Source organism: Chenopodium quinoa, unplaced genomic scaffold (assembly GCF_001683475.1).
Source record: "Chenopodium quinoa cultivar QQ74 unplaced genomic scaffold, ASM168347v1, whole genome shotgun sequence".
Lineage (NCBI taxonomy): Eukaryota > Viridiplantae > Streptophyta > Magnoliopsida > Caryophyllales > Amaranthaceae > Chenopodium > Chenopodium quinoa.
In genome coordinates, this window is record NW_018745177.1 from 1,159,320 (window position 1) to 1,231,408 (window position 72,089).

General features: G+C 37.1%; 1 protein-coding gene and 1 long non-coding RNA gene across 7 annotated transcripts in view; one reads left to right on the forward strand and one right to left on the reverse strand.

Moving 5' to 3' along the window:
- Positions 1 to 270: 270 nt before the first annotated feature.
- Positions 271 to 5,857, reverse strand: LOC110710752 (dehydrodolichyl diphosphate synthase 2-like). Its single transcript, XM_021889088.1, has 3 exons — positions 5,454 to 5,857; positions 2,394 to 2,452; positions 271 to 842 (listed from the first exon to the last, which is right to left on the reverse strand). Exons 1-3 carry the CDS (start codon positions 5,808 to 5,810, stop codon positions 401 to 403), a joined length of 858 nt encoding a protein of 285 aa, XP_021744780.1. The 5' UTR covers positions 5,811 to 5,857; the 3' UTR covers positions 271 to 400.
- Positions 5,858 to 68,940: 63,083 nt separating this feature from the next.
- Positions 68,941 to 72,089, forward strand: part of LOC110710757 — a 3,686-nt gene continuing 537 nt past the window's right edge. The window contains exons 1-7 of one of the 6 annotated variants that reach the window (XR_002509204.1): positions 68,941 to 69,164; positions 69,312 to 69,482; positions 69,628 to 69,727; positions 69,855 to 69,931; positions 70,153 to 70,229; positions 70,361 to 70,414; positions 70,885 to 70,922. This is a non-coding gene — a long non-coding RNA (uncharacterized LOC110710757). The remainder of the gene's footprint in view (positions 69,165 to 69,311; positions 69,483 to 69,627; positions 69,728 to 69,854; positions 69,932 to 70,152; positions 70,230 to 70,360; positions 70,415 to 70,884; positions 70,923 to 72,089) is intronic. The other 5 variants (XR_002509208.1, XR_002509207.1, XR_002509206.1 and 2 more) reach the window with 5 other exon arrangements.

Below are 72,089 nucleotides of genomic sequence, written 5' to 3' on the forward strand. Positions count from 1 at the left end.
AAAAGATCAGACATGACCCCACAACTCACTCGTGGACAAACGTGATGGGCTAGAACTACTTGTGGAGTGAATTAATGAAACTGCTAATCCTTAGTAGTAGTTTAATTTGACTCCCCAACAGTTCCCTTTGTATTTTATTATTTACTTCATTTCTTCTATCCACGTATGCCGAAGCAAATTTTTAAGCAGTAATATCAATTATCAATAAGTATAAATTATAACAGTTGAAAATTAATAATCTATTACTAGATGATTCCATACTCGCAAGACTAAATCTCTTCTTATTTATAAATTACAAACATTAATCAAAGTAGGTCAAATAAATATGTAAAAAGTGTAAATAAAGCAAGTAATAAAATACAGAGAGAGTATAATATAATTACAATTGATTAAACAAAATTTATACTTTGCCAAAGCGTCTCCCTCTTTGTTGAAATGAACGTAAAGCCTCAATAAACTCTTGTTTTCCAAAATCAGGCCAAAGTGTATTAGTGAAGTACATTTCACTATAAGCACATTGCCAAAGAAAATAGTTACTTATACGTAATTCGCCGCTTGTTCGAATGAGCAAATCCGGAGCAGGAACGTCCGTTACCTTAGTTCGAAGATGTTCCTCAAACAAAGACTTGGTTATATCTTCGGGTTGAAGAAGGCCATCCTTAACTTTGGTAGCAATAGTTTGACAAGCATGAACAATATCATTTTGGCCACTATAACTTATTGCTAAAATTAGATGAATTTTGGTGTTGTCTTTTGTTTTTTCTTCAATAAGTTGAATTGCTTTTTGTAAGGAATTGGGCAGTAAAGATGTATCACCAATCACTGAGATTCGTCCTTCATAACTGTTTATCAATATAATCTAATTAATTCAATTAGTATGTCGTTCATGCAGCAAGCTCTAAGGAAAATCATGCTACATTCTAATTAATTCAACTGTGTAGTTGTGTACAAGGAAGCTAATTTTGATACACCAATTATTCATATTGGAAAACTTTCATGTGAGAGGTGTATAGAAAACTAGGCTCTTACAATAAGTGGGCCTAAATCACTTTTGTAGTATGCCAAAATCATTTCCCTATACACAATAGAATGTAACATGTTTTTTTTAGGTGTTTAGAGAGTCACAAGAGCAGGATGAGAATCGATCCAAAGATCTACTGGAACCGGAAAGGAAGTTCTAACGTGTGATAGCCACTACTCCATTTAGTCAGATCAAGTGTCGTACAGAAACATAATTATTCAATGAAGTACCTGATTAAAACATACTACCTCCGTTACAAGTTATGTGCAACAATTAGACATTTTTCCTCTCTGCTTTATGTCAAATCGTTGCACATAACCTGTAACAGAGTTAGTAATTTAAGGGTAAGGTTAACTAACACTTGTTAAATTAAAATAAGTACTTGGTTAAAATTTTGCCACATTGTTAATAATTGAGTCAAATTTTAGGACTTCGATAATTAATTGTCACTGATATGATCTACTATGTACCTCCGTGGCTCCGTTAAATGTTATGTGCAACTTTGGGGTATTATTTGTGAGATATAAAATATTCTAAAGTTGCACATAATATTTAATGAAGGTAATATAAGAAAGAATATGGTCAAATCGACTTAAAAAGAATATTCAAATATATATTTTATTCATCAATTTTTATTTTTGACATTGGTGAGAAAGAATGGTATGTAATAAGTTCAGAAAAATCCTCTAAAAATAGAACTCCTATCCAAGAGTTATTTGATAGTATTTTCTTGGACATGAATGGCTTAATGAGGTTAAGGGCCTGTTCACATTTACTTAATTTCATTTCAGCTCCAATTAGTTCAGTTTAGCTCCAATCAGTTAAGTTCAGCTCCTAATTTCCATCTCTCATAAAATATTCAGTTCAGCTCCAATCAGTTCAATACTACAGCTCAGTTCAGTAAATGTGAACAAGCCCTTAGTCAGTTAGCCTTATTTTTGTCAAATAAATTTAGATCATAATTTTAAAAAAAGTGTTATACATAACCCTATACATTTTTTTTGAGGCACAAATCAATGTAATTAATGAATACGAAGTTACATAGCCCTATATAAGAATTAAGAAGCTAAAAAGAGGAAAGCATTAACACTTCGTATAAGATTTACTTCGTACTCATTAATTACACTAAATTGTGCGTGATTTTTTCATGCAATCCTAGATATTTACCAAACAAGAAAAGAAGTCAAAAGCTTAATTGTACTCCTAAGGACTACATATAGCACTACGCTAATTATATATTTGTTAAGTTAAAGAAAAATAAACGCTAATAAAGGTCAATAAGGGGCATCTAACTTCAATTTACAACTAAAAGAAGTGTTAATAAGCTCAATGCTTTGAACAATCATTCGAATTAAGAGGACAGAGTTCATACCTACGAGAAATTCGTAGTAAATTTTGCTCCAAAAGCTCCAGCAAGAAATCAGTTTCCGCCTGTTGAAATATCAATAATGAAAACAGTACTTATTTGAACACCCTAACCGAAATTAAGGTTTTTTTTTTTAATAAATAAATAAATAAAATAAAATTTAAAGGCTTTGTAAAATTTACCAATTTACTTCAATTATCCTCCAACTAATATAACAAGTTCCTTGCAGCTTAATTATAATAATTATGTTGCATGCCAAATCCCTTTAAATGTTTAATTTCATTTTGAGTGGCTAATACTCCCTCTCTCCGTCATAAAATTAAATTTTGAGTTCATATGCTAAAAATTTGAAAGCTTTGGCCAACAATCTTACTTTCTAAATAAAATGTAGTCATACAATTATAAGATATTGTTATATACAACTAATACAAGTATGTATTAACGTATAGTTTTATAATACAGAGTATCAAATAATAATAATAATAATAATAATAATAATAATAATAAATAATAATAATAATAATAATAATAAACTTGCATGATTAGCTCCACATAGTCTTATTATATGTACACTTGTTGATATACCGATGACTTTGTTACGAGGAAAGTGTATTCAAGCTAAGACTATCTCCAGTGGTGAGACTAGAGGGAGTTTCTTCAGAAGGGAGAGAGAGCATTTTTTTGCAAAGGATACCAATAAATTGGTATCTAAACTTAGCAACTCCGAAAGAAAGTTGCTAAATTTAGATAATCAACTTTGAGTCTCATTTGAAAAAAAGTGTGGCCCTTATCTATATTATAATATGTTTTGTAATTTATTTAAGTTTTAATTTTATTTTTTTTTCTAAAAAAAAAATTTAGGGTCTGTTCACATTATTGAACTGAGCTGAACTGAACTGATTGGAGCTGAACTGAACTGAGATGAAATTAATATTTTATGAGAGAGGGAAATTAAGACCTGAAAAATGAACTGATTGGAGCTGAACTGAAATGAAATGAAATTAAGTAAATGTGAACATACCCTTATAATATGATTTGGTGGGTCATACTTTGAAAGTAACAGGCTCTGATACCATGATTAATTAGAGAGGAAATAAAATTGAATGGCTTGTATTGCTTTATTATATTATTCATCAACAGGTTGAATGTTTATACAATACCTAATCTCATAAGATAGGAAACAAACTTCATACAAAATATATCATATATTCTAACGATATATTCACTAAATATTATCTTAACATAAATAAAACTAAATATATTATTCTCTTTATGATATCTACGGAAAATATATCACACATATATTTTTCGATATCTCATATCTCTAACAGTCTCACTATTAGGAAATTAGATGTCACGTGAATTGCTAAATTGGGAAGTAGGGGTATCACCATTGAAGATAAAAAATAACTCATTTTCTTTTTCAATACTCAAAGTTGAGTTTCGCCATTGGAGATGATTTAAGGGTGATGTAGCATATTTAGGGTGGTTGACTGGTTGTACATTATTTAAAAAAAAAAAAAAAAAAAAAAAAAAGGAGTGGTTGTACACTTGTAGTTGTACATTCATTACTCCGTAATACGCGGTACAGAATTTGATGCTGGCTCATGCTTCACCTTACATAGTAAGAAAATCCACGTGTTTTGTCTTCTAATTTTTATTGAACGAACTACGGAGTATAATACTAAAGAGTTCCACTCATTAAAATTCACGTGGTCAAAGTAAAATCAATTAGCATGAAAGATCTTACTATTATATTTCTTTTGAATAAAATTTTCAAATATCAAATTTATATAGTTTTCACTTATAAATAGGTTTGTTTGGTAAATGGTTTTTTTTTATTGTTTTTTGGCTTTTTTATTTGGTCAAACAATCAAAATTTGTGTTTGGTAAATGGCTTTTTCAACTAACTAAAAAGCTGGCTTTTAAGCCAAAATGAAAAAGCTAGTTGGAGTATCTTTTGGCTTTTGGCTACCTAAGTTACTAATAACATCCAACAGCCAATTTTACCAAACATGTTTTTAGACTAAATAAAAAGTCAAACAACCAACAAAAAAACAATACAAATAATCAATCAAACCAGCCAATCAAAGCAGTGACAGCCAACAGCCAGCAGCCCAATTGCCAAACAAGATAGTCGACGATATTCATGATCAAATATGTTTATTGAAGAACGTACGTGCAAATGCAAAATTATTAATTTTTTTTTGTTTTATTATGTGTATTTGTTTTGTTTTATTTTATCACGCTTGTCAATCTATAATTTTAATTGTAATTTTTTTTTATTAAATTATACTTCCTCCGTTCTTTATTACTTGACCCGCTTTGACTTTTACACTATTCACCATCCCTTCTTTGACCGTCTTTTGTAAATAATATGTAAGAAAAAATATATTCATGTATGATTTTTTTTGTATTAGTCTCAATAAGTACTATCATAATATATAACTTTTATAATTTTTACTTATGAAGAATTTAAGTTATTGATCGTTAAAGTTTTGCATTGGCAAGCGTGATAAAAGAAACAGGTCAAATAAAAAAGAACAAAGGAAGCAGTTTATAAGAAAAAAGTTACCATATTATTTATACTTTACAAAGATGCTATATGTCCAATATGATTTCTCATACAGTAACACTATTATTTATTTATTTATTAAAAAAAATTAAAACAGAGTACATGAGTAGTTCAAAGATCAAAAGTCAAACTATGTCATGTAAAAAAATAATTGATGAAGTATTAAGTTGAGAGTTGTTCTTTTCCTCACAAAAAAAAAAAAAAAAAAAAAAAAGTTGAGAGTTGTTCTTGTTGTCTGAAATAATAACCTTTAGCTCTTTAGGTAAGCTTAATTAGCTTGCAATAATCTTGCATGAACATATTTTCCTCATTTCAACTAATCTAAATTTATGGCTCAAATTTGAACTGCCGTATAAGCTAAAGAGTATTGATAGTTCTTATCAAAACTTATTTCATCGAATATTGACCTATACTAAATAGGCCGTCATCAAAGTAAAAGTAACACGGGGTAATAAATTAAGAACCATAACGCCAAGAATTATACAACTCACCTTAGGGCGAAGCCAATTTTCCGTGGAAAACACAAAAAGTGAGACAATTGGAATTTTCCAATTGCAACACAACGAAAGAAAGGTATCTAAACTCTTAACTCCAGGGATGTAACCACCGATAGGGCTAAGACCTCTTTGCTTAGCCCACCTCCGATTGCCATCCAATATCACGGCCAAGTGCCGTGGCATTAGCTCGTGTCGAAGCTCCGTTGGCAGCTCCGTGTCGTTGCCATCCATATTAGCCTGATCATCCTTGAATAGTATTGATCCTCCTAAAAACATTTTCACAAATGGTATTAAAATCCAACTAGGGATTATTGCCATGATCATTGACATAAGCTTTTGTAAGATGTTCATTTTGTCACTTCTTTTTTCTCTTTCTTTGAGCGTTTAATTTATGTAATAGTGTAATACTACGACCCTACGAGTATATGTGCTGTAGTATAAGACTACAAATAAGATAGATTATGTAGTTACTTTTAGCGGTACATACATTATTAATTATTTTTTTGGTGAAATTTATAATTTAGTTGCATTGAACGTTAGATCTGAGTCATGTGTGAATTGACTTGTCAAGCTGTCATACACATTATTAAATAGCATAATACTATTATTAAGTATTATTAAGTATTGTACCAAGTATAATACTCCGTATAAGAATCAAATCCCAATGACTTTGCTTTATACTCCGTAGTTTATACTCCTCTTTGTGTCGAGTACGTAATATAAAATCCCAATCTCCTCTCCTACTATAGTATGGAGTATCAACTACGATCCTAATGACACCAATAAAGCTCAGTGAAGTTGTTGGGAAACTCACTTTGTGATTTTGAGGTCACAAGTTTGAATTCCAGTAACTAATACAAAATGCTTGGGAGTAAGGGGATTTACTTACCTTCCCATCTACTCTCACTGCGTCGCTGAACCTGTGAGAGTTATCGATTTAGTAGGATCTTTAATCTTACTTCTTTTTTTTTAAGGAAAAAAAAAAAAAAAACCTGCAATCCTAATGACGATGCTCTATTTAATGAACACAAAATTTTTGGGTTAACTAAGGGTATGTTCAGTTTAGCTTAATTTCAGTTCAGTTCAGCTCTAATCAGTTCACTTCAGTTCAATTCTAATTAGTTCATTTTATTTCCTAATTTCCTTCTCTCATAAACAATTCATTTCAGCTCTATTCAGGGCATGTTTTGTTCCACTTAATTTCAGTTCAGTTCAGCTCCAATCAGTTTAAATCAGTTCATTTCAGTTCAGTTCAACTCAGTTCCAAATTTCCTTCTCTCATAAACAATTCATTCCAGCTTTATTTAGGGTCTGTTGTGGTTAGCTTAATTTATGTTCAATTCCTAATTTTTTTTCCTCTTATAAACAATTCATTTCAGCTATATTCAGTTCAGTTAGGCCCAATCACTTCAGTCAATTTTACAAATTTTTACCTAGACTCTAGGGTAGGTAGAAGTCCCTACACCCCCTCCCCACTGTATAACCCTATACTCTTCCCCACTACATCCCTCCCATCCTTTATCCACCTCTTACAAATTATTGCAACTATCACCGCATCTTATCCCCAAATTATATATCTATTTATCTTTATCAACTCTAACTATAGCATAGTCCGTCCATTTCTGGCGATTTCACCGCCATTCTCTTCTTCTCCGGCGATATTCTATAACTCGTCCCGTCTGCACTATGAGCTCCGGTAAAATCTCAAAATTGATCACTTTAAAACACTCGATTTGTATAAAGAATCTCGGATCTTCGAAATTAAATTTAGTGGCAGTTTCAGTCGTGCTTCTAGTGGCAACAGTTGTGGTTATGGTGGTAGTCGTGGTTATGCGGCGGTAAGCGTATTGAAAGCAAAGAATTAAAAGAAGGTTTTGACTACATGGAGTGATGGAGTAAAAGTAGATGTGGAAGATGAAATTCCATCGCATCATGACAGGGTAAAGTCGTATCCCCTAATAAAAAATAATTACCTAAATCACTAACTAAAGTAGATAGGGAAGTAGGGTCGATCTCCACAGGCAAACAAGTCTTTTTACTCCTAATTAATTATTATAATCTAAATTATTTAAGTAACCAATATTTATAATTAAGTAAGAAACTAAACTACTAAGGTTGAGAATAGGAAGAAAACAATATATGAAAGGATTTAGGGCATAGGTTCACCAATAAATAATACTCCAGGGTAAAACATAGTAATCAATCATTGACATTGCATAAATAACATGATTAACAGGCTCTCGCAATTTATTAATCAAAATAGATCTAACAGGCTCTCGCAATTTACTAGATCTAAGTTCTTATTGAAAAAAAAGCCTTTAATATCAAATTAACATCTGCTCGATTCATCAATTTAATATTGCTATACTTTTACAAGCCGCAATTGTAAAACGTTAAAACAATTCAATAAGAAATTATCATGCAATACCAATAATCAATAATAGTCAATCATCAATGCATCAATTAACCAGATTGTAAAGGGCTCTCGCTACATATTACAATCACACAAATTTACCGGTATTAAATCCCATCCCTCGAATCTTGACTTAACCATTTATAAATTAACTTGCCTATTGAAACTAGACCTAAACATTAATTCTCATCTCTCAATTCTTGAATCAATATTGTCAAACTCATGCATAAAAGATAGGCCTAATCTAGTCACAGAGAATTAAATCAATCAAAAGGAAGTTAAACTAGCATTAATAATCAACAACAATAATTTACCCCTTCATATTATTTATTAGATCCCCATAAACCCTAGAAATTAAACTACTCACACATATTAAAAACTAAACTAATCAAGGTAATAAAATAAATCATGATGAAAGGAATAAAATAAACAACTAAGATTAAGGGAAGAAGAATCGTTACCAAAATAAATCTGGAATTAAAGGGAGAATTAAGAACAAAAGTTTAGAGAGAATTTAGGAGAGAGAAAAAATACTAAGTAGAGAGAGAAAGTCTAAGAAAGAAGGTCACTAATAATTCCGTACAAAACGTATTTAAACCTCCCCTAAAATAAGAATTAAACCTAAACTAATCAGCTTCTAAGAAAACAGGCGCCCTAAGAAAACACGCGCCCGATCGGGCGAAGGGCCGCCCGATCGGGCCCGCCTTTTTTACAATGCCCTTTACTGATGTGCCGCGCCCAATCGAGCTTAGTTCACCCGATCGGGCGCACCTCTTCCTTGAGGGTCCTTATGCGCGCAGCCGCCCGATCGGGCGTATACTTGCCCGATCGGGCCCAGTCTTCTTCTTCGAGGCTTGAACTTCGATTGGGCTAGATTTCTCGGCCCAATTCGGATTTCCTCTCGGGTCTCGAATACTTGGTCCAAATGCCTCGTGATCCCAATTACCGAGCCCTTAATCACCGGCTCTCACCGATCCTGGGCTCCGAAAGTGGTCGTGTCCTTCTAGCATCCGTAGTCGATCCAATAAAGCCCGGGAAAATGCTCCAAGAGTGCAATTTCCTGTAAAATACAACTAAAACTACGAAAACACTAGAACACACAAATTAGTAATAAAAGTGGCCCGAAAGAGCCAAAAACACTACTAATAACGACCAAGGGACGGGGATAAAACACTATATAAACTAGACATATCACATCACCACCACCATGGATCATTTGTCACTGAGAAAGCATGGAAGCTTGAAGGATTTGGCTTGGTGATGGGGCTAGAATATCGAACAAAGGAATTTCGAAATTGTTGGCAAACTTTTTATTATTGAACATTTAATATTTTTTAAATGAACATTTTTTTAATGGTTGTAAAAATGAACAATTATTTATGGATCGGAGCATTAAAATAACCTATATCGGTTAGCGTATCACTTGCAAATTTATTCATTGACCAATGAAAACAAAACATCTTTCAATTAAAAACTAAGTACTCCATATCTAAAAGTTAATAACATAAAAATAATAAGATATGCTAATTGTAAAATATTCAATAATATGCAAATGAACATTTAGTATTATGAATATGTATTATTTTAATGTTCATTTTTATATGCGTAAGTGTTCATTGTTACATAATATAACAAATTTTATAAATATAACTAATACAATACATGATATAATAAGTGTTTAAGTATCAAAATGAACCTTTAAATATATGTAACTGTTCATTTAAATAAAATGCATGTAATTGTTTAGTATTAAATTATCATGAATAAAAATAAAATGAGTATGTATCAATATGAAAATGAACATCTGTATATAATAAAAAAAATTCAATACTTTTTATATTAATTTATTAGAAAGGTTGTTTGAAGGAGTTCTAAAAACTTTATGAGAAGGAATTTGTAAATTAGAAATAATCATATTATCAGCTTTCATAATTTACATATATATTTGTCTTTTAAATTGAACATCCTAGTATATTAAAAATGTACATATTCATATTAGACAATTGTTCAAGAAAATGTTAAAAAAAATGCTAAATCATTACTTCAAGTTGTTTAGATTTCTGAACATTTTTTATTTTATTTATGAACATGTTACTTTCCTAATATGAACACTTTATAGTGTTTAGGATGGAGATCATCCCATAAAAGGTTGGTGTGTCACTAACTCATTACTTTATCCATTTTACTCTTAGAATTTAAATTTATAGTATTAATTTAATAATTTTTTTTGTTGACAAATTGGCTGGCAATTTGGGACATCTTTCCCTAAGATTTTATCATTATTTAGGTAGGATTTATCAATGAAAAAGAGTAAAGAATCATGTTAGTAAGGAGTACGGTTAGGATTTATGTTGTAATTTTGATTGTAATCTTATTATTTGATTGTTGCCTTTTCAGTTTTGTACGTCTTATATGAACATCTATAGTTGTTATTATATTGCTAAACCAATTATTTTTATCACCTTGGTGTGTCATTTAAAAATAATTTTAGTTAAAAAAAATGATCACTTGTGTAATAGTAAATGTTCAATTATGTTTACTGTATGTTTCCGTAGTAAACTATAAGTTTATTGTAGTCGTATACGAAAATATATGTTGTACTTGTGAATTTCAATTATTTTCATTCTTTTAAAGACGCTCATATAAATTTTAACTAGTGAACATAGTTTAACATTTGTTATTCTGTTTTGTTGTAATAATGTTCAATTATGCAATTATAAATGTTCATTTATATATACACTTGTGTTTATGGAATTATAAGTTGTACATGTAACTTTTAATGATTATCACTGTTTTGTAGTTTCATTAATAATGTTCAGTTATGTAACTATAGATGATCATTTATATTTTTACATATGGTAATTTTACTGTAATTGAATAAATGCATTATTGTAATTGACCATTATTGCTACTGTATTTGTTCATTTATTACATGTTTAATTATTGCAGTGGGAACAGAGGATGCTGTTATTTTTGAAGAAGTAGGTCACTTTGATTTTTGGGGGAAACAATTTTCTTCTGAAGATGATGCTTATGAAATGTATAATGAGTATGCTTTTATGAAAGGTTTTGGGATCAGAGTTGGAAGGAGTAAGAGGCGAAGGGATGACTCATTTTTTATGAAAGGATTTATTTGTTCTAATAAGGGTTATAAAGATAATAAGTGTAGAAATATTAGGTCCTATGAGAAACTTGATAAAAAACTGAATGTTTAACTTTTGTACAGTTTCCTATTGATCGTTCAGGTGTGTTTATGAATATATAGTGTCAAATATTCTAATATAGTTAGTGAATGATGGTTCAAAGTTATCAAAAACATATTAGTATTATATATATACTATTTAAATGTTTGTTTTTGAAGGATGTGATTTGTAATAATACTTTGGGAAATAAAAAAAGTTTATAACCTTCTTATTAAAATCAAATAGAAATTGTATATCACCAAAAATTAAAATACTGAATATTAAATATACAACTCAATTCTACACATATTATTATACACAATGAATTCTCGATCCAAAATCGAAAAACTCAAGCTAGTGTTATTGGTTGATGTTGCGCAAATCCATGCATTCTTGATTTCCTTATTTTTGTCGTCTTCCTTTTTTTTTCCTTGCTATCGTGTGGTGTGACTCACTATATCCACGATTCTTTGTTTAAATTATAGACAAAAACAAGAATTGTTAGTTAGATTTGAGCAAGAATAAGTGTTGAAATGAACCAATTTTTATATGAATATGAAAATATAACAATTGAAATGATCGATATGGAAATGAACATATATTAATATATAAATGAACATTTATATGTGACGAAATGATCATCTATTAATATGGAATGAACAACTATTAATACAATAATGAACATATTTACATAATTGAATATGAAAATGTACATCTATTAATATATAAATGAACATGCATTAGTTTAAAAATGCCTATGAAATATATCAATCAATGAACATGAAATATGTACGTGAATAACTCTTGAAGCTATCAATATGTGATTTATCATACATGCATCTGAAAAAAAAAAAAAGACGGACATATATTGAAACTCAAAAAAAAGTGAGTATTTGGGGGAAGGGGTGTTAAACGATGAATTTAGGGAGGAGTGTAGGGTAAGATGCCTAGACTAGAGTCTAGACATATATAATTAGATATAAGGGCTTTACAAGATGATATTGGGTCATGGATCACGGATAACCAAGAGATTAAAAAAATTTGTAAATATTTCTTTAGTAATCTGTTAAGGTGGGCCAAATTTACAAGCACAGTCCCAAGAAACTACACTCACGATGGAAGAATGGTTAACGAGCCTGCCAAGACTCTTAGAGGCCCAAAAACCTTTATTGAATCGACCCTTCTAAATTAAGAAAGCGGTGTTCGCCCCACATTCGTTAAAGTCTCCCGGCCCAGATAGAATTCCATTTGTTCTTCCAAGAAAATTGGCATTCCATAAAGACTGATGTAATAAATGGACTCCATCACTTCTTCATATCTGGGAGAATGCTTAAGGAAACAAATATGACATAACATTACTCTCATTCCGAAAACAAAGCAACCAAAGAGGGTGGATGAATATAGGTCGATAAGCCTGTGCAATTCACTATATAAAGTAATTTCTAAATGCATGGTGAATATATAGACTAAAATCCATCCTCCCATAGTTGATTGGTGATTTCCAATATGCTTTTCTTCCGGGGAGGCTTATGGTGGATAATTGCAACGTAGCTCATGAGATTCTTATAAGGGTCAACGGTAAAAAAAGGGTGGAAGATTTGAGGATATTTTGATCTTTGATCTTAGCAAAGCTTATGATAGAGTGAGTTGGGAATTAGTTAGAAAAATCCTAGTAAAAATGGAGCTTCCACTAAGCTGGATAAAATGGATCTTTCAATGTATCTCAACGGTCTCCTATGTTGTTCTAGTGAACAGAGAATTAGGTGAGATTTTCTTACCAAAAGTAAGGCTAAGACAAGGAGATCAGCTCTCACCTTACTTATTCATTCTTGTGATGGAATACTATCGAGAAGATTAAATGCTCTTCAACAATCAAGAGAGTTGCAGGGAATCAAGCTAGCTAGAAGAGCACCTCTAAAAAACCACGTGTTCTTCGCAGATGATGCACTTCTTTGTTGTAAATCTACTCCATCTTCATGTAGAATGATAAATAAATAAAAAAAAAACTTTGGATGACTTATGTCTAACCTCGAGAGAGGTGGTAAATGCGAACAAAACCTCAATTCTATTCAGCCTAAATATACCACCAAGATTTGTCAGATTACTAAGACAAGTTCTTAAAGTCAAGAGATGTAAGGAGTTAAGCACCTATCTAGGATGCCCTATGGAGAAGAACATGCTCAAAGTTAAATAGCCTTGTGGATAAGGTCAAGAACAAAATCTCATCTGGCGGGATACTGTAGACACCCATTTGTGTCTCCCCAAAACCAAACCCAGTGATGAGTGCCTTTCACGTCGAATCATAATCGAATGAAACGAAAGTGTGGAAAGGTCTAGTGTTGCGGAAAGTTTTACTTCTTTTCTCTTCTCCCTGATTTTGAAAACTTTATTTTAAGAAAACAGCCAATCCAGTTTGGTTGTTCCATGATATGGGTCCAATAGTGATGTAGTTGGATGGGGCTTGCAAAGACCTTTCCAACGATATATTATAAGCCCAATTCCGATGAATATTGAGGAAGTTATGGCCAATTTACTAAATTGGGCCCGGTTTGAGCTTTATGTACGGCCCAATGATCTAGGGGAGGGCCTAATATGATTTATCATTTCTAATGCAATTAGGAATGGTTTTGGTCTTCTAGAATATTCTAGAAGGTTCTTTTCATTCCTAATTCAATTAGGACTTTTCAGAGTTTTAATCAAGATCAAATAGCATTTTTTCGAAGAGATTATATTATTTTATCTTCCAGTACGGTAAATTTATCAGATTTTCGAAAACGCGTTGAAATTAAGACTAGCGTCCAACCCCAGGCCTTGGCGCCTGGAACCAGGATTGGCGCCAGACGCTAGCCATTGGCGCCTGGCGCTAGCCACTGGTGCCTGGCGCCAGCTAGCCAGGGTTGGCGCCAATGCTGTTTTGTGATTTTCAGACTCTGTTTTGTTAAATTATCTTTTTTGGCTGATTTTCTCTATAAATATCGTATTAAAAACTCCGTTTTCATTCATCAACTCTCTTCATTCACAAGTTTTCATACACCAATTCTCCTCATTCTTAAGTATTCATCTACAATTCATTCATCATCTTTCATCAATTCTCAACAATCAAGTATTCTTTAGCATTCAATTCTTTCTTGCTTTTTAATATAAAATTCCGCATTCGCAAGATCTAGAAACACTTAGCCATATTCGAAGTTGCCTTCGCCCTAGACGTGAAAGGTTTTAATTTCTGAGGGTTTGGTCCCAAATCTCTCTTTCAATTATTTAATTTAATTGTTTGTTTATTATTTTCCTTGAAATTACTAACGTGTGTATTTTGTTATTAGAAAGAGGTACGAAGCATCAAAGTAAGTACTTTAATTGATTAATTGATATTATGATGTAGAAATCATGTTTATATTGTTATTATGATATTCCTAGTATCATGTCTAGGATAACTTTAATATTAAGTATGATTAAAAGTACGATGCTTCCTATGTTCTTCCTAATATTTATGATTGTTAGTATCATGTTAGGTTTAAAGATTTGATTTTTATTGCTTAGTGACATGCTAGGGTTTGTTATTAATCTTGTTAGTATCATGCCTAGGATCTTGCTATTATTATGCTTTAATATTAACATGAACATGATTATGATTATATTATTGTTATAATTTATGATGATTATGAATATTATTATTATTTTGATAATGATTATTTTATTTATAATTATTATTCATGATGTTGATTATTTATTATGTTGCTTGATACATTATTTATTGTTATTGCTTGATCACGCCTTTTATGCATTTTTAAAGGGAATTGGTACTTGTAATCGCGCTTAATAAGATAATTAATAATCTTGTTAGGGTTAATTATGATTATAATTCAAGTGATCGCCAATAATAGTTTATTTGTGCATTAAATTCAACCAACATAGATTAAACAGGTTTAGGGTTAATCCTATTGATTGCATGTTAGTCAGAAAGCGCACATGAATACGATCAGAATAAAGTAGAGGCCTATTATTAGGGCACGTTCAATCTCTTTTAGGTTGGATTTGTACCATCATCCCCGAACCCTTATTTGGTTCATGACCTTATGGAGTTGACGATCTCTTGGATCATTAAGGGGTGTAACCTTCACCTCGTGAACGGTTTACAAGTTCCTTAAAAACTTGTTGGCGACTCTTTTGCTCTATCTTCTTCCCTTTTGGACGCCACCGTACTTTAGTGTATGATCACAGTGGGGTTCAAGCTAGTGGGATTTTAAAGGCTTGAAACTATTCCCTACAGTTTTTGGCGACTCCACTGGGGAGGATTTCTATTTTAATTCCTGAATTTGTTTCGGCAATGATCTAGAATGAGTGGATGAGACTCGAAAAGTTCTAAGTATTTCATGTGCGTAATTTTGATTAACATTATTGTCATATGCATAAAAAGGTTCTCATTAGAAAGACCATCCTTAATGAGTCAAAAACATAGGATTTTACACGTAGGAAATTTGAGAAATGTCTTTCACAACTAGGACTGAAATAACACCGCGCGAAACTGGAAGATTTTATCGAACACAGAAAGCTGCTGAGGCATGAGGGAAGTAGCGTCAGGGGCCAGAGCTTGGCGCCACACTTTTAGCCGTAGCGCCAGACGCCAATATTGGCGCCAAGCGCTACAGTTAAAAGTTGGCGCCAATCTCTGATTGCTGGCGCCAATTTCCCCCAATACCGAGCCAGAAATATGCGTTCTAATTTCGACCGGTTTTTCGTATTGTTTGCTCGATTCTACTTCCTGATTGAATTTTCTCACTTTTCTGAAACCCATATGTGTTATACATATGGACATAACCCTCTGGGAATTCATGCTCCATCTACCCGATTGAACGCTCCTGGCAACAAAGGGTACATCCGAGATGTTGAATTCACCAAACCATGGAAGCGAGTTTTTTCTAAAACTTGCGGTGTCCCATCCAGTCGTGCCAACCCTTCACGGTTAGGTTTCCGCGCGGTGCATCCGGACAATTAACCATGGACCCTATATTGACTAAACCATATCCCTAACTTTAGAGAACTAGAGCCATGGTTAGGTTGCGAACTCATTGCATCATATTGTGCCTATTTGACTAATTGTGCATTATTTGTTGTGCATATATATTCTATGTCTCTCTTAACCGTTTGTTGATTTGTGTTGAGACTAAAATTAATGACTTAAAGAACTTTAACTATTTAATTAATTAATTAATTTGAGTCAATAAAGTTTTTTTTTAATCGGAATTGACCTAGTACGACTTTAGGCATACCCCAGTAGACTAATAATACCGAAAACAGTCCCAGACCGAAGCTCCAATATTGGCGCCAAAGTCTGAGCTGTAGCGCCACATTATAGTGTGTAGCGCCAGACATTTATTAAATTGTCTGGCGCCAACCACCATAATGCGACGCCAGTCCTGTCGCTTGGCCGACAATTCGGATTATTTGTCTAGTCATCACCTAGGGTCTAATTAACCAGTTTGCTAATTAATTCGGTTAATTCTCGCTGTCAATAACACCTTGTCAAGTCATTAATCGAGTCTTGGTCACATAGTCTAGCCACATGGTCATGACACGAGTCTTAACATGTCACCTACACTCACTAGTCTTAGCACACACTTTGAGTACACATCACCATGGCCATGTCTTAGGTTCATGTATGAGTCGGTCTTTTCCGTCATTTGAGTTGGGGGGTACATTCTATTCCTAATTCTTCATATCCCTCCATCTAAATCTTCTTTCGCATTCTATTCCAATATTTCTTCACTTCTTCCATCCATGTGTGTTGAATCGAGTTTGAGTCATATGATTTACAAACAAAAAATGAGGGTGATGATGAAACAACACAAGACAAGAGGCGAGCTTCAATGACAAGATTTCATGACCTATTTTTCTATTTATTTTTCATTTTTTCTTTCCCCAATAAGTCTAGCATAGGCACCTTTTCTTTTCCTTTAGATTAATTTTATAGGATTTTTTCCTTTTTCTTTTTTAATAAAATGAGCATTTATTTCCTTGCATATGATCATCACATTGCATTTAAAAAAAAATGTCGAATTAAACACAAGGTATACCAATGATTTGAGGCACCCCTTGTAGCCACATCATATCTCCTTTCGCCTTTCTAATTTACATCCTTTCTTCATAAACCACTTTGAGCCTCGTCTAACGATAGACCTTTCTTTTTTCAACCTACATCTATCTAACCTTGGGATGGGATGGTGTGTAACTTATGCAATTTTCAAAGAACAAAGCTTGAGTGATTTCAGAAAATCAAAATAGCAAAAATAAGCAAAAAAAAAAAATAATAAATAAAAGTGTACAAAAGGGCAAGTGTTCCAATATCTTTGATATGAAAATATCTTTGATATGAGCACGTCTCAGATTGCGTCTTTTATCGAGAGCTCGGTACCGTGCCTGAGAAACATGAATGCCAAGTGAGTGATAGACCGCATGATCGAGATTGCTCACACTTATAAAAATAAAATAAATGCTAAAGCAAAAAGAACTAAAAAGATTAGAAAACCTCAAGCATAAAAATACAAATATTCAAAAGCAAGGTTGCACACCTTGGGGGCTTATCTAGGGTCTTGAGCCTTTATCCCCTTCTTCTTCAAACCTTTAGCCTAACCACGTTACAACCCTTAAAAAGACCTTTTTTGAGGTATACACACTTGTGCGAGGTTCGGCTAGAGCTACGTTCGGCCTGATTCCTAACGGATACGTAGGCAACCTCACATCGAGGTGCGGCCTTAATAAACATGCATTCATATTCACATTCACACACTTGCACCATGATCATATCAAGGGATCTCCAATGCTCATCCCTATTCATTTAGAGCTAGACTTGGGGGCTTGGTCCTTACATCATTAGCTTACCTAGCCTAAGAGTCACCACCATTTGACTCTTTTCAATAATATATTTTTCCACACACTTAGCTCTTGCGGCCTAACTTTAGTGTCACTATCACACACCGCACGCATACATGACCAAATATATTTCCCTTAGGAACCCTTTGTCATGAAATCTTAACGTTGAAGCATGCTTCGTCAAAATCACTCATAATTATCATTGCATCACGAAGTATGAAGTGCTTAGCCTCCGTGCCTAAGTTACCCAAATACTTTTATCATGGAGTCAACCATTGAGATAGCCTAGGATGGATTAATCCTTGCACCTTGAGAGATAGTATCGAATGACATTTGACTAAGCTCATTCAACATGCATCTTCAGACTTTCGATTCTTTTTCGCGTCTTTCTTTTTCGGGAGAAAGTCGGTACCCTCCACAAAATTGACGGAAAATTTTTGTTTTTTGCATTTTTCGAGTCGCACGATCACATTACAATGCACACACGAGTCATGTACACATTGAGTCATGTCGTGCCATATCACTTTGATTTGAGTCTAACACATGTGTCATTACACTTCGAGTCGAGTCAACCTCGAGTCAGTCAAACATATCGAGTCAAGTTTATACCTTGAGTCGCGTCAAGTCGATGAGTCAAGCAACATTAAACCTTAGGTCAACCCTAAGATAATTTTAAGCCTTAGTTCAACCCTAAGATGATTAAAGAAATTGGCAAAGTTCTATAGTCAAAAATAAATACAGGTGTAGCAGAACAGGGAAGACCCTATCATACAGCAATTTTGGGTTCCTTGGTGCGCCAGTTAGCCCCTATAAGCAATTTGACATGATTAAGTAGTCAGTTTAATTACAATCACAATAAGGGGTCGACCTAATGAAAGATCATCTAGCTTAGCTTAAAGCGCCTAAGATATGGCTCATTACGGAAACACCGACATACTGGTTTAAGCGAAAGCAAAGTTCAGGCGAGCTTTAGAGATCGACAAACGTTGGTCTTCGGAAATTTTTCTTCAGAACATTATCGCAACAAACATTTAAGCACCAAACCTCTATTGTTCAGAGACGCGTGAACATTTCCATCAGAAGCTCTTTTGCTCCAGAGACGCGTGGGCATATCATCAAAGCTCTTTTGTTCAGAGACGCGTGGACATTTCATTCAAGCTCTTTTGCTCCAGAGACGCGTGGACATTTCATTCAAGCTCTTTTGCTCCAGAGACGCGTGGACATTTCATTCAAGCTCTTTTGTTCAGAGACGCGTGGACATTTCCTATTTTCAAGCTCTTTTGTTCAGAGACGCGTGGACATTTCCTATTTTCAAGCTCTTTTGTTCAGAGACGCGTGGACATTTCCTATTTTCAAGATCTTTTGCTCAGAGACGCGTGGGCATCCTATTATTAAACTCTTCGTTCAGAGATACGTGGACACATCATTCAGAAGATCATATCAAAAAGAAGCTCTTTTGTTCAGAGGCGCGTGAACATATCAAAAGGAAGCTCTTTGTTCAGAGACGAGTGAACATCGAAACAGCAAGTTGGCGTTCCCTGGATTATGGAGAGTTGTCACAAACAACTGAGGATTGTTTCAAGAGAAGCAATCTTCGATAGTATTCCCTTGGACGCGGAATATTATCAATGCGGATGGAGATTGTTTCAAGTGAAGCAATCTTAGATGGTATTCCCTTGGACGCGGAATATTATCATTGCGGAGGAGGATAGTTTCAGGCGAAGCAATCTTCTAATTTGGAAGCAGTTACGGGCGTAGCGGTTCTCAAGCGGGATGGCATTCTCTAGCTTGTAGGAGGTCATCAAAACAACAGTAAAGCGGCAGCAAATCGGTTACTTTTAGAGACGTGTGCTCGACGGTGCAAGATACGCGTTTCTTAACTCTTTTATCTGTTTAACTAACGCTAGTTTGCAGATATCGGCGTTACAAGAGTGATTTAGGATCGCAGAACGTTCTGAATCATTCTCCGTCCCTATCGATACTTTGACTTTTGTTTTCGAAACTTGCGTTTCTCCAAACTCAGTCAAAGTGGGGGCTTCTGTAGACACCCATTTGTGTCTCCCCAAAACCAAACTCAGTGATGAATGCCTTTCACGTCGAATCATAATCGAATTAAACGAGAGTGTGGAAAGGTCTAGTGTTGCGGAAAGTTTTATTTCTTTTCTCTTCTCCCTGATTTTGAAAACTTTATTTTAAGAAAACAGCCAATCCAGTTTGGTTGGTCCATTATATGGGTCCAATAGTGATGTAGTTGGATGGGGCTTGCAAAGACCTTTCCAACGATATATTATAAGCCCAATTCCGATGAATATTGAGGAAGTTATGGCCAATTTACTAAATTGGGCCCATTTTGAGCTTTATGTACGGCCCAATGATCTAGGGGAGGGCCTAATATGATTTATCATTCCTAATGCAATTAGGAATGGTTTTGGTCTTCTAGAATATTCTAGAAGATTCTTTTCATTACTAATTCAATTAGGACTTTTCAGAGTTTTAATCAAAATCAAATAACATTTTTCGAAGAGATTATATTATTTTATCTTCCAGTACGGTAAATTTATCATATTTTCAAAAACGCGTTGAAATTAAGACTAGCATCCAACCCCAGGCCTTGGCGCCTGGAACCAGGATTGGCGCCAGACTCTAGCCATTGGCGCCTGGCGCTAGCCACTGGTGCCTGGCGCCAGCTAGCCAGGGTTGGCGCCAATGCTGTTTTGTGATTTTTAGACTCTGTTTTGTTAAATTATCTTTTTTGGCTGATTTTCTCTATAAATATCGTATTAAAAACTCCGTTTTCATTCATCAACTCTCTTCATTCACAAGTTTTCATACACCAATTCTCCTCATTCTTAAGTATTCATCTACAATTCATTCATCATCTTTCATCAATTCTCAACAATCAAGTATTCTTTAGCATTCAATTCTTTCTTGCTTTTTAATATAAAATTCCGCATTCGCAAGATCTAGAAACACTTAGCCATATTCGAAGTTGCCTTCGCCCTAGACGTGAAAGGTTTTAATTTCTGAGGGTTTGGTCCCAAATCTCTCTTTCAATTATTTAATTTAATTGTTTGTTTATTATTTTCCTTGAAATTACTAACGTGTGTATTTTGTTATTAGAAAGAGGTACGAAGCATCAAAGTAAGTACTTTAATTGATTAATTGATATTATGATGTAGAAATCATGTTTATATTGTTATTATGATATTCCTAGTATCATGTCTAGGATAACTTTAATATTAAGTATGATTAAAAGTACGATGCTTCCTATGTTCTTCCTAATATTTATGATTGTTAGTATCATGTTAGGTTTAAAGATTTGATTTTTATTGCTTAGTGACATGCTAGGGTTTGTTATTAATCTTGTTAGTATCATGCCTAGGATCTTGCTATTATTATGCTTTAATATTAACATGAACATGATTATGATTATATTATTGTTATAATTTATGATGATTATGAATATTATTATTATTTTGATAATGATTATTTTATTTATAATTATTATTCATGATGTTGATTATTTATTATGTTGCTTGATACATTATTTATTGTTATTGCTTGATCACGCCTTTTATGCATTTTTAAAGGGAATTTGTACTTGTAATCGCGCTTAATAAGATAGTTAATAATCTTGTTAGGGTTAATTATGATTATAATTCAAGTGATCGCCAATAATAGTTTATTTGTGCATTAAATTCAACCAACATAGATTAAACAGGTTTAGGGTTAATCCTATTGATTGCATGTTAGTCAGAAAGCGCACATGAATACGATCAGAATAAAGTAGAGGCCTATTATTATGGCAGGTTCAATCTCTTTTAGGTTGGATTTGTACCATCATCCCCGAACCCTTATTTGGTTCATGACCTTATGGAGTTGACGATCTCTTGGATCGTTAAGGGGTGTAACCTTCACCTCGTGAACGGTTTACAAGTTCCTTAAAAACTTGTTGGCGACTCTTTTGCTCTATCTTCTTCCCTTTTGGACGCCACCGTACTTTAGTGTATGACCACAGTGGGGTTCAAGCTAGTGGGATTTTAAAGGCTTGAAACTATTCCCTACAGATACCTACCTTAGGCTCGATTTGCACAACTTTCTCGATCGGTTCCACCTTTTTATCTTCGAAACCAAGACCAACGGCGTAAAGTGCTCTTTCTATTGCATCGACTTCCTTCTGCCATTTGTCTATATCATTTGAAAGGGATGCAACACAAAATACCGCCTCCAAGGGATCTTTTTCAAGAGCTTGGGGCTTGTTAGAATAATTTTCAACCACATTAACACTGAAACATTTATCCTCAGTCATGGAGCTTTTAGGGGCATTATTCAGATTAAAAATAACTTTATCATCCCCTACTGATAATGTTAACTTACCACTTCTTACATCTATGACTGCTCCTGCAGTGTTAAGGAATGGTCTACCCAAAATAATTGGGGTTTGCATATCCTCAGTCATATCAAGAACAACAAAATCTACAGGTATATAAAATTTACCTACTCTAATGGGGACATCCTCTAAAATACCTAAGGGGTATTTGAAAGAACGGTCGGCCATTTGTAGAGTTATATTGGTAGCTTTTAATTTACCCATATTCAACTTAGAACACACAGATAATGACATGACGCTAACACTTGCACCCAAATCACATAATGCATTATCAATCAAGAGATTGCCAATATGACAAGGGATAGAAAAACTACCCGAATATTTTAATTTAGGTGGAGACTTATTTTGAAGTACGGCACTACACTCCGCAGTGAAAGCTACTGTCTCTACCTCACTAATAGACCTTTTCCTCGTCAATATTTCTTTCCTAAATTTTGCATACGAGGGGATTTGTGTGATTAATTCAGTGAAGGGAACTGTTACTGTAGACACCCATTTGTGTCTCCCCAAAAACCAAACCCAGTGATGAGTACCTTTTGCGTCGAATCATAATCGAATGAAGCGAAAATGTGGAAAGTCTAGTGTTGCAGACAATTTTAATTTCTTTTCTCTTCTCTCTGTTTTTGAAAACTTATTTTAAGAAAAACAGCCAATCCTGTTTGGTTGGTCCATGATATGTGTCCAATAGTGGTGTAGTTGGATGGGGCTTGCAAAGACCTTTCCAACGATATATTATAAGCCCAATTCCGATGAATATTGAGGAAGTTATGGCCATTTTACTAAACTGGGCCCGGTTTGAGCTTTATGTACGGCCCAATGATCTAGGGGAGGGCCTAATATGATTTATCATTCCTAATGCAATTAGGAATGGTTTTAGTCTTCTAGATTCTTCTAGAAGGTTCTTTTCATTCCTAATTTGATTAGCATTGATAAATTGACTTTTGTTGACTTTTCAGAGTTTTAATTAATATCAAATAGCATTTTCGAGGAAAATATACGATTTTATCCTCTAGTACGGCAAACTTATCTGATTTTCGAAAATGCGTTGAAAACAGGCTTGGCGCCTGACTCCAGGCATTGGGGCCTGGCGCCAATTAGCCAGGGTTGGCGCCAGCTCTGTTTTTCGTGCGCTAGACTCTGTTCTGTTAATTTATCTTTTTAGTTGATTTCTCTATAAATAACGTATTAAAAACTCCGTTTTCATTCACCAATTCTCATCAACAATCAGTTTTAATTAATTTTCATTCGCAATTCTTTTTCTTTCTCTTTCTCAAAACTAGTCTTTTACATACAAAATTCCGCATTCATTAGATCTAGATACACCTAGCCATATTCGAAGTTGCCTTCGCCCTAGACGTGAAAGGTTTAATTACTGAGGGTTTGGTCTTAAATCTCTCTTTAAATTATTTAATTGTTGTTTATTATTTTCCTTGAAGTTACTAACGTGTGTATTTTGTTATTAGAAAGAGGTACGAGGCATCAAAGTAAGTACTTTAATGGTTTTTTTATTGATATTATGATGTAGACATCATGTTTAGATTGTTATTATGATATTCCTAGTATCATGTCTAGGGTAACTTTAATATTAAATATGATTGTTACGATGCTTCCTACGTTCTTCCTAATATTTATGATTGTTAGTATCATGTTAGGGTTGAAGATTTGATTTTTATTGCTTAGTGACATGCTAGGGTTTGTTATTAATCTTGTTAGTATCATGCCTAGGATCTTGCTATTTTTATTATGCTTTAATATTAACATGAACATGATTATGACTATAATTTTATAATGATTATTATTATTATTATTATTATGATTATTATTATCTTGATTATGATTATAATTTTATTGTCATGATGATTATGTTTCTTGATATTTATTTTTATTGCTTGATCACACCTTTTTATGCATGTTTAAAGGGAATTTGTACTTGTAATCAGGCTTAATAAGATAATTAATAATCTTGTTAGGGTTAATATGATTATAATTCAAGTGATCGCCAATAATAGTTTTATTTGTGCATTATATTCAACCAACATAGATAAACAGGTTTAGGGTTAATCCTATTGATTGCATGTTAATTAAAAAGCGCACATGAATACGATCAGAATAAAGTAGAGGCCTATTGTTAGGGCAGGTTCAATCTCTTTTAGGTTAAATTTGTACCTTCATCCCCGAACCCTTATTTGGTTATAGACCTTATGGAGTTGACGATCTCTTAGATCGTTAAGGGGTGTAACCTTCACCCTGTGAACGGTTTACAAGTTCCTAAAACTTGTTGGCGACTCTTTTGCTCTATCTTCTTCCCTTTTGGACGCCACCATACTTTAGTGTATGATCTCAGTGGGGTTCAAGCTAGGGGTTAACGCTTGAAATTTATTCCCTACAGTTTTTGGCGACTCCATTGGGGAGGATTTATATTTTAATTCCTGAATTTGTTTCGGCAATGATTTAGAATGAGTGGATGAGACTCGAAACGTTCTAAGTATTTCATGTGCGTAATTTTGATTAACATTATTGTCATATGCATAAAAAATATCTCATTGGAAAGACCATCCATAATGAGTTAAAAATATAGGATTTTACACGTAGGAAATTTGAGAAATATCTTTCACAACTAGGACCGAAATAACACCTCGCAAAACTGGAAAATTTTATCGAGCACAGAAAGCTGCTGAGGTATGTCAAAAGTAGCGCCAATGACCAGAGCATTGGCGCCAGCATTTTAGCCGTAGCGCCAGACGCCAGCATTTTAGCCGTAGCGCCAGACGCCAGCATTGGCGCCAGGCGCTACAGTTAAAAGCTGGCGCCAGTCTCTTATTGTTGGCGCCAATTTCCCCCAATACTGAGCCAGAAATATGCGTTCTAATTTCGACCGGTTTTTCGTATTGTTTGCTCGATCCTACTTCCTAATTGAATTTTTTCTCACTTTTCTGAAACCCATATGTGTTCTACATATGGACATAACCCTCTGGGAATTCATGCTCCATCTACCCGATTGAACGCTCCGTGCAACAAAGGGTACATCCGAGATGTTGAATTCACCAAACCATGGAAGCGAGTTTTTTCTAAAGCTCGCGGTGTCCCATCCACTCGCGCCAACCCTTCACGGTTAGGCTTCCGTGCGGTGCATCCGGACAATTAACCATGGACCTTCTATTGACTAAACCATATCCCGAACTTTAGAGAACTAGAGCCATGGTTAGGTTGCAAACTCATTGCATCATATTATGCCTACTTGACTAATTGTGCATTATTTGTTGTGCATATATTCTATGTTTCCCTTAACCGTTTGTTTGACTTGTGTTGAGATTAAATAAATTAATGACTTAAAGAACTTTGCCTAATTAATTAATTAATTAATTAGAGTCAATAAAGTATAATATTTTAATCGAAATTGACCTAGTATGACTTTAGGCATACCCCATTTGACTAATAACACCGAAAACAATCCCAGACCGAAGCTCCAATATTGGCGCCAATGTCTGAGCTGTAGCGCCACACCGTGGAGTGTGGCGTCTAGGGACAACTCTGTCGTCTGGCGCCAAGCTGCACAGTGTGACGCCAGTTCAGTCGCTTGGCCGACAGTTCGGATTATTGGTCGAGTCATCACCTAGTATATAATTAATCAGTTTGCTAATTAATTCGGTTAAGTTTTGCTGTCAATAGTACTTGTTTGAGTCGGTAATCGAGTTTAGGCACTAAGTCCAATGGTCTTACACAATAGTTCAAGCATGTCACTTACACTCAACGCACACACCAATACGCATACTTTGACCATGTCTAAGAGGGTCTTGTGTGCGCGTTATCCGTCATTTTTTAGGAGGTTAAGTCGGATATTAATCCTCCAATGTTAAAAAAAACTATACTTAGTTCCCTAAAAATATGTACATTATTTTTGCCAAAAATAGGCACCCTTTTTTTATTTATTCTTTTTTTTCCTCCTTAAAATAAACCGTAAAATCAAGTTGATTCGAGTCAAGTAATTAAAACGTAAAATGGTTTAATTTACAGCGCGTGGTCAAGAAAGGAAGGACGGTTAATCAAAGACAACCTTTTCGTACAAGTCCAACTTTTCGACAAACCCATAGCTCGTAAGAGGAAAGCTAAGACTATAATGGCAACACAAGAAGAAGTCAATGATCTTAAGAACCAACTGGTTACCGTGACTGAGACACTGAAGCTTCTCGCACTCAAGATTGATGATCCCGTGAAGCAACAACAGATGGACCTCATGCAAGAGAGTCTAAGCAAGCTGTCTAGCGACTACAAGTTTCAAGGGCTTACATCACAAGGGGTCTCGGTGGACAAAGATCTTCTTCCGCAGAAGTTCAATGCCAACGACATCCCAAAATTCAGAGCAACTGATAACCCTTATTTTCATCTAAGAGAATTCGAAACAATAATGAGTATTAAGGGTATCGATAAGAAGGTTTTCCCTTCTCTATTTACACTATCTCTCGAGACCGTTTGCCAACAATGGTTCTTTTCTCTCGAGAAAGAAAAGACCTCTACCTGGGAGTCCAAAGAAAACGCTTTCGTTGATAGGTACAAGTGCAACATTCAGGTTAAGACTGACCATAGGGAACTTGAAATCCTCAAACAGAAAGAGAACGAAGGCTTCACCTCTTTCTTTAACAAAGGGAGGGAAACCTCAGCTAAGATGATTGAGGTGCCAAGTGAAAAAGATTCTGTGAGGCTGTTCATCAAAAATCTTCAAGAAAAATATTCCAAGCATCTCAAGTATCAAAATAATCTCCATACATTGGGATCAATATTGAAGACGACTTGGCTAAGATAAAAGCTGCCAACAATAACTCCAACAGTGGCTGGAAAGGAAAGAAGAACGACAATCCTTCTTCTTCCAAAACCACCCACTCAAACAATGTTAGCACTTTTAATTTAGGTGAAGTCCTTGCTGTGAATAATCAAGGCCAAAAGAAACCATTTAGGAGGAACTTTACTCCTACTGGCATGAGTTATAATACCGCATTTGATCGATTAAATGCAAAAGGTCTTATAACTCCTATTGGACCATTTGGGTACCCACCAGTCGAGAAGAGGTCGGCTAATTGGAACCCCAATGCACACTACAAGTATCACCAAGGTAGGGGCCATCTCACCGAAAACCGTTGGAAGCTTGAGGAAGCTATCCAAGACTTAATCAACAACAACAAGCTGTCGTTGCCCCCTGCCAGTAAGAAGCCAAGCATTGACAATGCACCTCTCGCTCATACCCTGACTATCTCTGATAAGGAAAATGAGGTTGACCCCTCATCTCTCATTAGACCTGTCAAAGAAATCTATGTCACAGAAAAGGAAGAGGAAACCTTTTTTGATGTCAAGGATAACCTTCCAGAACCGACAAGTAAGGTAGATATACAATAATTGCTCACACTGTCTATGATGGAGGTATCGCATTTACTACGTGAAACTCTCAAGGCTATAAAGGAACCCCAAGGGAAATATGTCGAGGTTCCACTTCTGAAAGATAAACCTAAAAGAGAATTCACACCCATAGGAATGACCTATGATGCTACCTTTGATCATCTCTATGATCAAGGACTAATCAAACCTATTGGTCCAACAGAGGATCCAACACCAGAAAAACAATCTCCAAGGTGGGATCCCAAATCCTACTGCAAGTACCATCAAGGAAACGGTCATACCACAAATGAATGCTATAGGTTTCAAAACCTCATCCAAGATCTTGTGGAAGCTAATAAGATCTCATTACCTCTGGCTAGCAAGGGAACGACTTATGAGGCAAAGCATTTTTCCTTACAAGTCACTAAAAAACCCAAGAGGAGTAACATAATCTACACTCAAATTGGGATCCCATATACACAAATGTTCGAAATGCTCTTTGAGAGTGGCGAGATCAAACCTCTTGAACCGAGACCATTCGAATCATTGAAAAGGACGGATAGTGTAGGGAATAATTTCAAGCTTTAATCCCACTAGCTTGAATCCCACTGTGATCATACACTAAAGTACGGTGGCGTCCAAAAGGGAAGAAGATAGAGCAAAAGAGTCGCTAACAAGTTTTTTAGGAACTTGTAAATCGTTCATAGGATGAAGGTTACACCCCTTAACGATCCAAGAGATCGTCAACTCCATAAGGTCATGAACCAAATAAGGGTTCGGGGATGAAGGTACAAATCCAACCTAAAAGAGATTGAACCTGCCCTAATAATAGGCCTCTACTTTATTCTGATCGTATTCATGTGCGCTTCTTGACGAACATGCAATCAATAGATTAACCCTAAACCTGTTTAATCTATGTTGGTTGAATATTAATGCACAAATAAATCTATTATTAGCGATCACTTGAAATATAATCATATTAAACCTAAAAAGATTATTAATTATCTTATTAAGCGTGATTACAAGTATCAAATTCCCTTTAATCATGCAATAAAAAGTGTGATCAAGCAATAACAATAAATATCAAGCAACATAATAATAATCAATATCATCATATTAATAATAATCATAATAATAATCATCATCAAAAATAAAATAATCATCATCAAAATAAAATAATTAATCATCATCAAAATAATAATAATCATCATAAATTATAACAATTATAATCATAATCATGTTCATGTTAATATTAAAGCATAATAAAAAGAGCAAGAACCTAGGCATGATACTAACAAAATTAATAACAAAAACTCTAGCTTGTCACTAAGCAATAAAAATCAAATCTTTAACCCTAACATGATACTAACAATCATGAATATTAGGAAGAACATAAGAAGCATCGTAACAATCATATTTAATATTAACAATACCCTAGGCATGATACTAGGAATATCATAATAACAATGTAAACATGATCTCTACATCATAATATCAATAAAACCATTAAAGCACTTACTTTGATGCCTCGTACCTCTTTCTAATAACAAAATACACACGTTAGTAACTTCAAGGAAAATAATAAACAAAACAAACAAATTAAATAATTGAAAGAGAGATTTGGGACCAAACCCTCAGAAATTAAACCTTTCACGTCTAGGGCGAAGGCAACTTCGAATATGGCTAGGTGTTTCTAGATCTTGCGAATGCGGAATTTTGTATTTGAGAACAAAGTTTAGAAGAAAGAAAGAATTGAATGAATGCTAATTAAAACTGATTGTCGATGAGAACTCGTAAATCATGAGAATTGGTGTATGTAGATGAATAAGGAGAATTGATGATGAATTGGTGAATGAAAGAGGAGTTTTTAATACGATATTTATAGAGAAAATCCGCCAAAAAGATAAATTAAACAAAACAGAGTATGACGCACAGAAAACAGAGCTGGCGCCAACCCTGGCTAGCTGGCGCCAGGCACCAACACTAGCGCCAGGCGCCAAGGCCTGGGGTCTGGCGCTAAGCCTATTTCCAACGCGTTTTCGAAAATCAGATAAGTTTGCCGTACTGAAGGATAAAATCATATAATTTCCTCGAAAATGCTATTTGATTTTGATTAAAACTCTGAAAAGTCAAAAGTCAATTTATCAATGCTAATTGAATTAGGAATGAAAAGAACCTTCTAGAAGATTCTAGAAGACTAAAAGCATTCCTAATTGCATTAGAAATGATAAATCATATTAGGCCCTCCTCTAGATCATTGGGCCATACATAAAGCTCAAACCGGGCCCAGTTTAGTAAATTGGCCATAACTTCCTCAATATTCATCGGAATTGGGCTTATAATATATCGTTGGAAAGCTCTTGTCAAGCCTCATCCAACTACACTACTAATGGACCCATATCATGGACCAACCAAACTGGATTGGCTGTTTTCTAAAAATAAGTTTTCAAAAACAGAGAGAAGAGAAAAGAAATTAAAAACTATCCGCAACACTAGACTTTCCACACTTTCGCTTCATTCGATTATGATTCGACGCGAAAGGTACTCATCACTGGGTTTGGTTTTGGGGAGACACAAATGGGTGTCTACAAAAGCCCCCACTTTGACTGAGTTTGGAGAAACGCAGGTTTCGAAAACAAAAGTCAAAGTATCGATAGGGACAGAGAATGATTCAGAACGTTTGGCGATCCTAAATCATTCTTGCAACGCCGATACCTGCAAAACTAGCATTAGTTATACAGATAAAGAAGTTAAGAAACGCGTATCTTGCATCGCCGAGCACACGTCTCTGAAAGTTACCGATTTGCTGCCGATTTACTGTTGTTTTGATGACCTCCTACAAGCTAGAGAATGCCATCCCACTTGAAAACTGCTACGCCCGTAACTGCTTCCAATTTGGAAGATTGCTTCACCTGAAACTATCCTCCACCGCATTGATAATATTCCACGTCCAAGGGAATACCATCGAAGATTGCTTCTCTTGAAACAAATCTCCATCCGCATTGATAATATTCTGCGTCCAAGGGAAAACCATCGAAGATTGCTTCTCTTGAAACAAATCTCCATCCGCATTGATAATATTCCACGTCCAAGGGAATACTATCGAAGATTATTTCTCTTGAAACAATCTCCATCCGTATTATGACCATCTTCCATGCCTAAGGGACACTACAACAAAATAAAGCAAAGGTAACAGTGCAAAACCATTGCCTAATATTATAAAAGTGTTGCCTTGTAGCTAAGGCAACACATATGAGGCGTAGTATATGCCCCCGTTGTCTATTCATAAGGCAACACATTTCTATTCAAAGACAACAATTTTGAAAGCCAAGGTAGAATGATACGTAAGGCAACACTTTTACAAAGACAACAAATGAAAAATGTTGTCATCTAAGGAGACAATTCAAAAATGTTTCTAACTGTTGCCACTCCCAAGCATTTAGTAGTTGGTAGGGCTCAAACTTGTGACCTCAATGGGTGAGTTCCCTACCAACTCCACCAAACTTTCTATATATATATATATATATATATATATATATATATATATATGTATATATATATATATATATGTATATATATATATATATATATATATATATATATATATATATATATATACATAACATAGACATATGTATATGTACATATACATATGTATATGTATATACATATATATATATATATATACATATATATATACATATATATATATATATATATATGTATATACATATACATATGTATATGTACATATACATATGTCTATGTTATGTATATATATATATATATATATATATATATATATATATATATATATATATATACATATATATATATATATATATATATGTATATATACATATATGTATATATATATATATACATACATATATATATATGCATATATATATATATAACACACTTGCCATAAAAGCAACATCTTAAATTGTGTTGTCTTTTTGATATAAATGTTGCCATAGATGGCAACATAGATATTAATGTTACATTTTCAAACAATAGTTTTGTTATTATTATCTTTTCATGCAACAATTATTATGTTTGTTGTCTTAGATAAGAAAAAGGTAACACTTTTAGCGATTGTTGCCTTATATTGTCTAGAGCAACACTTTTTTTTCTGTTACTTTAGTTCAAGGTAACAAATAAATACTGTTACGTTAGATTATTAAGAGTAACATTTTTGTAAGTGTTGCAATCTTAAGTGTTGTCTATTCTAATTTTTTTTTGTAGTGGGAATATGATCGAAGACAACTTCGCCCGAAATTACCTCCAGTTGTTTGTGACAACTCTCCGCAAGCTAGGGAATGTCGTCGAAGATATCCTCACTTGAAGTCATCCTCATTTGATGCGATAATTTTCCAAAGGAAATTACCGAAGACCCACGCCTGTTGATCTTTAAAAAGTTCGCCTGAACTTTGCTTCCGCTTTGCCTATACGTCGGCGCTTCTGTAAATTTGAACTTGTACGTCGGTGCCTTTTTTTCTTTTGAACCTATATGTCGGTGCTTTTTGTTAATGAGCCAATGCTTAGGCGCTTTAAGCTAAGTGAGACGATCTTTTATCAGGTCGATCATTTTATATAATCAAGCCGATTACTAAATCATGTCAAATTGCTCAGAGGGGCTAACTGGCATACCAAGGAAAACAAAAATATGTTGCAAAAAGATAGAACAACCACACCAGGTGGCTGGGATGATCTGGCGCCACTGAAAAGCCATCAGCGCCACTCGTTTAGCCTTAGCGCCAGGCGCTGATATTGGCGCCAAGCGCCAAGCCAAATTTGTGACGCCAATGTATAGGGCTTGGCGCCGGCACGGGGATTTCCTTAAATACCCCTTTCCTCTTCATTTCGCTGCTTTGCTCGTCGCGAAACTGCTCGAAAAAAAAAAACCGAAAGCTTCAATTGCTCGGTTCTTGCTCGTTTCTCAACCGAATTTGCTCAAATTTGTCGCAAATCAAAGCTCTTTTCATATATTTTCCCGATCTATGTAAGTTTTCTTCAAACTCACATCGGTTTTCATGAATTTTGGCACGTTTTATTCACAAATTTCATGAAAATTTGAAATTTATAATGCTCAATTTTCTTTGTTTGTCAAGTTTTATGCCATGAAATTGCTTGATTATGTTTATATATTGCCTTGGGAATAATTTGAGACTTGTTTGACTCAATTTGGCGAAGAAATGAGTAATTTTCCATTGTTGGACCTCTTAAGATCGTGAAGAACAATGTGGCTTGTTCTTGATGTTTTTGGTAGCAATTCTTGTCCAATTTGTCACAATAATTACTATAGTGTTGCAAGAAATTGTGTGATTGCTTGAAAAATGTCGTTATGCTCAATTTGAATTTGTTTTCTGTTTTAGTACTACGTACTCTGGTTTTGCGAACATAGTATCATGCGGCTAGGCGAACCTTAGATACTATAGAACCTCAATTTATGATGATTTTGCACAATGTAGCATGGCTAGACAACGAGGCTCGGGTTCACGGTCCCAAAACACCAGACGGGAGCACGAGCCCGTAAAGGATGACGTCACGCCTTCCACTTTGCTTGGTCGACTTCCGGAGTGGGATGAGCGAACCCTGTTCTTCGCCCCTGTCCACCACATTTCTAAAAGGGTGAGACAGGGCATCGCGCCCGGGAGGACGCGGCATCATGGCTCCGACTGTGATGGTTTGGGAAATTTTTACAGGATGTACATCGCCAGGGATCTCAAGACGAGACTCCTATGGGAGTCTTGCGGGCTAGCTACTCTGTTCGAGACCTCTAAGGCTATGGTTGCCTCCAGCGGGGGTCATCATGTAGTGCGCGCTTTGGTGGAGTTCTTCTGGGACACCACCAACACTTTCCATTTCCCTTGGGGCGAGATGATGGTCACCCCTACAGACTTCAATCTCATCACAGGACTGGAGTTCACCTCTGTACCACTGCCGTTTGACAGTAGAATCGACGTCTTTTCTTCGGAGGTCGAGGAGCTGTTGGGGCCGATCGCTATTCGGGCCCGAGCCGAGGTCGAGACGACTCAGTTTAGTGCTAGGGGAATTCGCCGCTCGACGCTGGCATCGGCTCTTGATGATGATGCGACCACCCGAGAGTAGCGGGTGCGCATCTTTGCGCTGATGTTGTTGTCAGGGACATTCTCCCCTGACAAAGGTAGTAGGGCGTTGCTTTACTATCTTCCTGTTGTATGTGATCTTCACCGGATCGGGACTTATGACTGGGCCATCTTGGCCTATGCTGACTTTGTTCGTGCGCTGAGGGACTCGTGTCGACACCGGTCCTTTGGGACGAATGTTGCTTTGTCTGCCTTTTGGAAGGTCGTAGAGGTAAACATCATTCCTTATAAGGTTTAGCTCTACATATTACCTAGCATTTACTCACACTTTTGTAGATCTGGTTCTACGAGTACTTCCCTTCTGCTGCGCCGGCGAGACCATCGCCGCGGGGATTTCCAGTGAGCACCTCTTGGGGCGGCCACCATGTGGATATGTCTACTACACATGTCCGGAACTGGATCATTGCGGTACGACTTTTATTGTTTACTTGCTTTTTCGCGATGCTTTAGGTATACTCTCGCCTGATTGATGTTCGTTGTAGGGTCCTGAGGTGGTGTATCGGCCGTGGGGCAATTGGACAGTCCCTGGGTTAGCCGCTCAGTATTCTACTGAGCGTCGCTATTTCTTGGGGACTTATGAAGCGATCGTGTACTTAGGGGATAGGGTTGCTAGACAGCATTCCTCTGATGTCTTCGTCGTTCCTGCTGCTCCACCACGTCATATGTTCAACGAGGCGCGATTGTCGAGCATGTCTGAAGGAGATGGTACCCCTTGGCAATCCTATGTGATCCCTGGGCAGTGTTATGCTGAGGAGCTACTACCGTTGTTAGCTCCAGCCCCCGTACCGGCCGAGGATGTGAGGGTAAGATTTTTCAGCTTTTACTTTCCATGAAGTAGCCCCCAAGTAATGTTTTACTGGCTTTTTCTTGTTTTATCAGGATGGTGCTGCTGAGTTCGTGCCACCTCGTATGTCCATCCACTACCAGGGGATGTACGGGCCGATTGAGGAGATGATTTCTCCGGCTCCCGAGGGCGAGCGCTTCGTAGAGCGGTCGATTCCTCGTCACCAGACTCGAGTAAGCCTAGTTATTCACAATTTTGTGTTCATATATCATGCATGTTTACTAACTTATTTTTCTGACAGTTTTCGCGCGAAGTGGTTTCGGCGATGGCACGATGTATAGATGCCTTTCGGAGCCAGCTTGTCTGGATGAGGAATGCGGCCACTTGCCGTCGGGATGACGTCACCCGAGAGGTAATCTTTCTTTATATTTTTGCATTACCGCTTCAATTTTTCCTTGTTTCTGATTTAATTCTTTTTGCAGGGCCAACCTATTTCATCTCACACCCGCGCGAGACCTGAGGGGCGGAGGGATCCGGCGAGGTCCAGCTCGAGACATCGCCGTACTTCGTTAGGGGGTAGAGGTGGTCGCTCTGAGGCTGCTCGTGCTGACGTTATAGAGGGCTCGGGATCTTCTTCTGAGAGTGCTCATGCTGGGCCGGCAGGAGAGGCTACCTCGGCTTTCAGAGGTAGTGGGATGTACGAGATAGGCTCGTCATCGCAGCAGCCTCCACAGCCTCAGCCTCAGGTTGATCCTGGGTGGAGTGGTCCTACATTGAGTCTTCCTCCTCCTACGGAAACTGGTGCTGGAGCTGGAGCTGGAGCTGGGGTGACTCCTCGTACAGCGCAATTTTATGATATGATGGGTCTACGTCCTCCAGCGCCGTAGTTTGTTCCTGTGTATACTTTATTTTGACTTTTCATAGAACTTTGCCTTGGACTCACTATTTATAGACACATTTTGTATATTTATGTTATTATGAGTTTATTTGTTTGTTATTATCATGTGTATGTTTGTGTGTGAAAGAGAAGTGTGACAAACAATTTTGCGCAAAAATTCCGTCTTTTTTATTATTGATGGAGGGTATCCGACTCTCTCCCCGAAAAAGAAAAATAAAAAAGGAAAAATCAAATAAAAAGTCGGGTGTTTGGAATTTAATTTAAGTAAAGTCCAAGAAAGAATAATATAATTAAAAATAATAGCTATTTTAATTAATTAAGAAAGAGGATGAAAAAGATGTTTAGGAAAAATAAACGGAGCCATAAAGTCATTAGTCGACTCGAGTTTAGGATTGAAAACGCAAGTTAAGCACGCGCGTCTTATGTGGCAACTTGGCGCCAGCTGGCGCCACAATATGGCGCGTGGCGCCAGGCGCTACACTTGGCGTGTGGCGCCAAGCGCTAGCGGCTGGCGCCAATTACGGGGTTTTGACGCCAATTGACGCTGATACCGTATTTCATTCAGATTAAAACTTCTCACAATTTGTGTATAAATAGCCCCCTGCCCAACCGATTCTTCTCATAATTCCAGCGAATAAAATTATTCTTTGCTTTAGAAACAATAGTAACCATGTCTATAGTCACCAAAACCTTCACCCAATACACTCATGAATGGTGTCGATCTCTTAATGCTAGGGAGAGAAAAGAATTAGATTTATTTCACTTGGGGGGAATTTATGGCATCAAAGGGGTAGATCTTGACTTAGATTTCATACATACCGCTCTAGAATTTTGGAATGTTGATACTCATTGATTCGGAATAGGGTATGATGAGATTAGCCCTTTGCCAGAGGAATTTGGTGCTATTTTAAGCTTCCCTGCAATAGACCTCATAGTAATCCCTAGAGTAGATTCATACTATTATAAGGATTTTGAGCGCTTCTTTAATTTAAAAGAAAGGGATTTATCAAAAATAGTAGATGGCAACATAGTTAATTTGAAAGAATTTGCACGCCATTATTTTGATAAACCTCTTTCTGAATCTTTTCATATATATAGAAGAAGGGCGTTCCTATTTTGCATGCTTAATCAATTTTTTCTTAGTAGTGGTAAAAGTAATGAAGGTCAATCAATTATAACCACTGTTTTAGATCAAATTGAATCAGGGAGAAATCCAATGCCATTTATAGTTGGAGAGACCATGATTAGTCTTGATGAATTGAAAAGGGACCCAAAAGCACCTTTTCGCGGCTCTCCAATTTTATTACAGGTAGAAAAATAATATTTTTAATTACTGAAATCAAAAAATATATTTTTGTATTGTAATAATGATTTATTTGCATTGCAATTTTTGTTTACGGATGTGGCTAATGGAAAGGCTAGGATTAATTAGCCCTCCGGACGAAATTGAGAAGTATACTCCTAATTGCTTCGTGAGGAGGAAGAAGCGCTTCCCTAAGATTGGGCGTCATGGGTGGAGAAAAGTCTTCGAATCACGTGATTTTTCTATCAAGTGGGTCGTCCCATGGTGGAAAATTGAAAGGATGGTTGGTGTTAACAAGCAACCTTCTTGCCGTCTTCCAAGTTTGTCCCGTGTGACTTATTATTACCCCTGCAGGGTAAAAAGACAATACGGCTTGCTTCAGAATATTCCTTCCGGGGATCTTCGTCCTCCCTATGAGTACCCTATTTCTCAAGAAGTGGACAGATTTGATGCTTACTGGAGTGCTAGACCTTTATGGGAAGTGGTTACCCAAAAGGTTCCTCCTTCTTTGCCCAATGATGTAAAGAAGTGGTTGCTGAAGAAGTCTTTGAAGGATCAGGGTAGAACTGATGTGAAGAATCGTCTAGGTGACAGGGTGATTCCTGCCAAGGAACGCTTAGGTGCAAGAATTGAATTTATAACACCTGCAATGCCTAGGAAGAAAAATGCTACCAAAGGGAAAAGGAAAGCTAACACCACAGATAAAAAGGCTTGGGTGGAAAAGAAGCACGGAGTGTTAGCTAAAGAGGAGACTATCTACTCTAAAATTGAATGTAGGTCCTCTAAAGGATGCCTATTAGATAAAGTTATGGATGAGGAGGAGGAAGCAGAAAAGAATTGGAAAAGATCTAGAAAGGAAAAGAAAGATTAGGAGCATTGCTTAGCTTTAAATTATTAGACTTAGATTATTTTAATTTAAAGTTTATTTGTTTCAGCTTTATTTAAATTCCATCAATAATGTAGGTTTATTTTATGAATGAAATTTTATCTTTCAATTAAATTATTTATTTAAAATTTATTTTATTAAAGCAATAAAAACCGAAAAAATTAATTTTCCAGAAATTCTTCGAGTATGGAAGTCGAAATTTTTTCGAAAAACACCGAAATTTTCCCAGAACTTATTTCCAAATTTGCGCCAGTTATTTGCAATTGGCGCCTGTTATTGAAGTCTGGCGCCAGGCGCCAATTTCATCGTCTGGCACTGATGGCTATTGGCTGGCGCCAAGCTCTTCTCTGCGACGCCGATGATTCGCCGATCTTCTGTTGAATTTTTAATTAATTCTGGAACACGGAGATGTCGAAAAATAAAGTGGTCGCACCCGTAAAGGGTTGCCTACGTATCCTTTCTTAAGGAATCAGGCCGAACGTAGCTCTCTTGAGTATCCTACTCAAGTAATTATGGGTAGTATTTCTTAAGTTTGTCAAGATTTGTCATGTTTGAGAATTCATTGCCATCCATATCAGTTAATTTTGCTGCACCTCCTGACAGGATTGTTTTGACGATGTAGGGTCCAGACCAATTGGGTCTAAATTTACCCCTTGGATCTAAAACATTTTTCCTTAGTGCTTTTAACACCAAGTCTCCTACTTTGATATTTCTTGTCTTGACCTTCTTATTAAAATGCCTAGCCATACGAGTCTGGTAACACTGAGTGTGATGTAGAGCTTCTAGTCTTTTTTCATCGAGTAGAATTAATTCTTCATATCTTGCCCTACTCCATTCAACTTCATCGAGTTTACTCTCCAACGCAATGCGTAGAGATGGTATTTCTAGTTTGACAGGTTGTACGGCATCCATTCCATATACCAAGGAAAATGACGTATTTCCTGTTGATGTACGGATTGACGTGCGGTAACCCCACAATGCGAAGTGGAGTTTGTCAGGCCAATCTTTATAATTCTCCGTCATTTTTTCGATGATAGTTTTTAAATTTTTATTAGCTGCCTCGACTGCTCCATTTGCTTGAGGTCTATAAGGGGAAGAATGATGATGTTGAATGCCATATTTTTGTAGCAATTCTTCACATTCGGCTTGAAAGTGAGTTCCATTGTCACTTATCATTTCATGTGGGACTCCGTATCGACAAATAATATTTCTCTCGATAAAGAGTGCTACATGTTTTGCAGTGAGTTTAGCGTATGATTGCGCTTCGACCCACTTTGTGAAGTAATCGATTGCTACTAGGATATATTCGTGGCCTCCTGTTCCTGGGGGAGTGATTTTGCCAATGATGTCAATTCCCCATGTAGAGAATGGCCACGGCGATGTGTAGGTGTAGAGCAAAGATGGAGGAACATGTTGTAAATTGGCATAAATTTGGCACTTAGGGCATCTTTTTACGTATTGATGGCAATCCCTATTCATTGTAGTCCAATAATACCCTTCTCGCATTATTTTCTGGACTAAGATTTTTCCATTTATATGTGTTCCACATATTCCTTCGTGGACTATTCTCATTGCTCTTTGTGCATCCTTCTTTCCTACACATTGGAGAGCTCGACCTTTAGGTACCCTTTTATGTAGCTCGTTGTCTATGAGTACATATTGAGAAGCCAAAAGTCTTAATGCTCGTTTTTCTCTTTTGTCAGCATGAGGAGGGTATTCTCCATTGGTGACATAATTGAGTATGTCCGTGTACCACAGCTCTTCTTCTTCATCTTCTTCGCCTTGGACTACTTCGCCGTCTTCTATGGCCTAGATCTATGCCGGTTTGTGCCTTTTTTCAATAGTTAGAGGCATTTGCTCGATTTCCGTGGGAATCCTAACCATTGAGGCTAATCTTTCCAAGGCATCAGCAAATTGGTTTTCTTCTCTAGGTAGATATATGTATTCTACCTTCTCTAACTGATCGGTAAGAGTTTCCAGATATGTTTGGTAAGGGGCTAGACTTTCGCTCCTTACTTTCCACCTTTTAGATATCTGATTGATGATCAAAGAAGAGTCTCCAAATATTCTTAAATTTTTTACTCCCAATGCTAAAGCTGTTTCAAGGCCTACCACGTACGCTTCATATTCATCAGCATTGTTGGTAATGTCAAAATCAAGCTTTATGGAGATTGGAACATGCTCCTCTTTAGGTGATACTAGTAGTACTCCAACGCCACATCCCTTTTGGTTTGAGGCTCCGTCGAAATACAAGGTCCAAGTATCATCTTCAGTGACCATTAGGTCTTCATCTGGAAATTCATTGTCTTGTATTGGTGTCGAGTCTTCTATTGGAAAGTCTGCCAGAAAGTCTGACACCACAGATCCTTTAATAGCTTTTTGTGGCATAAACCGCACATCAAACTGGGCTAAGTTGACTATCCATCTTGAAACACGTCCATTGAGTGTTGATTTCTCGAATAAATATTTGAGTGGATCCAATCGGGATACTACGAAAAACGGTATGTACCAACATGTAATGTCTCAACTTAGTTGTGGCCCACACCAAAGCGAGGCACATTTTCTCGAGTGGTGTATAGCGTGTTTCGTATTCAAGCATCTTCTTACTTAGGTAATGGATTGCATTCTCTTTGTTTTCTACCTCTTGTGCTAGCATGGCCCCCATTGTCTCTTTGGTAACCGTCAAATATAACCTAAGAGGTATTCCGGGAAGTGCTGGCGCTAATACGGGAGGATTTGCGAGATAGGCTTTGATCCTATCAAAGGATTTTTGACACTCATCATCCCATATTACTAGTACATTCTTCTTAAGCTTTTTGAAGATTGGTTCACATATCGTCGTCAGTTTTGATATGAACCTACTTATGTATTGTAACCGGCCAATAAATCCTCGAATCTGTTTCTCGGTCTTGGGCGGTGGCATTGACATGATTGCTTTAATCTTGGTTGGATCTATCTCTATTCCTCTTGAGCTTATGACGTATCCCAAGAGCTTGCCTAAGGTGACTCCAAAAGCACATTTTGATGGATTCAGCCTCATATTGTATTTTCTTAGTCTTTCGAAAAATTTTCTTAAGGCTACTTGATGGCCTGGACGGTCCTTTGATTTCACAATCATGTCGTCGACATATACTTCGACTTCTTTGTGCATCATGTCATGGAGTAAGGCAGTTGCTGCACGTTGGTAAGTAGCACCCGCGTTTTTCAACCCGAATGGCATTACCGTGTAGCAGTAAGTGCCCCATGGCGTTATAAAGGTTGTTTTCTCCATGCATTCTTCTTCCATGAGAATCTGGTTGTAACCTGCGTATCCATCCATAAACGAAAGAAGCGCGTGATTTGTTGTGTTATCTACCAGAATATCGATGTGTGGCAAAGGGAAGTCGTCCTTTGGACTTGCCTTATTTAGATCTCAATAGTCGACACACATCCTTACCCTTCCGTCTTTCCTCGGAACTGGGACGACGTTGGCGACCCATTCGGGGTATTTGGATACCTTGATGAAACCTGCATTTATCTATTTTTGAACTTCTTCTTTTATTTTAAGTGCTACGTCGGGTTTCATTCGACGTAACTTTTGTTTTACAGGTTTCATTCCTGGAATTAGTGGTATAGTGTGTGGAGCTATTTCTCTATTAATGCCTGGTATTTCTTCATATGACCAAGCAAATACATCGATGAATTCTTTAAGTAAGTTAATTAAATCGGTTCTTTCTTGCTTATTCAATGTTAATCCGATTTTAACTTCTCTCTTATGAGTTGAAACATTTGAGATATCAACTGTTTCAGTTTCTTCAATTACCAGTGTTTTCTTTTCGAGTGTTTCCATTGCTTTAATAATTTCTTTGTCTTTTTCATCATTAGCTAAGCAATGCTCGTCATCTTGGGTTAGAGAAGAACACGAGAGGTAAGGAGAATGAGAAATATTATTATACTCTGAGATCATTACATCAAAGAGTGATATGTCCTCAGGGACTGGATCACTAACTATCCTAGGAGAAGAAATAAGAGGGGGGAGTGTTACTACTAAAGACTTAGAGGACTCTAGGGGAAAAGACTCAGACTCAGACGACTCTTCAAACATCGGTCCTTGCCCTGTCGTGATGGATATCTTCCTTTCGCTTGGAGTAGTCACCTTAATAGTCTTGCGCCACCCTTGTAGTGATCCTTCAGCTGGAGTAATTAGCTTCGAGGGATCGAAGCTTTCACTTTGTAGGACTGTTTGAATGAGCGAGGAGTTATCTTCTTTATAAGTTGGCTCATTCTTTTCTTGCCCGAACAGTAATCCCATGACGTTAAAGTCAAAGCATGGGGGTGCTTTCTCCTTGTGGACGGGAGTTGGGATTTCATCAGTGAAGTAGAAATCCAAGAAAATCTCAAATCCCGGTTGTCTTATGTCGTTTACAACAAATGGCTCGGGAAATTCATGGCATGGATAGTCCTCTCCTTCTTTTATGAACTGACCATTAAGCGTAAGAGGGTACTGATCCATTGGAATTGCTTTCCTTTGTATGCGAGCGTCCCTACGTGCTTTCGACTTTTCCTGGGCTCGCTTGAGATCTCTTCGAGTCGGTTCGAAACCAAGTCTGAAAGTATCTAACTTAGGGAGGCCAGGTGACTCCAATGGTTTTTCCATTCCTTTCTTCTTCCCTAGGGTCATCCCAGGAAAGTGTCCTTGTTTCTTCAGCATGGCGTTCACAATCATGTTGGAATGGGGGTTGTGGCAAAGAGGTGTCCTTTCATCCTCCTGGATTAATGAGACTTCTTTGTTAAAGCCCCATAAATCTTCATCTTCTTCGTCATGATCTACATTAATGATTGGATTCTCTATGTATTTGATTCTCATAGGCGAAGCATCTATGGTGATTGGAATTCCCCCAACTATAGCTTTTACTTGTTGGTGGAGAGATGAAGGGACGACCTTTAGATCATGAAGCCAAGGGCGTCCCAACAACAAGTTGAATGAAGCTTTGATGTCTACTACTTGGAAAGTAGTAGCATGTTCTATTGCTCCTGCCGTTACATTTAGGGTAATCTTGCCAAGAGCTTGACGACGAGTGTTATCGTAGGCCCTTATTCCTTGTGTGGACGGAGTTAAATCTTCGTCCCTTATGCAGAGCATCCTCGCAGTTCTAAGTGGACAGACATTGATTGCCGATCCATTGTCTACAAGAGTCATAGGAACATTCATCCTCTTGCAAACTACCATGAGGTTTAATGCCTTGTAATGTTTGTCACCTTCTGGGGGTAAATCTTTGTCAGAAAAGGTGATCAAATTAATCGGACTAGGAATATCACTTGTGAGAAAGTTGGCTAGTCCCTCAGGAGTAGTGTCAGAATCTATCCCGATTTTGTCCAAGGCATTCATTACAGCCAACCTATGTTCTCGAGATGTTGCCAGAAGTTTCCATACATTCATCTCAACCTTTGTCTTCTTAAACTGCTTAACAATATCATTGTCTATAATGATAGGTATGGGAACTTGTTGTGTGGTTGGCATAGGTTGTGTTGAAACGGGAGGTTGCATTCTCCCAGATCTTGTGAGGACGTCTATTGATGAGTCTTCTTCAGCCCAAATGTCATCTTTGGTGTATGACACAGAAGGTGAAGGTCCTACTATGTCCTTTAGATAGACATCTTCTTCATCACTGTCCCAAACTCCATTGATGGTCGCATCCTCTTCTTGTTGAATTTGGACTAGTTTCTTTTCATCAATCATTTTCTGAACCAAATCCTTGAATTTGAAACAGTTTTCTATAGTGTGACCCCCTGATTGATGATACTGACAGTAATATCTATCCGTCCTTTTCAACGATTCGAATGGTCTCGGTTCGAGAGAATTGATCTCGCCACTCACGGAGAGCATTTCGAACACTTGCGCATATGGGATCCCAATTGGAGTGTAAATTCTATTACTCTTCCTGGGTTTTTCAGTGACTTGTAAGGGAAAATGCTTTGCCTCATAAGTCTTTCTCACTGGTGTAAATTCACTTTTAGGTTCATCTTTCGGAAGTGGAAGCTCATCATATTTTTTATGGAGTTTGTTCATAACTTTGAGAGCTTCGCGTAGTAGTTGCGATACCTCCCTCATGGACAGTGTGAGCAATTGTATATCTTCCTTATTTGCCGGTTCTGGAAGGTTATCCTTGAAATCGAAAAATATTTCCTCTTCTTTTTCTTCGACACGGATTTCTTTGATAGGTCTAATGAGAGATGAGGGGTCAACCTCGTTTTCCTCATCGGAGATAGCCAGGGTATGAGCGAGAGGTGCATTGTCAATGCTTGGCTTCTTACTGGCAGGGGGCAACGGCAGTTTGTTATTGTCGATTAGGTCTTGGATAGCTTCCTTAAGCTTCCAACAGTTTTCAGTGAGGTGGCCCCTACCTTGGTGATACTTACAGTGTGCGTTGGGGTTCCAATTAGCCGACCTCTTCTCAACTGGTGGGTCGCCAAATGGTCCAATAGGAGTTATAAGACCTTTTGCATTTAATCGATCAAATGCGGTGTCATAACTCATGCCAATAGGAGTGAAGTTCCTCCTAAATGGTTTCTTCTGTCCTTGATTGTTCATAGCAAGGACTTCTCCTAAATTAAAGGTGCTAACATTGTTTGTGTGGGCGGTTTTGGAAGAAGAAGGATTGTCGTTCTTCTTTCCTTTCCAGCCACTGTTGGAGTTATTGTTGGCAGCTTTTAACTTAACTAAGTCATCTTCAATATTGATCCCAATGTCATAAAAGGCCTTGAAGGTATGGAGATTATTTTGATATTTGAAATGCTTGGAATATTTTTCTTGGAGATTTTTGATGAATAGTCTCACAGACTCTTTTTCACTTGGCACCTCAATCATTTTAGCTGAGGTTTCTCTCCATTTGTTAAAGAAAGAGGTGAAGCCTTCATTCTCTTTCTGTTTGAGGATTTCAAGTTCTCTATGGTCAGTCTCGACTTGAACGTTACACTTGTACCTATCAACGAAAGCGTTTGCTATGGACTCCCAAGTAGAGGTCTTTTCTTTCTCGAGAGAAAAGAACCATTGTTGGCAAACGGTCTCGAGAGATAGTGAGAACAGAGAAGGGAAGACCTTCTTATCAATACCCTTGATACTCATGATTGTTTCAAATGCTCTTAAATGAAAGTAAGGGTTGTCAATTGCTCTGAATTTTGGGATGTCGTTGGCGTTGAACTTCTGCGGAAGAAGTTCTTTTTCCACCGAGACCCCTTGTGATGTAAGCTCTTGAAACTTGTAGTCGCTAGACAACTTGCTTAGGCTCTCTTGCATGAGGTCCATCTGTTGTTGCTTCACGGGATCATCGATCTTGAGTGCGAGAAACTTCAGTGTCTCAGTCACGGTAGCCAGTTGGTTCTTAAGATCATTGACTTCTTCTTATGTTGCCATTATAGTCCTAGCTTTCCTCTTACGAGCTATGGGTTTGTCGAAAAGTTGGACTTGTACGAAGAGATTATCTTTGATTAACCGTCCTTCTTTCCTTGACCACGCGTTGTAAATTAAACCATTTTGCGTTTTAATTATTTGACTCGAATTAACTTGACTTTACGGTTTATTTTAAAAAGGAAAAGAGAAAAAGAAGGGAAAGGGGTGCATATTTTCTGGCAAAAATAATGTACATATTTTTAGGGATTTTTTTTTTTTACTTGGAGGATTAATATCCGACTTACCCCCCTAAAAAAATGACGGAAAAACGCGCACACAAGACTCTCTTAAACATGGTCAAATTATGTGTATTGGTGTGTGCGTTGAGTGTAAGTGACATGCTTGGACTCTTGTGTAAGACCATGGGACTTAGTGTCTAAACTCGATCATTGACTCAAATAAGTACTATTGACAGCAAAATTTAACCGAATTAATTAGCAAACTGATTAATTAGACTCTAGGTGATGACTCGACCAATAATCCGAACTGTCGGCCCAGCGACAGGACTGGCGTCGCACTTTGGAGCTTAGCGCCAGACGACAGAGTTGTCGTCAGGCGCTACACTCCATAATGTGGCGCTACAGCTCAGACCTTGGCGCCAATATTGGAGCCTCGATCTGGGACTGTTTTCGGTGTTATTAGTCAATCGAGGTATGCCTAAAGTCGTACTAGGTCAATTCCGATTGAAATATTAGACTTTATTGACTCAAATTAATTAATTATTTAATTAAATAGGCAAAGTTCTTTAAGTCATTAATTTATTTAGTCTCAACACAAGTCAACAAACGGTTAAGAGAAACATAGAATATATATGCACAACAAATAATGCACACTTAGTCAAGTAGGCACAATATGGTGCAATGCGTTTGCAACCTAACCATGGCTCTAGTTCTCTAAAGTTCGGGATATGGTTTTGTCAAAGAGGGTCCATGGTTAATTGTCCGGATGCACCGCGCGGAAGCCTAACCGTGAAGGGTTGGCGCGAGTGGATGGGACACCGCGAGCTTTAGAAAAAAACTCGCTTCCATGGTTTGGTGAATTCAACATCTCGGATGTACCCTTTGTTGCACGGAGCGTTCAATCGGGTAGATGGAGCATGAATTCCCAGAGGGTTATGTCCATATGTAGAACACATATGGGTTTCAGAAAAGTGATAAAAAAATTCAATCAGGAAGTAGGATCGAGCAAACAATACGAAAAACCGGTCGAAATTAGAACGCATATTTTTGGCTCGGTATTGGGGGAAATTGGCGCCAGCAATCAGAGACTGGCGCCAGCTTTTGATTGTAGCGCCTGGCGCCAATACTGGCATCTGGCGCTACTACTAAAATACTGGCGCCAAGCTCTGGCCCCTGATACTACTTCCCACATGCCTCAGCAGCTTAGTGTGCTCGATAAAATTTTCCAGATTCGCGCGGCGTTATTTCAGTCCTAGTTGTGAAAGATATTTCTCAAATTTCCTACGTGTAAAATCCTATGTTTTTAACTCATTACGGATGGTCTTTCCAATGAGATCTTTTTTATGCATATGACAATAATGTTAATAAAAATTACGCACATGAAATACTTAGAACTTTTCGAGTCTCATCCACTCATTCTAAATCATTGCCGAAACAAATTCAAGAATTAAAATAGAAATCCTCCCCAGTGGAGTCGCCAAAAACTGTAGGGAATAATTTCAAGCTTTAATCCCACTAGCTTGAACCCCATTGTGATCATACACTAAAGTACGGTGGCGTCCAAAAGGGAAGAAGATAGAGCAAAAGAGTCGCCAACAAGTTTTTTAGGAACTTGTAAACCGTTCATAGGATGAAGGTTACACCCCTTAACGATCCAAGAGATCGTCAACTCCATAAGGTCATGAACCAAATAAGGGTTCGGGGATGAAGGTACAAATCCAACCTAAAAGAGATTGAACCTGCCCTAATAATAGGCCTCTACTTTATTCTGATCGTATTCATGTGCGCTTTCTGATTAACATGCAATCAATAGGTTAACCCTAAACCTATTTAATCTATGTTGGTTGAATATTAATGCACAAATAAACTATTATTGGCGATCACTTGAATTATAATCACATTAACCCTAAACAAGATTATTAATTATCTTATTAAGCGTGATTACAAGTACCAAATTCCCTTTAAACATGCAATAAAAAGTGTGATCAAGCAATAACAATAAATATCAAGCAACATAATAATAATCAATATCATCATATTAATAATAATCATAATAATAATCATCATCAAAAATAAAATAATCATCATCAAAATAAAATAATCATCATCAAAATAATAATAATCATCATAAATTATAACAATTATAATCATAATCATGTTCATGTTAATATTAAAGCATAATAAAAAGAGCAAGATCCTAGGCATGATACTAACAAGATTAATAACAAACTCTAGCATGTCAATAAGCAATAAAAATCAAATCTTTAACCCTAACATGATACTAACAATCATGAATATTAGGAAGAACATAGGAAGCATCGTAACAATCATATTTAATATTAACAATACCCTAGGCATGATACTAGGAATATCATAATAACAATGTAAACATGATCTCTACATCATAATATCAATAAAACCATTAAAGCACTTACTTTGATGCCTCGTACCTCTTTCTAATAACAAAATTCACACGTTAGTAACTTCAAGGAAAATAATAAACAAAACAAACAAATTAAATAATTGAAAGAGAGATTTGGGACCAAACCCTCAGAAATTAAACCTTTCATGTCTAGGGCGCAGGCAACTTCGAATATGGCTAGGTGTTTCTAGATCTTGCGAATGCGGAATTTTGTATTTGAGAAAAAAGTTTAGAAGAAAGAAAGAATTTAATGAATGCTAATTAAAACTGATTGTTGATGAGAACTCGTAAATCATGAGAATTGGTGTATGTAGATGAATGAGGAGAATTGATGATGAATTGGTGAATGAAAACGGAGTTTTTAATACGATATTTATAGAGAAAATCAGCCAAAAAGATAAATTAAACAAAACAGAGTCTGACGCACAGAAAACAGAGCTGGCGCCAACCCTGGCTAGCTGGCGCCAGGCACCAACAATAGCGCCAGGCGCCAAGCCTATTTCCAACACGTTTTCGAAAATCAGATAAGTTTGCCGTATTGGAGGATAAAATCATATAATTTCCTCGAAAATGCTATTTGATTTTGATTAAAACTCTGAAAAATGAAAAGTCAATTTATCAATGCTAATTGAATTAGGAATGAAAAGAACCTTCTAGAAGATTCTAGAAGACTAAAACCATTCCTAATTGCATTAGGAATGATAAATCATATTAGGCCCTCCTCCAGATCATTGGGCCGTACATAAAGCTCAAACTGGGCCCAGTTTAGTAAATTGGCCATAACTTCCTCAATATTCATCGGAATTAGGCTTATAATATATCGTTGGAAAGCTCTTTTCAAGCCCCATCCAACTACACTACTATTGGACCCATATCATGGACCAACCAAACTGAATTGGCTGTTTTATTATAATAATTTTTCAAAAACAGAGAGAAGAGAAAAGAAATTAAAAACTATCCGCAACACTAGACTTTCCACACTTTCGCTTCATTCGATTATGATTTGACGTGAAAGGTACTCATCACTGGGTTTTGTTTTGGGGAGACACAAATGGGTGTCTACAGATAGATATTACTGTCAGTATCATCAATCAGGGGGTCACACTATAGAAAACTGTTTCAAATTCAAGGATTTGGTTCAGAAAATGATTGATGAAAAGAAACTAGTCCAAGTTCAACAAGAAGATGATGCAACCATCAATGGAGTATGGGACAGTGATGAAGAAGATGTCTATCTAAAAGACATGATAGGATCTCCACCTTTTGTGTCATACGCCACAGATGACGTTTGGGCTGAAGAAGACTCATCGATTGACGTCCTCACAAGATTCGAGAGAATGCAACCTCCCGTTTCAACACATCCTATGCCAACCACACAACAAGTTCCCATACCTATCATTTAAGACAATGATATTGTTAAGCAGTTTAAGAAGACATAAGTCGAGATGAACATATGGAAACTTTTGGCAACATCTCGAGAACATAGGTTGGTTGTAATGAATGCCTTGGACAAAATTGGGATAGATTCTGACACTACTCCTGAGGGATCAGCCAACTTCCTCACAAGTGATCTTCCTAGTCCAATTAATTTGATCACCTTTTCTGACAAGGATTTACCCCCGGAAGGTTACAAACACTACAAGGCATTAAACCTCACAGTAGTTTGCAAGAGGATGAACGTTCCTATGACTCTTGTAGACAATGGATCAGCTATCAAAGTCTGTCCACTTAGAACTGCGAGGATGCTAGGCAGAAGGGACGAAGACTTAACTCCGTCTACACAAGGAATAAGGGCTTATGACAACACTCGTCGTCAAGCTCTTGGCAAAATAACCCTGAATGTAACGGCAGGAGCAATAGAACATGCTAATACTTTCCAAGTAGTAGACATTAAATCTTCGTTCAACTTTCTGTTGGGACGCCCTTGGCTTCATGATCTAAAGGTCGTCCCTTCATCTCTTCACCAACAAGTAAAAGCTATAGTTGGGGGAATTCCTATCACCATCGATGCTTCGCCTATGAGGATCAAATCTATAGAGAATCCGATCATTAATGTGGAGCACGACGAGGATGATGAAGATTTATGGGGCTTTAACAAAGAAGTCTCCTTAATCCAGGAGGATGAAAGGACCCCTCTTTGCCATGACCCCCATTCCAACATGATTGTAAATGCCATGCTGAAGAAACAAGGACATTTTCCTAAGATGACCCTATGAAAGAAGAAAGGAATGGCAAAACCGCTGGAGCCACCTGGCCTCCCTAAGTTAGACACTTTCGGACTTGGTTTCGAACCGACTCGGAAAGATCTCAAGCGAGCCCAGGAAAAGTCAAAGGCACATAAGGACGCTCGCATTCAAAAGAAATCCATCCCAATGGATCAGTACCCTCTTACGCTTAATGGTCAGTTTATAAAAGAAGGAGAGGACTATCCATGGCATGAATTTTCCTAGCCATTTGTTGTAAACGGCATAAGACAACCGGGATTCGAGATCTTCTTGGATTGCTACTTCACTGATGAAATCCCAACTCCTATCCATAAGGAGAAAGCACCCCTATGCTTTGACTTTAACGTCATGGGATTATTATTTGGGCGAGAAAAGAATGAGCCAACTTACAGAGAAGATAACTCCTCGCTCATTCAAACAGTCCTACAAAGCGAAAGCTTCGATCCCTCGAAGCTAATCACTCCAGCTGAAGGATCACTACAAGGGTGGCGCAAGACTATCAAAGTGACTACTCCAAGTGGAAGGAAGATATCCATCACGACAGGGCAAGGGTCGATGTTTGAAGAGTCGTCTGAGTTAGAGTCTGAGTCTGAGTCTTTCCCCCTAGAGTCTTCTAAGTCTTTAGTAGTAGCACCTTCCCCTCCTATTTTTTCTCCTAGAATAGTTAGTGATCAAGTCCCTGAGGACATATCACTCTTTGATGTAATGATCTCAGAGTATAATAATATTTCCCCTTCTCCTTATTTCTCGTGTTCTTCTCTAACCCAAGATGACGATCATTGCTTAACTAACAATGAAAAAGACAAAGAAATTATTAAAGAATGGAAACACTCGAAAAGAAAACACAGGTAATTGAAGAAACTGAAATGGTTGTGTAGACACCCAAATGTGTCTCCCCAAAACCAAACCCGGTGATGATTACCTTTCACGTCAAATCATAATCGAATGAAGTGAAAGTGTGGAAAGTCTAGTGTTGCGGAAAGTTTTTTCTTTTCTCTTCTCTCTGTTTTTGAAAACTTATTTTAAGAAAACAGCCAATCCAGTTTGGTTGGTCTATGATATGGGTACAATAGTAGTGTAGTTGGATGGGGCTTGCAAAGACCTTTCCAACGATATATTATGAGCCCAATTCCGATGAATATTGAGGAAGTTATGGCCAATTTACTAAACTGGGCCCGATTTGAGCTTTATGTACGGCCCAATGATCTAGGGGAGGGCCTAATATGATTTATCATTCCTAATGCAATAAGGAATGGTTTTAGTCTTCTAGATTCTTCCAGAAGGTTCTTTTCATTCCTAATTCAATTAGCATTGATAAATTGACTTTTGTTGACTTTTCAGAGTTTTAATCAAAATCAAATAGCATTTTCGAGGAAATTATATGATTTTATCCTCCAGTACGGCCAACTTATCGAATTTTCGAAAACGCGTTAAAATTAGGCTTGGCGCCTGGAACCAGGCCTGGCGCCTGGCGCTAGTGTTGGTGCCTGGAGCCAGCTAGCCAGGGTTGGCGCCAACTCTGTTTTTTGTGCGTCAGACTCTGTTTTGTTTAATTTATCTTTTTGGCTGATTTCTCTATAAAAATCGTATTAAAAACTCCGTTTTCTGGAATCATTCATCACCAATTCTCATCAAGTTTTCTTGATTATTTCATCTTTCTTTCTTTCTCTAAACTTTGTTTTCATATACAAAATTCCGCATTCACAAGATCTAGACACACCTAGCCATATTCGAAGTTGTCTTCGCCCTAGATGTGAAAGGTTTAATTTCTAAGGGTTTGGTCCCAAATCTCTCTTTCCATTATTTAATTTAATTGTTGTTTATTATTTTCCTTGAAGTTACTAACGTGTGTATTTTGTAATTAGAAAAAGGTACGAGGCATCAAAGTAAGTACTTTAATTGATTTATTGATATTATGATGTAGAAATCATGTTTATATTGTTATTATGATATTCCTAGTATCATGTCTAGGGTAAATTTAACGTTAAATATGATTGTTGCGATGCTTCCTATGTTCTTCCTAATATTTATGATTGTTAGTATCATGTTAGGGTTAAAGATTTGATTTTAATTGCTTAGTGACATGCTAGGGTTTGTTATTAATCTTGTTAGTATCATGCCTAGGATCTTGCTATTATTATGCTTTAATATTAACATGATTATGATTATGATTATAATCGTTATAATTTATGATGGTTATGAATATTATTATTATTATTATTATTATTATTATTATTATTATTATTTTGATGATGATTATTTTATTTATAATTATTATTCATGATCATAATTAATTTATTATATTGCTTGATTTTTATTGTTATTGCTTGATCACACTTTTATGCATGTTTAAAGGGAATTTGGTACTTGTAATCACGCTTAATAAGATAATTAATAATCTTGTTTAGGTTTAATGTGATTATAATTCAAGTGATCTCCAATAATAGTTTGTTTGTGCATTAATATTCAACCAACATAGATTAAACAGGTTTAGGGTTAACCTATTGATTGCATGTTAATCAGAAAGCGCACATGAATACGATCAGAATAAAGTAGAGGCCTATTATTAGGGCAGGTTCAATCTCTTTTAGGTTGGATTTGTACCTTCATCCCCGAACCCTTATTTGGTTCATGACCTTATGGAGTTGACGATCTCTTGGATCATTAAGGGGTGTAACCTTCACCCTGTGAATGGTTTACAAGTTCCTAAAAAACTTGTTGGCGACTCTTTTGCTCTATCTTCCTCCCTTTTGGACGCCACTGTACTTTAGTGTATGATCACAGTGGGGTTCAAGCTAGTGGGATTTAAAGCTTGAAATTATTCCCTACAGATTGATATCTCAAATGATTCAACCCATAAAAGAAAAGTTAAAATCGGATTAACACTGAATAAACAAGAAAGAACCGATTTAATTAACTTACTTAAAGAATTTATCGATGTATTCGCTTGGTCATACGAAGATATGCCAGGCATTAATATAGAAATAGCTCAACACACTATACCACTAATTCCAGGAATGAAACCCGTAAAACAAAAGTTACGTCGAATGAAACCCGACGTAGCTCTTAAAATAAAAGAAGAAGTTCAAAAACAAATAACTGCAGGTTTCATCAAGGTATCCAAATACCCCGAATGGGTCGCCAACGTCGTCCCAGTTCCGAATAAAGACGGAAGGGTAAGAATGTGTGTCGACTATCGAGATCTAAATAAGGCAAGTCCAAAAGACGACTTCCCTTTGCCACACATCGATATTCTAATAGATAACACGGCAAATCACGCGCTTCTCTCGTTCATGGATGGGTACGCAGGTTACAACCAGATTCTCATGGCAGAAGAAGACATGGAGAAAACAACTTTTATAACACCATGGGGCACTTACTGCTACACGGTAATGCCATTCGAGTTGAAAAATGCGGGTGCTACTTACCAACGTGCAGCAACTGCCTTACTCCATGACATGATGCATAAAGAAGTCGAAGTATATGTCGACGACATGATTGTAAAATCAAAAGACCGTCCAGGCCATCAAGTAGCCTTAAGGAAATTTTTCGAAAAGGCTAAGAAAATACAATATGAGGTTGAATCCATCTAAGTGTGCTTTTGGAGTCACCTCAGGAAAGCTTTTGGGATATGTCATAAGCTCTAGGGGAATAGAGGTAGACCCAACCAAGATCAAAGCAATCATGTCAATGCCACCGCCCATGACTGAGAAACAGATTCGAGGATTTATTGGCCGGTTGCAATACATAAGTAGGTTCATATCAAAATTGACGACAATATGTGAACCAGTCTTCAAGAAGCTCAAGAAGAATGTACCAGTGATATAGGATGACGAGTGTCAAAAAGCCTTTGAAAAGATCAAAGCCTATCTCGCAAATCCTCCCATATTAGCACCAGCACTTCCCGGAATACCTCTTAGGTTATATTTGACGGTTACCAAAGAGACAATGGGAGCTATGCTAGCACAAGAAGTAAAAGGCAAAGAGAATGCAATCTAATACCTACGCAAGAAGATGCTCAAGTACGAAGCACTCTATACACCACTCGAGAAGTTGTGCCTCGCCTTGGTGTGGGCCACAACCAAATTAATACATTACATGCTATTGCATACCGTCTTCGTAGTCTCCCGACTAGATCCACTCAAGTATCTATTTGAGAAATCTACACTCAATGGACGCATATCGAGATAAATAGTCAATCTAACCCAGTTTGATGTAAGGTTCATGCCACAAAAAGCTATCAAAGGATCCGTGGTGTCAGACTTTCTAGCAGATTTTCCAATAGAAGACTCGACGCCAATACATGACAATGAATTTCCAGATGAAGACTTAATGGTTACTGAAGACGATACTTGGACCTTATACTTCGATGGAGCCTCGAACCAAAATGGATATGGCGTTGGAGTATTACTAGTATCACCTAAAGAAGAGCATGTTCCAATCTCCATAAAGCTTGATTTCGACGTTACTAACAATGCTGCTGAATATGAAGCATGCGTGGTAGGCCTTGAAACAGCTTTGGCATTGGGAGTAAAAAAGTTAAGGATATTCAGAGACTCTTCTTTGATTATCAATCAGATATCTAAAAGGTGGAAAGTAAGGAGCGAAAGTCTAGCCCCTTACCAAACCTATCTGGAAACTCTTACCGGTCAGTTAGAGAATGTAGAATATACATATCTACCTAGAGAGGAAAATCAATTTGCTGATGCCTTGGCAAGATTAGCCTCAATGGTTAGGATTCCCACGGATATCGAGCAAATGCCTCTAACTATAGAAAAAGGACACAAACCAGCATACATCCAGGCTATAAAAGACGACGAAGAAGAAGAAGAAGAAGAAGAAGAAGAAGAAGAAGAAGAAGAAGAAGAAGAAGAAGAAGAAGAAGAAGAAGAAGAAGAAGAAGAAGAAGAAGAAGAAGAAGAAGAACCGTGGTACACGGACATACTCAATTATGTCACCAAAGGAGAATACCCTCCTCATGCTGACAAAAGAGCAAAACGAGCATTAAGGCTTTTGGCTTCCCAATATGTACTCATAGACAACGAGCTACATAAAAGGGTACCTAAGGGTCGAGCTCTCTTATGTGTAGGAAAGAAGGATGCACAAAGAGCAATGAGGATAGTCCACGAAGGAATCTGTGGCACTCATATAAATGGCAAAATGTTAGTCCAAAAGATAATGAGAGAAGGATATTATTGGACTACAATGAATAGGGATTGCCATCAATACGTAAAAAGATGCCCTAAATGCCAAATTTATGCCAATTTACAACATATCCCTCTATCCTTGCTTTACACCTACACATCGCCATGGCCATTCTCTACATGGGGAATTGACTTTTTATCTGTGGTGTCAGCTTTCCTTTTTCCTTTGTCTTTGGTAGCACTTTTCTTCCTAGGCATTGTAGGCGTTTTGATTTCAACTCTTGCACCTAAGCGTTCCTTGGTAGGAATCACCCTGTCACCTAGACAACTCTTCACATCAGTTTTACCCTGATCTTTCTTCGAATCCTTCGAAGGTTTCTTCAGCAACCACTTCTTCACATCATTGGGCAAAGAAGGAGGAACCTTTTGGGTAATCACTTCCCATAAAGGTCTAGCATTCCAGTAAGCATCAAATCTGTCTACTTCTTGAGAAACAGGGTACTCATAGGGAGGACGAAGATCCCCGGAAGGAATATTCTGAAGCAAGCCGTATTGTCTTTTTACTTTGCAGGGATAATAATAAGTCATACGAGACAAACTTGGAAGACGGCAGAAAGGTTGCTTGTTCACACCAACCATCCTTTCTATTTTCCACCATGGGACGACCCACTTGATAGCAAAATTGCGAGATTCGAAGACCTTTCTCCACCCATGGCGCCCAATTTTAGGGAAGCGTTTCTTCCTCCTCACGAAGCAATTGGGAGTATACTTCTCAATATTGTCCGGAGGGATAATTAATTCTAGGCTTTCCATTAGCCACATCTGTAAAAAATTGCAATGCAATTAAATTATTATTACAATACAAAAATATATTTTTTGATTTCTGTAATTAAAAATATTATTTTTCTACCTGTAATAAAATTGGAGAGCCGCGAAAAGGTGCTTTTGGGTTCCTTTTCAATTCATCAAGACTAATCATAGTCTCTTCAACTATCAATGGCATTGGATTTCTCCCTGATTCAATTTGTTCTAGATTGGTGGTTATAATTGATTGACCTTCATTATTTTTACCACTACTAAGAAAAAATTGATTAAGCATGCAAAATAAGAAAGCCCTTCTTCTATAAATATGAAAAGATTCAGAGAGAGGTTTGTCAAAATAATGGCGTGCAAATTCTTTTAAATTAACTATGTTGCCATCTACTATCTTTGATAAATCCCTTTCTTTTAAATTAAAGAAGCGCTCAAAATCCTTATAATAATATGCATCGACTCTAGGGATTACTATGAGGTCTATTGCAGGGAAGCCTAAAATAGCACCAAATTCTTCTGGCAAAGGGCTAATCTCATCATACCCTATTCTAAAGCAATGAGTATCAACATTCCAAAATTCTTGCGCGGTATGAATGAAATCTTAGTCAAGATCTACCCCTTTTATGCCATAAATTCCCCCCCAAGTGAAACAAATCTAATTCTTTTTTGTCTCTAGCATTAAGAGATCGACACCATTCATACACAAATTGCTGGAATTATGAAAAATTCGGCTGGAATTATGAAAAGCATTATGTTTCTATGGTCAAGAATTATTTTATTCGCTGGAATTATGAAAAATTCGGCTGAGGCAGGGGGCTATTTATACACAAATTGCGAGCAGTTTTAATCAGAATGAAATACGGAATCAACGTCAATTGGCGTCAGACTCCATAATTGGCGCCAGATGCCAGCGCTTGGCGCCACACGCCAAGTGCAGCGCTTGGCGCTACACACCATTGCGTGGCGCCAGCAGGCGCCAAGTTGCCACATCAGGCACGCTTGCTTAAATCGCGTTTTTATCCTAAACTGGAGTCGGCTAATGACTTTACGGCTCCGTTTATCTTTTCTAAACAACTTTTTTATCCTTTTTTTAATTAAAATAGCTACTATATTAATTATATTATTCTTTTTTTAGATTTTATTTTGATTAGTTTCCAAGTTTTTTTATATACACTCGACATTTTATTTGATTTTTCCTTTTTTTCATTTTTTCTTTTAGGGGGAGAGAGTCGGATACGCTCCATCAATAATAAAAATGAGGGAATTCGCAAAATTGTTTGTCACACTTCTCTTGCACACACAAACATGCACATAATAATAGCAAATAAGATAAATTCATAATAGCATAAATATAAAAAATATGTCTAAAAATAGTGAGTCTATGGCAAAGTTCTATAAAAAGTCAAAATAAAAAATCACAGGAACAAACTACGGCGGCGGAGGACGTATACCCATCATGTCGTAAAATTGCGCCGTACGAGGAGTCACCTCTTCACCAACTCCAGCTCCAGCTCTAGTCTCCGCAGGAGGAGGGAAACTCAATATAGGACCACTCCACCCAAGATCAACCTGAGGCTGAGGCTGTGGAGGCTGCTACAATGACGAGCCTACCTCGTACATCCCACCACCTCTGAAAGCCGAGGTAGCCTCTCCCTCGCCTACCGGTGCAGCATGAGCACCCTCAGAAGAAGATCCCGAGCCCTCCGCAACATCAGCACGAGCAGCCTCCGTGCGACTGCCTCTACCCCCTGACGTAGTACGACGACGTCTCGAGCTAGACCTCGCCGGATCCCTCCGCACCTCAGGTCTCGTGCGGGTGTGAGAAGCAATAGGTTGGCCCTGCAAAAAGAATTAAATCAGAAACAAGGCAAAATCGAAGCGGTAATGCAAAAATATATAAAGGAAGACTACCTCTCGGACGACGTCGTCCCGACGGCAGGTGGCCGCATTCCTCATCCAGACGAGCTGGCTCCGGAAGGCATCTATGCATCGTGCCATCGCCGAAACCACCTCGCGCGAAAACTGTCAGAGAAATAAGTCAGTAAATATGCATGATATATGGACAAAAATTGTGAATAACTAGGCTTACTCGAGTCTGGTGGCGAGGAATCGACCGCTCTACAAAGCGCTCGTCCTCGGGAGCCGCAGGAATCATCTCCTCGATCGGCCCATATGTCCCCTGGTAATGGATGGACATACGGGGTGGCACGAACTCAGTAGCACCGTCCTAATAAAGCAAAAAAAAAAAGGGTCAGTAAAACATTACTTGGGGGCTACTTAATGGAAAGTAAAAGCTGAAAAATCTTACCCTCACATCCTCAGCTGGTACGGGGGCTGGAGCTAATAACGGCAGTAGCTCCTCAGCATAGCACCGCCCAAGAATCGCGTAAGACCGCCAAGGGGTACCAGCTCCCTCGGACATGCTCAACAACCGTGCGTCGTTGAACATGTGACGGGGTGGAGGAGTAGGAACAACGAAGACATCAGAGGAATGTTGTCTAGCAACCCTCTCTCCCAAGTACGCGATCGCTCCATAAGTCCCCAAGAAATAGCGACGCTCGGCAGAATATTGTGCCGCTAACCCAGGGACTGTCCAGCCGCCCCACGGCCGATACACCACCTCAGGCCCCTGCAAAGAACATCAATCAGGCGAGAGTATACCTAAAGCGTCGCGAGAAGGCAAATAAATAATAAAGTCATACCGCGATAATCCAGTTCCGGACATATGTAGTAGACATATCCACATGGCGGCCGCCCCAAGAAGCGCTCACTGGAAATCCGCGTGGCGATGGTCTCGCCGGCGCTGCAGAGGGGAAGTGCTCGTAGAACCAGATCTACAAGGAGTAAAAATTGTAAGTAAATGCTAGCTAAAATGTAGAGCTAAACTTTATAGGGAATAATGTTTACCTCTACAACCTTCCAAAAGGCAGACAAAGCAACATTCGTCCCAAAGGACCGGTGTCGACACGAGTCCCTCAGTGCACGAATGAAGTAAGCGTAGGCCAAGCTGACCCAATCATAAGTCTCAATCCGGTGAAGATCGCGGACAGCAGGAAGGTAGTAAAGCAACTCCCTACTACCCTTGTCAGGAGAGAACGTCCCTGAAAACAACATCAGTGCAAAGATGCGCACCCGCTTCTCTCGGGTGGTTGCATCATCATCAAAAGTCGCTGCCAGCGTCGAGCGGCGAATCCCCCTGGCACTAAACTGAGTCATCTCAACCTCAGCTCGGGCCCGAATAACGATCGGCCCCAATAGCTCCTCGACCTCAGTAGAAAAGACGTCGGTTCCACTGTCGAACGGCAGTGGCACAGAGTTGAACTCCAGTCCTGTAATGAGACTGAAGTCCGTACGGGTGACCATCATCTCGCCTCAGGGGAAGTGGAAAGTGTTGGTGGTGTCCCAGAAGAATTCCACCAAAGCGCGCACTATATGGTGACCCCCACTAGAGGCTACCATAGCCTCGGAGGTCTCGAACAAGGTAGCCAGTCCACAAGACTCCCATAGGAGTCTTGTCTCAAGATCTCTGGCGATGTACATTTTGTACAAATCGCCCAAGCCATCACAGCCAGAACCGTGATAGCGCGTCCTCCTGACCGTGATGCCCCGTCTCACCCTCTCAGAAATGTGGTGGACGGGGGCAAATAATAGGGTCCGCTCATCCCACTCGGGGAGCCGACCAAGCGAAAAAGATGGTGTGATGTCGTCTTCTACGGGCTCATGCTCCCGTCGGGTGTTTCGGGACCGTGAACCCGAACCTCGTTGTCTAGCCATACTACATTGTGCAAAATCATCATAAATTAAGGTTCTATAGTGTCTGAGGTTCGCCTAGCCGCATAATACTATGTTCGCAAAAAAACAGAGTACATAGTACTAAAACAGAGCACAAATTCAAATTGAGCATAACGGAATTTTTCAAGCAATCACACAATTTCTTGCAATACTATAGTAAATATTGTGATAAATTGGACAAGAATCGCTAACAAAAACATCAAGAACGAGTCACATTGTTCTTCACGACCTTAGGAGGTCCAACAATGGCAAATTGCTCATTTCTTCACCAAATTGAGTCAAACAAGTCTCAAATTACTCCCAAGGCCATATATAAACATAATCAAGAAATTTCATGGCATAAAATTTGATAAACAAAGTGAATTGAGCATTTTTAATTTCGAATTTACATGAAATTCGTGAATAAACATGTCAAAAATTCATAAAAACTGATGTGAGTTTGAAGAAAACTTACATAGATCAGGAAAGTAGATGAAAAGAGCTTTAATTTGCAAAGAATTTGAGTGAATTCGGTTGAGAAACGAGCAAGAACGAAGCAAATGAAATTTTCTGGTTTTTTCGAGTGAAATCGCGACGAGCAAAGCAGCAAATGAAGAAGAAAGGGGTATTTAAGGAAATCCCCGTGCTGGCGCCAAGCCCTAGGCAATGGCGTCAAAAACCAAGCTTGGCGCCTGGCGCCAATCCCAGCGCCTTGCGCTAAGGCTGATTGTGTTGCACTGATGGCTTTTCAGCGGCGCCAGAACACCCAGCCACTCGGCGAGGTTGTTCTACCTTTTTTGCAACATATTTTGGGTTCCTTGGTACGCCAGTTAGCCCCTCTAAGTAATTTGACATGATTTTTAGTAATCGGCTTGATTACATAAAGTGATCGACCTGATGAAAGATCGTCTCACTTAGCTTAAAGCGCCTAAGCATTGGCTCATTAACAAAAAAGCACCGACATAAGGCACCGACATACAGGTTCATTCGCAAAAGGACACCGACGTACAGGTTAGAAAACAACGGAAGCGCCGACGTATAGGCATAGCGGAAGCAAAGTTCAGGCGAACTTTTAAGGATCGACAGATGGAGGTCTTCGGTAATTTCCTTTGGAAAATTTTCGCATCAAATGAGGATGGCTTCAAGCGAGGATATCTTCGACGGCATTCCCTAGCTTGTGGAGAGTTGTCACAAAAAACTGAAGGTAATTTCAGGCGAAGTTGTCTTCGACCGTATTCCCTTAGACGTGGAAAATGGTCATAATGAGGAAGGAGATTTTTTCAAGAGAAATAATCTTCTATAGTATTCCCTTGGACGCGGAATATTATCAATGCGAATGAGGATTGTTTCGAGAGAAATAATCTTCGATGGTGTTCCCTTGGACGTGGAATACTATCATAGCGGAGGAGGATCGTTTCAGGCGAAGTAATCTTCCAAATTTGGAAGCAGTTACAGGCGTAGCGGTTTTCAAGCGGGATGACATTCTCTAGCTTGTAGGAGGTCATCAAAACAATCGGTTACTTTCAGAGACGTGTGCTTGACGGTGCAAGATACGCGTTTCTTAACTCTTTTATCTGTTTAACTAACGCTAGTTTGCAGGTATCGGCGTTACAAGAGTGATTTAGGATCGCAGAACGTTGTGAATCATTCTCCGTCCCTATCGATACTTTGACTTTTGTTTTTGAAACTTGCGTTTCTCCAAACTCAGTCAAAGAGGGGGCTTCTGTAGACACCCATTTGTGTCTCCCCAAAAACCAAACCCAGTGATGAGTAACTTTCACGTCGAATCATAATCGAATGAAGCGAAAATGTGGAAAGTCTAGTGTTGCGGACAGTTTTAATTTCTTTTCTCTTCTCTCGGTTTTTGAAAACTTATTTTAAGAAAAACAGTCAATCCAGTTTGGTTGGTCCATGATATGGGTCCAATAGTGGTGTAGTTGGATGGGGCTTGCAAAGACCTTTCCAACGATATATTATAAGCCCAATTCCGATGAATATTGAGGAAGTTATGGCCAATTTACTAAACTGGGCCTGGATTGAGCTTTATGTACGGCCCAATGATCTAGGGGAGGGCCTAATATGACTTATCATTCCTAATGCAATTAGGAATGGTTTTAGTCTTCTAGATTCTTCTAGAAGGTTCTTTTCATTCCTAATTTGATTAGCATTGATAAATTGACTTTTGTTGACTTTTCAGAGTTTTAATTAATATCAAATAGCATTTTCGAGGAAAATATACGATTTTATCCTCCAGTACGGCAAACTTATCTTATTTTCGAAAACGCGTTGAAAACAGGCCTGGCACCTAACTCCAAGCATTGGCGCCTGGAACCAGGCCTGGCGCCTGGCGCCTGGTGCTAGCCATTGGCGCCTGGCGCCAATTAGCCAGGGTTGGCGCCAGCTCTGTTTTTCGTGCGCTAGACTCTGTTCTGTTAATTTATCTTTTTGGCTGATTTCTCTATAAATAACGTATTAAAAACTCCGTTTTCATTCACCAATTCTCATCAACAATCAGTTTTAATTAATTTTCATTCGCAATTCTTTTTCTTTCTCTTTCTCAAAACTAGTCTTTTACATACAAAATTCCGCATTCATTAGATCTAGATACACCTAACCATATTCGAAGTTGCCTTTGCCCTAGACGTGAAAGGTTTAATTTCTTAGGGTTTGGTCCCAAATCTCTCTTTCAATTATTTAATTGTTGTTTATTATTTTCCTTGAAGTTACTAATGTGTGTATTTTGTTATTAGAAAGAGGTACGAGGCATCAAAGTAAGTACTTTAATGGTTTTTTTATTGATATTATGATGTAGACATCATGTTTAGATTATTATTATGATATTCCTAGTATCATGTCTAGGGTAACTTTAATATTAAATATGATTGTTACGATGCTTCCTATGTTCTTCCTAATATTTATGATTATTGTTAGTATCATGTTAGGGTTGAAGATTTGATTTTTATTGCTTAGTGACATGCTAGGGTTTGTTATTAATCTTGTTAGTATCATGTCTAGGATCTTGCTATTTTTATTATGCTTAATATTAACATGAGCATGATTATGACTATAATTTTATAATGATGATTATTATTATTATTATGATTATTATTTTTATGATTATTATTATCTTGATTATGATTATAATTTTATTATCATGATGATTATGTTGCTTGATATTTATTTTTATTGCTTGATCACACTTTTTTATGCATGTTTAAAGGGAACTTGTACTTGTAATCACGCTTAATAAGATAATTAATAATCTTGTTAGGGTTAATATGATTATAATTCAAGTGATCGCCAATAATAGTTTTAGTTGTGCATTATATTCAACCAACATAGATAAACAGGTTTAGGGTTAATCCTATTGATTGCATGTTAATTAAAAAGCGCACATGAATACGATCAGAATAAAGTAGAGGTCTATTATTAGGGCAGGTTCAATCTTTTTTAGGTTGGATTTGTACCTTCATCCCCGAACCCTTATTTGGTTCTAGACCTTATGGAGTTGACGATCTCTTGAATCGTTAAGGGGTGTAACCTTCACCCTGTGAACGTATTACAAGTTCCTAAAACTTGTTGGCGACTCTTTTGCTCTATCTTCTTCCCTTTTGGACGTCGTCGTACTTTAGTGTATGATCTCAGTGGGGTTCAAGCTAGGGGTTAACGCTTGAAATTTATTCCCTACAGTTACCTTCAAATCTTTTACCACTTCGAGGAACTTACCAAACTGCGTATCCAAGTTTGTCTTCAATTGACGATTGGGGAATGGGAGTTTGATAATTGGCTTTGGGGCATTATTTCCCTTATCTGGAGTAGCCACCTTCTGTGGAGTCGTACCCTGCAATGTAGAATTAGATATGTTAGTACTATCCTTTAGCCCTGCAGGGCTATCAACTACATTGTTTGGTTTAACGGAATCAAGATTAGCATTATTTAATAAAACAGGTTCATCAACTATGGGCATAGAGGGCCCTTCATAGTTTGAACCACTCCTTAGAGTAATTGCAAATGCTTGATCCGTAGGCCGGGTCGGCTGTGCCGGCAGAGTTCCCTGTTGGCGGGCTTGTAGAGTAGCGGAAAGTTGCGCAATTTGATTGTCTACAATTTTATTATGTGCTAGAATTTGATCAATTGTCGCATCTCTACTCTCCATGTGCTTTTGCAAATTAACCAACATTGCTCTAATTTCCACCAGAGAAGGGTCAGAAGATGAGGAGGGTTGTTGTGGTTGGTTCTTCTGACTAGCATTAGGATGGTAATATTTCTGCTGCTGTTGTTGTGGCGCCTGTGGTTCTTGTGGTGGTGGATTCTGAACAATAGTACTCCGATAGGAAAGGTACGGATGATTCCGACACCCAGGATTGTAGGTGTTGGAGTATGGGTTATTCTGCCTATAATCTTGAAAGGCATTAACTTGCTCCACGGAACTCCTGCAATCTTGCTCCCAATGACCTACAATACCACAATTTTCACAGAAAGCCTCATTAGAATTATTATTAATCGCAGAAACATTAGCTACATTGGCGGAGCTAAGATTATCTAATTTTTGGCAAATAGAGGTCAACTGAGCTTGCAAAAAGGATACAGAGTCAACACTATGCTTCCCCTTGTTCGCAAATCCTCTAGGATTCCCATATTGGGAATTGTGTATCGCCATGTCTTCAATAACCTGACCTGTATCTTCAACATCAAGATTCATAAATCTCCCACTAGCTGCAGAATCTAAAATTATTCGAGAAGAATTTCCAAGGCCATTATAAAAGGCTTGGATTAATTGCCATTGTGCTAAATTATGGTGGGGGCAGTCTCTTTGTAGATCCTTGAACCTCTCCCAAGCCTCATATAAAGATTCATCAGCTTCTTGGGCAAAGTTCTGAATCGCACTCCGTAGTACGGTTGTTCTCTCTGCAGGATAATACTTGTTATAGAAATTCAAAACAAGAGTTTCCCGGTCAGTTATACCAAGCGCAGTTCTATTTAAGCCATTAAACCACAATTTAGCTTTTCTAGTTAAAGAGAAAGGAAAGAGAATCTCCCTGATTTGGTCTTGAGTGACCCCGGCTTGCCTGATGGTGTTACAATATTGACAATAGTCGGCAATGTGAAGATTTGGGTCTTCACCCTTGGCTCCACTAAATTGCTTCCTCTCTATCATCGTTATAAATTGAGGTTTAATTTTGAATTGAACCCCATCAAGAGCCGGAGTGGGGGTGAGATGTGGAAAATCTGTAAGCTTTGGTTGTGAATAATCACTAAGCTTCTTTGGAGCCGTCATCTCTGATTCTGGATCTGATGATACCTCTGAATCGCTAGAACCAGTTGGAGGATCGCGGTGATTATTGTTATTATCACCAGAATCCGCCAGGATTTGCTTGTAGAGATTTTTCTGTCTATGGAAGGAACGTTCGATCTCAGGATCAAATGGGATGTACCCTGATCTGGAACACCTGGGCATAAATAAAAACTAGAAGCAAATGTGAGATTTGCCTCAGAGAACTAACGCTCTCTGAGACAAAAGGAAAATAATCTAGACTACAAAAACAATCAGAAATAAAAATAAAACCGTTTCCCCGGCAACGGCGCCAAATTTTGACAGGGTAAAGTCGTATCCCCTAATCAAAAGTAATACCTAAATCCTCTAACTAATGTAGATAGGGAAGTAGGGTCGAATCCACAGAGAAATGGATCTTTATATTCCTAATTAACTAATATGATCTAGATTATTAGGTAACCAATTATGTAAATTTGAATAATAAACTAAACTATGGAGATCAAGAATAGGGAGAAAATAATATATAAAAGGATCTAGGGTACATGTTCACCAATAAATAATATTCCAGGGTAAAATATAATAATCATTCATCAATGCATATATTAATCAGATTATAAAGGGCTTTCGCTACGTATTACAATCACACAATTAATTTACCGGTATTAAATCTCATCTTTTGAATCTCGACTCAACCATTTATAAATTAATCTGCCTATTGAAACTAGACCTAAACATCAATTCTCATCTGTCGAATCTCGAATCAATATTGTTAAACTCATGCATAAAAGATCTGCGCAAATCTAGTCACAGAGCATTAAATCAATCAATAGGAAATTAATCTAGCATTGACAATTAACAACCATAAATTACCCCATAAACCCTAGAAAGAAAACTACTCACACATAGTAAGAACTAAACTAATCAAAGCAATAAAACAAGTCATGATGAAAGGAGTAAAATAAACAACTAAGATTAAGAGAAGATAAATAGTTACCAAACTAATCTGTATTAATGGAAATAATTAAGAACAAGAGTTGAGAGAAAAGTTAAGAGAGAGAAAAATCCTAAGTAGAGAGAGAAAAATCCTAAGTAGAGAGAGAAAGTCTAAGAAAGAAGGTAATCCAAAATTACGTACAAATCTCGTACTTAAACGTTTCCTAAAACAAAAATTAAAACTAACTAATCAGGTCTTGAGAAAACACGCGCCCGATCGGGCTCGCCTTTTCCTTCAAGATCCATCGGGGCAGCCGCGCCCGATCGAGCTAACGCTCACCCGATCGGGCGCGCCTTCTTGCTGGTGCTCTCTTATGCACGCCCGCCCGATCAGGCGCAAGCTTGCCCGATCAGGCCCGGTCTTCTTCTTCGAGGCTCGGATTTCGATTGGGCTCGATTCTTCGGCCCAATCTAAGTTTCCTCATTGGGTCTTGATTAAACGATCCAATAGCCTCGGTGTCTCATACCGAGCCCTTAATCATCGGCTCTCACCGATCCTGGGCTTCAAAAGTGGTCGTGTCCTTCTAGCTTCCGTAGTTGATCCATAATGCCCGGGAAAATTCTCCAAAAGTGCAATTTCCTGTAAAATATAACTAAAACTGCGAAAACACTAGAAAACACAAATTAGTAATAAAAGTGGCTCGAAAGAGCCAAAAACACTACTAATTATGACCAAGGGACGGGGGTAAAAAACTATATAAAATAGACACATCAAATATCCAACAAGATTAACATGTATCAAGATTATAGTCAAAACTCCAGCAGAGTATGAGTAAATTATTGGATAAAATATTTGTTAATTGTCTTGCTACTTGTATAAAGAAACACATGTTGGTGTTCAAATATCTCATCAAATTCATGGTCATGCATAACATAAGCTTAATAAAGTGATCACTAGTGTTGGAAAACTGACTAGACTTCAATTTAGAGAAGTGATTGGATGTGATGATTAAATTAGGCCATCCGGGTTGAATAATTACCCGTTATGGAAACCTGAAGTTTCATTTGATAATGTGCTGACGCCCTCTCAAATGTTAGATATATGAAATGAATTGAATGGCAAGACATAACATTGAGATTGAGCTATATTTGGATTTTGATGATTCATATATAACCATTTGTATTGATGAAATTTTCAAGAGTTAATAGGTTTTTGTTTCTTATATAAAAGAGTAATGGGTGACCAGAAGTTCACTAAAATAACTTATATATTATTGTCAACTATTAAGTGACCAGAAACTCATCAAATACACTATTTAAATTTTTAAAGATCCAAAAGATCACCACTTAGTAGAATTACAAGCAAGTGATATATGCTTGTATAATAATTCTATTGATTGGGGCTATTGTATGTCAGCACATAAGAAATAGAAAAGAAGGAAATTCAACTGCACAACATATGTCTCCCCATTAATGTTGAATTATTGATCTCCTGAAGAGAACAAATTATGAAAGATTTAATAATAAATACATATATGTTATGCAATGTATAATGAAGAAATGATTTAAAATTGCTCTCTAGAAGAGATTAAAGCTTGTTTAATATATTCTTCTGAGAGATAAATTTTGTTGATTATGATCCTCCCATGAAATGAATTTTATCGCAAATTTGTATACTAAGTTGGTGAAGAATTGTGATGCCCTTATATATGAGATAGTTTACCAACTCAGGGGGAGAATTGGAGTAAGTTGGCAAAAATTAATGATCCCTATATATAATGGTAATTTGAAATGTATTCTACCAACTTTCATCCATATGTTATCAAGATATGTTGCACATTGAGATAAAGCTTGCCAATTGTATATACTTGAATCATTACACCTGAAGTGTAGATTGTATAATCGGTTCTAAAATAAAGATGTGATATATGAAAAGATAGTGCAGTTGACACTTTTAATAGTGTGATAGTATATTAATACCATAGTGTGAGAAATACGCCAGATAGAAGTGGTATAGATATCTGAACTAAATAGATGGCCTATGATATGAGAAAGTCATAATGGTACCAATTGAAAATGTATTAAGATATCATTGCAAAACTGTAATACCCCTAATTTTTGAAAATATTTTCTTAATATCTCTTAATTTATCATTTTTTTTAACTTAAATCTCTTAATTTATCTTTCTTAACCATATTAGCATTTATCTTACTTCCATCCCTAATCCTTTCCATTGTATTTTCCCACATGAATTAACCTAGACTAAATTTCACTCATATTCATTTAACAAACTTACATTTATCATGTTCCCATGTTAATCTCAAACTTCCTTTAACTCTATCATACTACCCCTTAAACACTATAAATAGACCCTCAACACTTCACAAATTCCTCACACCAAAAATCAGAAATCCTCTTCTCTACTCTCTATCTCATCACCCCTTCTTCTTACTCTATCTAGCTTAAATAAACTCTGCAACCCATAACCAAGTTGTTGCCACCGAACAACCACCTCATCCGCCACCAACGACCACCCAACTATACTAATAGCACTATTTTGATAAAGGTTAATATTTAGGAAGTTCATGCACAATAGAATGGTGTTTTTGGTTTGTGTTATTTTGTTAACCTTATATTAATTAAGGTTATTTTATTTGTGTAGGAGGAGTCTCCCGATCGTGGTCAAGTTTAGTAGTCATACCTTTTTGTTCTCGTGATCAAGGTACGTATAGGTGGCTAGGTACTTGATACAATTTTGAATGCGTGTTTTGTATAATGTTTGTTTTAATGATTGTTTGAATAAATGTTGCGTATGAATATTTAAGTTAACAATTTTCATGACAAGTTAAAGTATATAATTTTATGATTTGAAGGTTTGATCTCTAAATGTTGATCGATTTAATAAAAGTTGTTTGATTTATAAATCACTTGGTTTAATTAATTTGTAGCTCATTGTGAGCCTGAGTATTTGATATTTTAATTGTCCCTCTACCCGGGACTGGTTAAGTAAGACCATGAGCTTTGTATGATCTGGTCTTTCCTCGAGTATAGTATAACTTGCTTGGGGGGTGTGCATACTTAGGTGAGGAAAATTGGTTTAGAAATCTATATAACTATTAAAAGTGAGAAGTTGCAAGTTGAAAAACTCCTTAGTAATAGTGTGGTGACTCTTTTGCCCCTCAAAAAGTACAAATACATTTTTGCCCTTATTTGCTTTTTTGCTTGTTGATGATCTGTTAACTCCCAGCCTTCTGCCTGCCAAATTGCTTAGCTGGTTCTTCTCTCTCCTCAAGGTGAGTTCTTTGATTTTCCCTAAATTATTGAATTGTAAAATTTTGATCTGTTTCAGTTCTTTTTGCTTTTGATTTTCTGCTCGCTTTTGCTCTTGTGAAATTCGTTGTTTCTTTCAATTTTCATTTTTGATTTTCGTTTTTGAATAGTGAATTGTAGCTACGAGACTCTTCTAATGGAAGCGGCTTTGACCTCGGTTCTTCCGCCGTCGACCGTAGCTTTCCGGCTTAGTAAGAACTAAGAAGTATAGAATTAATTAGCCGATTTTACTTGCGAGTCTCACCGAGGTTGATCTTATGCGGGATGCTGAATTAGGGGAGGTAAATGCTTCTTCAATTTTATTTTTATTGTTTGTTGTAATTTCAACTAAAATCTTAATTTTAAAATAATTGATGTTGATTTTTGTAGTTGTTTTCTCGTTCATACAATTTTTCTTTTTTTTTTTTTTTTTCTTGTTTTCTTAAGATTTATTGATGGAGCGTCAGATCTGCTATTTCCAGATCTGCAAACTTCGCCTGCAATTCACGATCGGATCACCGGTTTAATCCCGGCGATTATAGCGTCAGTGAGCTCTCTTTAATATCCATTTCCTCAATTTTGTTTATTTCTTTTTTCTGAAATCGCAAATAATATTAGATTAAACGATCTTTTTATCACAAAGCCATTGACCATTGGGAACAATTCTGATATAGCCGAGGTTATCGCGGTGATGTTGTAGCGGTTCAAGCTGAGAAATCTGTTTGCAATTTGGTTCTTCTCTCTCCTCAAGGTGAGTTCTTTGATTTTCCCTTGATTAACGAAGTTAGTTTTTGGTTTCAATTTTGTCGATTTATGTGAATTTATGTGGATGCTGCTTGTTCTTGTTGATTGAATCTGTTTCTGAAGCGGCTTTTAGGTTTTCACCCTCCATAGAAATAGCTTTTGTGGTTAAATTATTTTCTTTTCATTATTAAATCATCGAATATGCGGCTTTCTTATTTTTCTTTATAGAAGCAGCTTCCGAGCTTTTTCCGTTCCTCCATTAAAGCAAATTCTGAGCTTTCCCCTTTATAGAAGCAGCTTACAAGGTAATGTGTTTTTATTAATATTTGTGGGTTGAATATTTTAGGGTTCAATTTGATCGAAAATTACCCACCCTTGCCTTCTCTTTTTTGTTTTTTTTTTAATTTTTTTTTTTTTTTACTTTTGAATATTTTAGGGTTCAATAGAAGGGATTAGAAGGCAATGGCTACGTCCGGGGGAAACTATATAGGTAATCCAACTTAATTTTTGTTGTGCTTCAACCAATGAGCCTGGAATCCTTCACTTGTTTTTGCAGAAAATCCAAAGTTCATGCTTTTCTGATGAAAATTTAAGTTTTAAAGCTTTCCTTCTAATCCCTGTTCAAAAAAAAAAAAAAAGCTTTCCTTCTAATCCCTTCTATTCTCCGTTCTGAATTTGATATTTTTGTTTTCAATTTCTTATGTAATTTTGACCTAATTCTATTTTTGATGTATTATTTTCTGTTCTAGCTTTTCAATTATGTTATTCATTTCAATTGTGTCCTAATCCTGTTGGAATTGACAATATGATTTCAGGTTAATTTGGTTGAGTTCATACAAAATAAGTTTTCAATTTTGTTATATTCCTCAATTATATCGCTATTTTGGTCAATAATATGTAGATTTTAATTTGAGATTAATAGAAAGGAATTTAATTTCCTTTTTTTGGTTAAAATTGCAGAGGTGGAGACGTTGAGTCAAGGAAAGCAAAAGGAGAAGGTGAACGCAAAATTGATTTTGGTTTTTTTTTTTTTTATAATTTTTGGTTTTAAAAAAAAAAACCTAAATGGATTATAATTTTAATTATTTACTCAATCTTGTATGATGCATATGCTTACATTCTATGATTTAAATTCTTTCTTGTGGCTCTGTGTGTTGTTGGCTTGTTGCTAGCAAATACGGAGTATATATTGTGGTCCATCTGAAATGAAGTATCATAGGCTTTTGTGTTATGACATATGATTAGAATAATGGGAACTGAGTAAGCAAATTAAAAGTTAATATCAATATTATTAGTTGCTTGACACAGTAGGACTCAAGAAAATTTAAATGTTTTATCACTTTATGTTGATATCGTAAATCTAGCATTATCTTGGGATTGGATCAGCTTTAGAGGTTGAAGCTTAATTATACTCATTTTTTTTATGTAGTCATGTGTCTGCTTTGTGGTTGACACATTAAGAGTATGTTGTGTGTTTGGACCAGATAGACGTGCTTTTATGTAGTCATGTGTCTGCTTTGTGGTGGGCTTTATTGTGTCATAGCAAGCTGGGCTTATGATGTTGGGTGACTGGGGGTGTGAGGATGGCGCAGAGCAGCAAGAGTGGATAAATGAAACCTAATTAAACTTCATTCTCAAGGTTTGATGCTTTGTCTTCACCTTGGCATTAGGTAATTTGCTTTTCAAATCTATGCTATGTTTGGGCATTTATGATGCTATAATTTATGTCGATTCCAATAAAGTTTATGGAAAGCCTATTAGCTCAAATGGTAGAGCAATGTGCAATTGCACGTATGTGTAGGTTCGAGTCCTACCTAGGTTGGAACTATATATATATATAGTGATTTAACAGTTTGGACTTTGGAGAGTTCCATGCATGACATGCCCATTTTTAGATGTATAATTGCATAATAGTATAATACGGACTACGTCACAATCTTGATGGGTTAAATAGGAACTGGGGTGTACTCGGTTAGGGGTTACTCGAGAGGTTTAGTCATACTATTTTCTTAGGGAACTTAGAATAATTGTACTATAAAACATACTAACAGATGGGTAAATAAATTGTTATCTTGCAAGTAATTTACAGGCTACCTTTGTTGGCATTTTTGAAATTTTGAGCTTGTTAGGAATTGGTTACACGGGGGTAATCTCAGCACCCATTA

Bases quoted from the DNA above. Each gene is read 5' to 3' on its own strand.
- LOC110710752 (XM_021889088.1), bottom strand. From the start codon at position 5,810: ATGAACATCTTACAAAAGCTTATGTCAATGATCATGGCAATAATCCCT. The intron at 2,453-5,453 runs GTGAGTTGTATA...ATATTTCAACAG, and splicing joins AAAATTGGCTTCGCCCTAAG to GCGGAAACTGATTTCTTGCT. The intron at 843-2,393 runs GTATGAACTCTG...ATTGATAAACAG, and splicing joins TTACTACGAATTTCTCGTAG to TTATGAAGGACGAATCTCAG.